Here is a 59,159-nt window from a genome sequence, read left to right on the forward strand (position 1 = left end):
CCCCTAAATTTTACACATATTGCTCTAAAATTTTCTACCAAAAATTAAGATTTTAAGACAAATCATATGACGATATGTGAAAAATTAGAACACGTAGCCTCGAATTATTAGTTTAGAATATATGATCTTTCCGTGAATGAAAGTTTAGATGGAGGAGAGGCTACCCCATCACAGGGCCAGTGTATACCACAAACCTTTTTGAGGATTTGCAGAGGAATCTGTGACCCCTTTTTTGGTTTTATAAGATCGGCCACTAACACAAAATTGTTAGCAGCGAAACTCAAACCTTCGTAGAGTGACATACAAGACAACAACCTTACCAATTAAACCAACTCAGAATATACGTTTGATAATAGTATTTGTGTGCATGTACACTAGGAGTAGAGCATCTCCAATGTGAGTCCCTATTTAGGGACTCCAATCACTACCTTTGAGTACTCATTTAAAAACTTAAAAGGAATTTATGTGTCCCTAAAGGAATATTGTCTCCAATGGGAGAGTCCTTATAATATAATTCCTAAATTTGAGGTTTTTAAAGTGACTAGGACTCACGCCTGCTTTTCCACTTAAATTGTCTTATTGAGTCCACTATTTCAGTTCATATAAAGTTTCTATATGTGGGTATATACACCAAGTATCTGCGAATCTCTATACTTTAATGGCTCATTTTTTAATACATTGAAGATTCATTGTCTCTATTAATTTTGTAAGATAGTTGCCCTTACACAGAGACTCCACTTATAAGATGCTCGAGGGGTGAGAAGCCACAAATTTGTGGAAGTGTGTCATTTTCCATCCAAAATCCTACACATTTACGCTACAATGAGAATCCGACACTGCCATCAGACTCACTGCAGAAACTAATCATTTCCAATCAAGAGGCATTCAATCAGGCAGAATATGCATAAAATATTCCCACAACTTTTGCTTAATCTGCCCATTGAAATTGTTTTTAAAAAAAAAAAAAAATTTAGATTTCAAAAGCAATTGAAGACTTTTTATAAAGCTTTCATCAAATACTTCAAGCATTTTTTCATGATTAATTGTTTTTTGTGTAAAAGAAAGTTTGGAGGGAAGGGAAAGCTATCCTCTCCCAAAGCTACGGCATATCACAAGCCTTGAAGACTTACATAGAAGTATGTGTCCTTTTTGTTGGTTTGTACATATTTCCCACCAATACAGGATTACTAGCAGCGAGACTTGAACTATGATGGGGCAAGACATAATACATAGACCGTATAACCAACTTCTGCTGACTTTTCAGGATTCACTTTCATTTTTACTACAAAATTGTTTTTAAAACATTTTCATCAAAAGAGTTTTTAGTTATTTTAAAAGTACTCCCAAACGAGTCCTTAAGCTTCGATTCTATACAACTTCCCAAGTACATATTTTTTTTTTGCTTTTTATTTATATTTACATTTTTTATTATTTATTTTTATGGTTTTGATTAAGTATTTTAACAACTTGGTTATTTAATTAAATAATAATCATCAAGTTGAGCATCTTAGTAGACCCATCCATAAAACCACTGGTTAAAGTTGTTAAAGTTTGTGAAACTCAAAGGTATCTCTGTGTGTGTTCCAAAATTACAATTAATCAATTATTGTATTGAGCCATAAGACCTACAAACGACAATGCTTTGCTTCCACAACAATTAGTGCATCTCATCCTTTTAATTTGTTTAATTCCCAAGCATCAAACTTCACAATCTCATCACAAACCCCAACGTCTAACTATAAAACTTTCATAATCTAGTTGTTGAAACTTTTCTCGGGGGAGGTGATCTCGAGTTCGACCATACAGGTTCGAGAATGATATACGTTTGTTATGAATTCGATACCTAGTTGTTAACCTCACTGCAACTTTATTGTGAGCGCATTATTATACCAGTACATCTCAAACAAGTACCTAATGATCAACGATAGGAATTAATAGTAATGATGGAGATTAAAAAGGATAATTTAGACCCGTTGTCGCTAAAAGTGCTTAAGTTAAAGATTAAAAGTGGGTTTTTACCCTCTAATGTGGTCCCTTTGATGATCGTGTTCAGAGGTGAATAGAAGACATTGATAATATGAGGACCACAACCAAAGGAATAAGAAGACATTTATGGGGCGTTTGTTTGCCCTTACTAAGCGACACTGGAATAGACTGGACTAACTGTTAGTCTAATACCTTGTTTGTGTTAGACAAGATCAGCATGCTAAGCTTATTGCCGAAACTTGTGGAGTTTGACTTCGTTCAAACTCTTATCGTTCCAGCCGTTCCTAGTTTCTAGGGCTGTTTAGTATTTGTTCTTCTGTTGTATTTTTTGAACGTGTGGTTGTAATCCTTTCCTTGGTTTTCTGGTTGTAATCCTTTCCTTGTATCTAGGGTTTTCAAACCCAGTCTGTAATCATGAAACTATTATAAATACATGCATCCCACCATTGTTGGTGTATGCAATTGAAGTGAATATTACGAGTGCTTAAGTTTTACATGGTATTGAGCCTTTTTCGTCTAACGACATCGATCATTTCCTCCCTTCTCCTTCCCACGCTCCAATGGCTGAAAACAATATCACCCCTACCACCCCCACTTCGAATCATCCCTTCCATCCATTCTCTACAGTCGTCAACATCAAGCTTGATAGGACCAACTACCCACTGTGGTTGGCCCAAATCCTTCCCATTCTTAAAAGCCGAGATCTGATGGGATATGTTGATGGTACCTTGCTCCCCCTTCCAAGTATCTGTCTGGTACAACCAATGTGGACCCTGCGTACAGTGCATGGGTTCAACAGGATCAAATGATTCTCAGTTGGATCAATAGATCTTTGACGACATCTGTACTCTCTGTCGTGGCCAGCAAGAGGACTGCTCGGGCCACCTGGGAAGCCCTCGAGCAAAGGTATGCTTCCACCTCCCAAAACAGAATTTTGTTTTTACTCAATGAATTGCTGCAGACCAAGAAAGGTGATCTGAGTGTGGCAGATTACCTAGATCGCATGAACGCGATCGTTGATAACCTTGCCCTAGCTGGGCAACCAGTGAGTGATGATGAACTTGTCCAGATTGTGTTGAACAATCTCGATCCTGCTTTCGAAATGACAGTCAGTGCAGCACAAGCCTGTGATTCACCAATCACTTATCCTACCTTGGAGGCTCTTTTGTTAACAACAGAACGTCGCATGGCTGAGCACACTGCTCCATTGGTGGAATCTGCTCAAGTTAATGCCTTTATTGCGTCTAGAGGCCGCGGTGGTGGTCGCTTTCGTGGGACTGGAAGAGGTGCGTCTTCGTCCTATCGAGGTAATTCTGTCAATCAACGAGGCACTGGCCCTCGTAACAACAACAACGTTCGCACAGTCCCATGCAGTGGTGAACGTCTGGGTCCTAATGGCGAGCGGATTGTGTGCCAAATATGTGGCAAACCGGGGCATCCAGCCCTTGATTGTTATCACCGCATGAATACAGCGTTTGAAGGCCGAATTCCAGCAACCAAACTCACTGCGATGGCGTCCTCTCCCATTCCTCTTAACAAACAAAAGCATGGTACCTGGATGTTGGATACGGGTGCCAATGCTCACATCACTCCGGACATTCAGAATCTGGTTAACCCTAAGGAGTACACTGGTAATGACACTATTGGGGGTGTAGGTAATGGTTCTGGCACCTCTATTTCGCATACTGGTTCGAATACATTACATACTCCCACTTGCTCATTTGCTTTGCCTAACATTCTTCACTGTCCCACTGCTTCCCAAAACATTATGTCTGCACATTAATTCACCCTTGACAATCATTGTTACCTACTAATTTTTCCTCATTTTTTTCTTGTCAAGGACCTCAAGACCCGGAAGACGCTTTTCCGAGGGAGATGTGAGAATGGATTATATCCATTTCCATGTGGCACTGGACAACTCAAACATCCAATATCTGCATTTGTAGGACTTCGGTGTTCAGTGAATACATGGCATGCAAGGCTAGGTCATCCTGCCAATAATATTATTAAGTTTTTAATTTCGCATAAATTAGTACCAATTAGTGGTTCTTCAGATGTAAGTTTTTGTGCGTCTTGTCCTTTAGGCAAGAGCACTAAGTTACCTTTCAAAGTCTCTGAGTCCGTTTCTCAATTTCCTTTGCAACTAGTGCACTCTGATGTGTGGTGTTCTCCCATTATTTCAAATGAAGGTTTTCGTTATTACGTTTTGTTTGTGGATGATTACTCTCGCTACTCTTGGATTTTCCCCATGAAAAACAAAAGTGAAGTGTTTCAAATCTTTGTTAATTTTAAAGCCAATGTCGAAAATATGCTTAATTTGAAAATCAAAACCCTTCAGTGTGATGAAGGGGGTGAATATAAAAACCCAACGTTTTTCGTGTCCTAAACACCCTGAACAAAATGGCATTGCCGAGCGCAAGCATCGACATATTGTTGAAACAAGTATAGTCCTGCTTTCCCAATCTCACATGCCACAAAAATTTTGGTATGATGCTTGCTCCACGGCTATTTACTTGATCAATCATATGCCAACTAAACTTCTGTCCTTTGCCTCCCCTTATGAGAAACTCTTTCAAAAACAACCACACTATGATTTTTTAAAGGTTTTTGGGTGTCGCTGCTTCCCTTGGTTAGTGCCTTATACTCACAATAAGCTTCATCAGAAATCAAAACCGTGTGTATTCTTAGGGTATTCACTGAACCACCAAGGTTACAAATGCATGGATTTGTCAACAAGACGCATTTACGTGTCTCGCCATGTCCTATTCGATGAGGACTCTTTCCCCTTTAGGGGACTCACATCTGTCTCTGAAAACGTCTCCACTTCAGGTAATCCTCAGGTCTCGGACCTAGTATTAAATTTTGATTGCCCTAGCACCTCTAGTTTACCTCAACCTCGAAACCTTCCTCTGGTCGAGCCACCACTTACCCAGGATATCCATCCTCCTTCACTTCACCGTGTCCCCGACCTCTCCCATCCTGCTACATAATTTTCTCCTATCGAAGACCCATCCTGCCCTCCCCTACTAGTGTCATCCAATATTCCCCAATAAGCCCTACCATCAAATGAGCGAGTTGGGGTCACTCCTGAAACCTTGATCCCTGTCACTGCCAGTGGTTCACACCATGTGATTACCACACGCTCCAAGTCCGGAATACATAAACCCAATCCCAAATATGTTATGCATTTAAATGTTGACAAGTTACCTGTTGAACCCACGTGTTTTAGTCAAGCTATCAAGTCTCAGGAGTGGAGGAATGCCATGGTTCAAAAGTTTAATGCATTGCAAACATGTGGAACTTGGACCTTGGTCCCTTATCATTCCAAAATGAATCTGTTGCCTAATAAATGGGTGTTCAAGGTGAAAAGACGTGCAGATGGTTCGGTTGAACGACATAAAGCTCGCCTTGTCGCCAATGGATTTCATCAACAAGCGGGTGTGGATTACGGTGAGACCTTCAGTCCAGTTGTTAAGCATAGTACGATCCGGCTTGTTTTAAGTCTTGCCGTGTCCCACAGATGGCCTGTCAGGCAGTTGGACGTGCAAAATGCGTTTCTGCAAGAAGACGTTTACATGCGACAACCACGGGGCTTTGTTGATCAACAATTTCCTTCTCATGTGTGTAAACTACAACGGAGTACTTACGGGTTAAAACAAGCACCCAGGGCCTGGTTCCAAAGGTTCTCCGATTTTCTACTCGAACTAGGGTTCCAAGAATCATCCTGTGACTACAGTTTATTTGTGTTTCGACAACAAGGTGTGTATCTAATCTTGTTAATTTATGTCGATGATATTCTGATTACTGGCAATAGTCCTCATCAAATATCTAGCTTGATTACTCGATTGGGAACTCTGTTCTCTATGAAAGATTTAGGCCCACTTCATTATTTTCTGGGTGTCGAAGTGAAATACAATGGGACTGCTATGCATTTGTGTCAATCAAAATATGCATTAGACTTGCTTTCTCGCACCAACTTCACTGACGCCAAGCCAATCTCCACCCCGGTCCCATCTGGTCACAAGCTCAGTGCGTATGTTGGGGAATCATATGACAAACCAGACGTGTATCGAAGCGTTGTTGGCGCATTACAGTACATCACCATAACACGCCCTGATCTGTCTTATGCTGTCAACCAAGTGTGCCAATTCATGCATTCTCCTAAAACTACTCATTGGATGGCTGTCAAACGGATTTTACGATATTTGAAGGCCACGCACACTCATGGGCTTCTATATAAGCCTGGTTCTACTCAAATCAGTGCCTTCTCTGATGCGGATTATGCAGGCAATCCTGATACTCGGCATTCAACTGGTGGTTTTTGTATATATCATGGTTCAAACCTTGTCTCCTGGAGTTCTAAGAAGCAGAAGACCGTATCTCGATCTAGTGCTGAGGCAGAGTACAGGCAGTTAGCATACACTGCCGCTGAACTATCGTAGTTTCGGTCTTTATTCAAGGACCTGCATTTACATCTGGATCGTCCTCAGATTTGGTGTGATAATATCTCTTCCATAGCTCTGGCGTCTAATCCAGTCTTCCATGCTCGTACCAAGCATTTGGAAGTTGATTATCACTATGTTCGGGAGAAGGTTGTTCGTGGTCAATTATTGGTTCATTACATTTGTTCGCAAGATCAACTTGCAGACTTGTTCACCAAAGGTTTGTCCTCGTCTCGATTTAAGTTCCTTGTCTCCAAGCTTCCCGTTGTTCCACAGCCTGTCAGCTTGCGGGGGGCTGTTAGACAAGATCAGCATGCTAAGCTTATTGCCGAAACTTGTGGAGTTTGACTTCGTTCAAACTCTTATCGTTCCAGCCGTTCCTAGTTTCTAGAGTTGTTTAGTATTTGTTCTTCTGTTGTATTTTTTGAATGTGTGGTTGTAATCCTTTCTGGTTGTAATCCTTTCCTTGTATCTAGGGTTTTCAAACCCAGTCTGTAATCATGAAACTATTATAAATACATGCATCCCACCATTGTTGGTGTATGCAATTGAAGTGAATATTACGAGTGCTTAAGTTTTACAGTTTGTTCTGTGCTGGGATTAACATTAATGAGACTAAAGGGAACTCGCATGGACAAAACCCTTCACTACGAGGTCTTAGCGAGAACCCCCCCCCGGATTGCTAAGACCTCTCTTTGCTACTGCTTGCGTTGCTAGCTTTCTGTCCTCACTCCAAAATCACACCACCAGACCACCACTCTTTCCCTTTGTCCTCGTCCTGCTAGACTACGGGAACCCAGTCACCAACGTCCCGCGAACCTAGTCACCAAAATTCTGCCTTCAAGCCGACGAACCCACAACCCAACTCCCTACTTACTTCTTGACGAACCCACAACCCAGATTTTCCCTATTTGCTTTAAGAAGGAACAGTTGATTCGATATGCGGAATTGGGTTCTCCATTTTCGTCAATTGAACTCGAATCAGACCCAACAAACAAAGATAACGACCTCGACCTCAAGGACTTAGAATCAGAAAACAATCTCCACAATTTCAGATCCATCCGCTATACTGTAGCTCCCGCGCCAAGCCGTTTCAGGTGAAACAAAATAAATACAAGGTTTCATAATTTGAAGAAAAAGAACAAGGCCAAAGTAATTCGAAGTCAGTCGGGAAAAAAATGGATAAGAGTAAGTGATTGGAGGTGAAACGGGACAGAAAAGAGAAAGGGGAAAGAGACAGTGGTACAGAAAAGGGTAGAGAAAGGGGAGAGGGGAGGGATGCAGTGCCTGGAGAAAAAAAAATGAGAAGGAAGATGATTGAGAGTTAACCAGAATAAAAAGATGGAAAATGATTCTAGACATGAAAAAGATAATTTAATAATAAAATATTAGTATATATAGATTAAATGAATAATAAAATATTGTAAATATAGATTAAGTAATATAATATTTGAGTCCTACTTTTTAGTCCGATATAGTACCAAATGCTTCACTAAATCAGTCCAGCTTAGTTTAGTATAAGTCAGTCCAGCTTAGTCATTGAAGCTAGTCCAGTCTGAGATAGTCTGGTGCAACAAACGCACCCTTAGTATGAGGTATATTAGTAAGGATTTGGATCCTATCCAAATTCAAATTATGAGAATCATAGGAATCCTCACATCCTAGCCGTTTATCGTACATCGTGTGGTCAGAAATCATGTTGAATTTTTTTATTTAATATTAAACATAAATAATGCCTAATAAAAACTAACCGTATAATATATGATGAACGATCATAATGTGAAAATCCCTAAGATACTCACAAGAAATCCGAAAAAGTAAATCCTAGCAAATTATATATCCACATATTATCTTAAATTTGGAAGAGCCAAAATGCACATGACGGAACAAACTCCCCCACGTGTTACACAACCTAAATATGCGGATAAGCACAAAGGAAGAAAACCAATCTGATTTGCCCAAACTGCCCCATACATATGGATAAGGAGACAGATCTATAGCATTACTTTTTTTACAAATTTTTTACATACGTTTTTGTAGGCTTTACTTCGTAATATATTTCAACAATACAAATCGTCTATTGTTTAGGTTTTCTCTCAAATGTCATGTCTACCAAAAATCAACCAAATATGAAACCATGTTTCTATGTATAACCGTATTATTTCATTTTCTTCACTACAAATAAATGTTTTAATTGTTTTTTGTTTGTCTAATTTTGTGCAAGAATGATTTATGATTAGTGTTCTTTAAGATAGACAGTTCGGATCATTTCTAAATTGTAATAAAATAAAACTAACAAGTCTTTAGTTTAATGATGTTCGTTCCTACATAGTTAAAGGATGCCTCACGTTGGCAAAAATGATGTATAGTTGTGATGAGTTTGATACATAATTATGAATAGTCACCTTGCAACTGTGTTGCCTTATTCCGGCAGTCTCTGTAAATATGAAAAAAGGTCATAAAATAATAGGAACTCAATTTTTGTTACAAGCGATATTAGGGGAGGAGTCTTCTCGTTTTGGTACAGATTCGTAAATATGTATACAGTCATATATCACCACCACTATATCAAACCCAACTCCGCAAGACAAGACTGCAACCAACGCCAATCAGAGTTTGAGTAAGTAAGAATTGTTCTCTTCGATAAATTAAGATGTAAATTTGAATCCCGTTGTCGGTAATCCTTCTTGATGAAGGATTTATAAAAACCAAAATATGAACTGACGAGGGCTTGTTATATGTCTGATGGCCTCTCATTTCATAAACTTTACGGGAAACAAAGACTGCAACCAACCAATGCCAGCTACCACTCCTTACGCAACACCCCAAAACCCACATGGGGTACAACAAAGTGGAAAGTTAGAAAACAAACATGACATTTTCAATCAATTTTTCACATAATTATTGAAAAGTTCGAAAAATAAACGGTGAAGATTAAGCATTGATTCTAGAAAATCAAATGACAACATGACATTTTCAATCATTTTTTCTTCAATAGACAGAATTACTAAGAAGCCGAAAAATGACCGGTTAAGATTGAGCATCGATTTTAAATAATCAAACGGTAAAGATTGTTTAAAATCCTTGGTAGGCCGGAAGGCCGGAGACAAATATTTTCATCACATGAATATACTTACTCCGGCGTTTCTTCTTACATATAAATCACAGTTCCGTGACGTACTAACTGCGAATTAATCTTAGGAATACAAGTTTGAACAAATAGTTCAACAGACAGAAAGCTGCAGAGTGGTAGTGAGCAAATCTACATTACATCCATTAAACTCCTAATTTTACTCAGCCCACCCCAGAATTAAGAGAAATTAAAAATCCACCCAAACCCTGGAAAATAATTAAAATTTTCTCTCACTTATCACTCCCTCTAGTGATCATGTCCTTGTACCTTACGATCGAATCCAGCCGCTGCATCTTCAGCTGCTTCTTGAACTTGTTGATGAAATCATCCGCCTTGGCGTCCACCTCCTCGTCATCCTCCGCCATCTTCGCCACCTTTCTCTCCCTCACGGTCGCCGGCCGGCGAATCTCGACGATATCATCCTCCTGGAAATGAGCAAAAGCAGACTTGGAGCTCGCAGATTTCTTCATCTTCTGCGGGAGCTTGACGGGCACCTCGCCGGACGCCGGCTTGGTGTCCGACTTGGTCCGGTTCACGTGGCGGTCCCGTAACGGCTTCAGCTGGCTGAAAATCTCCTCCAGGCCGCTCTGTTTATCCCCTGCTTCTGAAAAATCTGGAGTTTCTGGTTCTGGGTGCTCGTGTTCTTCCAAACTGTCGTCATCTGGGAACTCCTCCTGCTCGGGAGCTTGCTCGAAATGGGATTCCGGCTCATGGGTTTTGTGCGGAGGGGCTGCGTCGGCGATGCGCTGAGATGGGTTGTTGGATAAATCTTGTGGAATGTGGAAATTGATGGACTTGAGCCGCTGCAGCAGAGAAGGGGATCTGGTGAACTGGGGCTGTTCAAGCTCGTGGGCGTGGTTAAAGGCGTAATGGGTATCCTCAGTAGTTTCCGGGTGTTTCTCGAAAGTGGCGGCGTGTGCCTCCGGGGATCTGTACTGGTAGAGGTTGATGGATTTGAGCCTCTGCAGCATAGACGGAGATCTGGCGAGGCCTCCGCCTTGATGGTGGTTCTGGTGGTGCTGCTGCTCTGGGTCCTCGTGTTTCTGGGTGGAACCCAAGTTTGAAGCAATGGCGATGGTGCCAATCATGACATTGAGGAGGAGGAAGAGAACAGTGGGAGTGAACCAGCTGTTCATGGAAGCCCAAATTGATGGCAGTGATGTCACGGATTCTTCAAACATGGCTGACTGTGTTAGAGAGAGAGAGAGAGAGAGAGAGAGAGAGAGAGAGGTGAAAAAATTGGGAGATGAAGAAGAAGGGCGGATTAGAAAGCTTCTGTGTGGTGCGTGCTTGTCTGCCTCCTTTATTTGGGTGGAGATTTTCATCATGTTGTGTGTGGAAATTTTACTCGTTGATTTATTTATTATTATTATTTTTATTGTTATGATCTCGAGGGAACGTGAGGGTGAGTGATGGGTGTGTGTGTGAGAAACGGACAGAAAAGAAGTGGCTGTGACAAAATGTGAGGTTGTGGTTGGATTAGAAAGAGGCTAATCGACTTAGGACTTATAGCGTCTGTTATTTTACGTTAACATTCAAGATTCTGAATTCGATTTATCTCTTTTCAAAGTCGTTTGGATATTTTCAACAAAAAAAATTATGTTTGTGTAGAAAATAAGGAATAAGCGAGATCAACAGGTTGGTAAGAGTGTTCAATCTTTTTCACCTGATGTTCCGAGTTTGATCTGGCTCCGACAGACATCCATGGCATTTGCTTGTGCACTTGAAACGACTGCGTTGATGGACGGTCTTATTACCTCTATCAGTCAAGGGTTCTCTCCAATCTTTACAGATAGTGGCGGACAATTGAAGTGGAGTTTCCTTATACCAAATCTATGTAGGAAGAAAGAACAGTTGGGCTATAGGATATTCTTCTTCTATGTACTATTTTGCATGTCTAAAATGTACTAAATTAGTAAACTTGATGTAACATGAAGTGAATCAAATGAACGTTGGATTTTTTATTGGGAGTTTTAACGAAAAGTCTGCGGTACTGTTCATTTTAACGAAAAACTATATTTTTACACTAAAAAGTCAAATCTGGTACTATTCACTTTACCCTTTATTTTGTTCTTATCGTTAAAACTCAAAGTTTTCAAACATTTTTCATTAGTTTTCATTTCTTTTGCAATTACTGATACACATAAAGGTCGAGATAAATCAACATGTGGGTTCCACTTTACAATCCGTAATTTAATGCTTGAAAATTTGAGAATTAACTAGATTGGTTGAGTGTAGTGTCTTGTGTATAATTTCATTTCTTTTCACGTTCTGACTTTCACGACTCATTACCACCTCTCACTTTCAAGTAAGTAAACATGTTGATCGTTCACAACTCTTATCAGTGATTAGGGTAGTTTCAATGGGTCACATTAAAGATAGTGGAAGTGTTTGAAGTGTATAGTTACATTTTAATCATTTTTGCCGGAAATAGGGGCAACATGGGCAATGGGCCGGCGTTGTCTATTAAATTTTGAATGTCAACACACATCATGGTAACATGCCAACATGGCCCTCCCCCTCCACCTTTTGTTTTGTTTACTCCAAACAGTCCGTAGCAGTCTAGCAGGCAAACACGATACAAATGGGCTCGTTTCTCATTGGACTGGCCCAACTTGCTAGAAATCTGCTGGACTCGGTTCGTGTCAAGCCTATCTAATTATCAGAGAGACGGACCAAATGTTTACTTCCAAACACTAATATTATTTCCAACTTGTTAATTATCACATGCACACGTTTCTCATTGGACTAGCCCAACTTGCTAGAAATCCACTGGACTCGGTTCATGTCGAGCCTGTCTACTTATCAGAGAGACGGGCCACCAAAAATTTACTTCCAAACACCAATGTTACCCAATTTGTTAATTATCACCTGCACAATTTGACATGTGTGGGGTTATCACAAAAGGTCTCGGTATTAGTTGGAGTTGGATTATGATATTTAAACTCATCTTTCTCAAAAATACAGTCGATATGAAATATTTTAACACAGATCAATACTGCCAAGGGGACTCACCCTATACGAGGGACCAAGGGACCCACTCCATGACTCTGATACCATGTCGAATTATCAGAGAGACAGGCCAAAGGCCAACTTCCAACAACACTAATATTGGTCCCCAATTTGTTAATTACCACATATACATTTTGATAGGTGTGAGGTTTTATCATAAAAGACCTCAGTATTAGTTGGAGTTGGGTTAATATATTTAAACTATTCTTTTGACATAGATACAGTCGATGCGGAGTTTTTCAACACAACTTAACTACAAAACTTTGTGCACATCATTCTTCACGGATGAATGGTTGAGATTTAACTAAGTTTAACTAAAATCTTAACCATTCTCCTTCCTTGTTTTCTTTTTTTGAGTCATAACTTCTCCCACTTCTTATATAAGTAAACATGAGCGCAGTTGATTGATTAGGATTTGGATCCTTTCCTGAGCTCAAGGAGAGGATACTCCTGACCAAGAAGTGTGGATCATTGGATTTTCATCCAACGACTATAATTATTATAACTTTAAAGAGGTTCCCTGTTTGTAACTGTTGGATGCCCACACTCTTTGGTCAAGAGGATCCTCTTCTTGGGCTTAGGAGAGGATCCAAATCCAATTGATTAAGCAAGTAAACAGTCGCTGAACAGAAGTGTCGTCACCGTGTCAAATAATGTCGACACATTCTCGTTCACGATTACTTCATCTCTCTCACTGCTTGGTTCAACTACTCTCTATATATCGTCCTCACCAAGGTTTTGTATAATATACATACAAACATATGCGTCTATATGGAAGATTACTCGTCCTGATAGAAACATAATGGATCGACTTTCTGTCTCATTCCTTCCTGCAACTTATTATGCCAGTTGCTTTGCCACGACGATCTCGGATTCGTGGATTCTCGGGTTTGTTAAGGTAATCGTATTACAAACTTCCACACTTCGTTTCCGAATAGACGAAATGTTTACTCAAACTGTTTTGGTTTTGGGTGCAGTGAAAATCTGTTCATTTCTTCCATATCCGAAAATGAATCAATGATGGCAACATTCGGTGGATTCCATCTAACTGAGAGTGGAGATTCGAACTTGGGACATGATTATTTAATTGGCATATAAAGTTTTGATTAATGTGTAAATTTCTTGAAAGTAGATTTCTTGTAAGAGAGGGCGAGTTTTGGCGCAAACGGAAATGTTGCTTCTTTGCAAAGTAAAGGAAGAGGTTCCGCCCGATCCTCGCTCAGTAAGGAGCCTTGTTAGCTTGAGGTCGCCATTTTAGATTTCCTATAAGGGTTAAGGTTTGTTTGCTGTGTCCTTTTTCCATACGATTATCTTTTTTGAGCAAATGGGGATATTTGTCGACTTGTTAATAACCAAGTACATATATTCTTTTGTTACTCAGAATATCATTTGTATTGAGTTCGTCTTTGACAACCAACCTATGAACGAAAGAGTAGCCAAAAAGAATACTTGTTGTCGAACGAGTTCACGAAAGTCCTCATTTGCTTAAAAAAAGATTGTTGTGTCGAAAATCAGACTGACGAACAAAACCTTAATTCTCACAAGAAATCTATCTGTTTTTACTATTTTCAACTATATAAGGAATTTTGTTCTTCATGATTGATCGAACATGTTGGGAAAATCGAAATCAAGATTTCTCCTTGATTCCCAGCGATTTAGCCATTGTTTCGACAGTATTCGGGTTCTAACCAAATCTTTCATAGTTAATTTCGACACAATGTAGGCTAGAACACAATCAGGTAGTTTACTGATCCGGTCCCCATTAGCCTGGTAGTGCATAGGTTCTTCAAACTATGAGAGAGAAGATGGAGACTTGTATTATCCTATTGAGTGATCAAATTGGAAATTTTGGATTTTTAGAGGTCCAAAAAGATCTTGTCCATTTTGTTGCTCGAGACCTGTTTGGGCCCAAAATAAGATTGTTGGGCCGAGCAGCAGGATGTGCCCGGCCCAAGGTGATGACAAATACTATGGGCCGAATAATAAATCCTGGGCCAGATAGCAGGGTCGGCCAAATCCTATACTAAGTAGTCCGGATGAATAGAAAAGGTCGAGGAAGTCCTGGTACGACCAGGATTCTCGACCGGCAAGGAATGGAGTCTCAAAAAGAAGGAAAATTCAGAATCCCAATGGGAGTAGGTTTGTTCGAGTTAGAGTCAAAATGGGATAAGGACTCCCAATCCAAATCAGAATTGGTTTCAAGGAATGGGGTACTATAAATACAAGAAATCATGCAACAGAAAAGGACCTTCGAATCAGCATACAATTGCCCTGCGCAAAACCTCTCAAACGTCTTGAGATTTTTCCTTTTCTTTTCCTGCCGACACACCTTCAGTTTGGATAAACAGCACTGTGGAAGCACCCGGCGAGCATCTTCAGTTTGGATAAACAGCACTGCCGCCGCAGAATCAGCCGACCGAGAAGTACTTTCAGTTTGGATAAATAGCACTGCGTCGAGGTCGACCGGTTATCTATCTAAGTCTCGGCCGAGAAGGGTTTTTTCGAACCTTTGTTGGCAGAGGTCACCTTACTAGCCTTCTCGGCATAGTCAGGTGTTACGAATTGCATTACTCGGCGTACTGGGCGCCGAGTGGTTTTATGATTGGATACTCGCAAGTAAGTTTCAGGGTTCGGCATTCCGACGGCTGAACTACGTTTACCATCAAGACATACATCACGTTTGAGTACATGTGTCCATACGGTTTGGTCTCGATTCGACGTGCTTATACTCTTACGAATATAATTACAGTGACCGAATCGGGCTCCGACGATTTGTGAACTTAGCAGAATTAGTAGCCTTGTCTTCAGGCTGTAGAACCCAGAAACCGAGAGTGTTCCTTCCTTGGTCGCAATCGCAAGATAAAGAAGTCAACGACGCGCTCAAAGCTACATCAACAAATTTTACTCCTCGGCCAAGCTCGGCCGACGAGTTGGCACGCCCCGCATTCGACCGAAGGACGTAGTTAGCTCATTAGTTACTTGGCCTGCGCGCCATGTAGGTTTTGTAATTTTTAGAATCAACAAGACCACAAGAACAAGTCCAGCCCATGTGGAGTGGTTTCTTTCCTCCTGTACTTACTGTTGTCACCTAGGAGAAGCGAAGATCTCACATTAATTTCATAAGTAAAAGATTTATTTAGATATAAAAGCTGGACGAGGATGACAATGGTGGTGATAAATCCAACTCTTCGGTCACTAGGTGGTCAGCAACTATGGAAACCTACTTCTGAAATGGAAATGTAAGGGTGAGTGACCATTTTTATCACACGACGACTAAATGAAAATTTATGTGTATGTATAGTGTTTTCTTAAGTCGCACTCTAACAATCAAGCAGTTTTCTACAGTCAAATAAACAACTTGTGCTTCAATAAGCATACTATTGTGGTAGATGTGGGAGCAAAAAAATTCCGACCAATGAAAACATTTTCTGTGTACGACTAATAAAAAATTTAATTACCTTAACCGTTAAATTTAAATTTGGACAATTAAATTTTTGTTTTTACCGTTGAATTTCGTCAAATTATATTTTAACCGTTGCATTCAATGAATTTATAAATATAAAACTAAATAAAAAATACATATATGGTGAGTCAACCTCCCTAATCATGGGCTAAATCTGCCTTTGTTTGAGGTAATAGGTTTTAGGTCCAATTTTAAGCTTGGGTTGGGTTGGATTTGGAAGGAATAGAAGGATTAAAATAGGTTATATGTTAGGGTTGGAGATGGTCTAACGTTAAATAAGATTTTTTTTTTTAAAATCATTAAATGACGTTTCTTTTGGCTAATTGTACTTTTTTATGATTAATTAAACAGAGCAATTAGGAGGTCTAATTGCTTCTACAAGAATGGTGACAAAGCACCTTGCCATGTAAACAGCAATCCATACACGATCGCTTTCGGCGTAGCAGAAATCATATTCTCTCAAATTCCAGACTTTGATCAGTTGTGGTGGCTCTCCATTGTTGCTGCAGTCATGTCCTTCACTTATTCCTCAATCGGACTTGGGCTCGGAATCGCCAAAATCGTAGGTACAAATTGAGAGATTTTTCAATGTGATCGGTACACGAGATGGTACATCACGTGTTATTATACAAATTGTGAGATATGTATATTAAAAAGTTAATAACTTAAGACATAAAAAATTTCCACCACTTATATAAAAACACGTAGTATACCCTCTGTGTTCCGATCACAACTAAAAATTTCTTGTACAAATTAATAGTTATTAGTTCAGCTGATAAACTGGAGAAAAACTTGTGTGGGGCTTGGCTTGCCACTAAACTTCGCTGAGTGGCATTACAATCCACTCAAAACTCACCATGTGGCAAATCTTAAATATAATCTTTCATCATTCTTTTATATTTAAAATTTTTAAAATTATTTTTTAACTGATTAATATATTATATGTATTAATGTTTCCTTTTTCATTTCTTTCCCCCTTTTTTTTCTTCACAACCCCCCCCCCCAAAAAAAACAAAACCCCAAAAAAAAATACACTTTGTTTTGCCGTAGATCTTGGGTTTCAGTACCCCCTCTCCATTCTTTCTTTCCTAGTTTCGTTTATTTCTTTCTTTAAAAAAAAAAAAGTTATGCACCCACTCCAAGTTTATCATGAAAAGCAACCAAGAATCTGTAAGTTTATTTTCTTTCTTTATACAATAGTTGCTTTGATCATGTGACAAATACAACAAATACAACGCAAATCAAATTGTACTTGTTAGTTCGAAATGTAGTATCAAAGCATAAAGCATCTCCAAAGCAATCATGGTCTAACTTTGACCTGTCATCTCTCCAAAAAAAAAATTTGTCATCCGGTTTAGGTGGTCCACTTGTATCAAATAGAAAAATTTGGAATCCCTTGCTTGCCTTTCCTTGAAATGATTAAACAAACTTTGTGCATCTCCTCCTTCTATCGTGGGTCATGTGGGTTATTCATGTCACATGATCAAAGCAACTATTGTATAAAGAAGGAAAATAAACTTACAGATTATTGGTTGCTTTCCATGATAAAATTGGAGTGGATGCATAACTATTTTTTTTTGTTAAAGAAAGAAAGAAACGAAAAATAAGGGGAAATAAATAAAAAAGGAAACATAACATTAATATATATAATATATTAATTAGTTAAAAAATAATTATAAAAATTTTAAATATAAAATAATGATAACAGATTATATTTAAAATTTGTCACGTGGCGAATTTTGAGTGGATTGTAGTGCCACTCAACGAAGTTCAATGGCAAGCCAAGCCCCACACAAGTTTATCTTGCTAAACTGATATCTTTTCTTTATTAAAAAACTGACTGTTGATATATATATATATATATATATATATATATATATATATATATATATTTACCGTTACATTGCTAGTTTTTAGATTAAAACATGTTAGCTGACTTATGATATTTTTTGCTTGCTATTACCAGAAACTGGAACTATCAGAGGAAGTATGACTGGAATAGACACTGAAACAGTGACTGAAACAGAAAAAATATGGAGGAGATTCCAAGCAGTTGGTGACATAGCCTTTGCCTACTCATACTCTCTTGTCCTCATTGAAATTCAGGACACATTAAAATAACCTCCATCCGAAGCCAAGACAATGAAGAAGGCAACTCTAGTCAGTGTGTCTACCACAACTCTTTTCTACATGTTGTTTGGTTGCATGGGCTACGCTGCTTTCGGAGACTCATCCCCTAGAAACCTCCTCACTGGTTTTGGCTTCTTCAACCCCTACTGGCTCATCGACATAGCCAGCGCCGCCATTGTCATCCACCTTTTTGGCGCTTACCGAGTCTTTCTGCAGGCCCTCTATGCATTTGTTGAGAAAACAGCAAAACAAAAGTACCCACATAGCCAGTTCATCACCAAAGACACCAAATTCCGAATCCCCGTTTTGGGTTCTTACAATCTCAACCTCTTCAGATTGGTTTGGAGGACATCTTTTGTGATTGTCACCACTGTGATCTCCATGATTCTGCCATTTTTCAATGATGTCGTTGGACTTCTAGGGGCTTTGGGATTTTGGCCGCTCACAGTTTACTTCACTGTGGAGATGTACATTGCTCAAAAGAGGATACCAAAGTGGAGCACAAGGTGGCTTTGCCTCCAAATCTTGAGTGCTGCTTGCCTTATAATCACCATAGCAGTTGTTGCTGGATCAATTGCTGCTGTAAATTGTTTCAATTTAGGTACAAGGAATTGAAATTTTGAACAATCATACCCAATGTTGTGAATAAAGGTTTTGTATGGAATAACACTGATTTTATATCTGCATTGCGGTTCCTGCTAGAATAAGAACAAATTTACAAAATGATTTGCTTATTTTGGCAAGAAATTAACAAATCAGGTATAATTTATGAGAGTAAATGTAAGTACGGATAAAACACTTTAAATAACTATAAGTTTTATAGAAAAGCTTTTCAATCCAACGTCATCCAAAACTATGAAATAACAGAATATATACCCAGATTTAAAAAAAAAAAAAATTCACAGATTCAACTTTCACAACATATAAAACACAATTTTCACAATATTCAAATAATAAATAAAATTGTTGGTGAAAAGACTGAAAGGAAAAATCCAAAATTATTTACCTTGAGCATAGAAGGCTTCAAAAGAGGAGAGACAGAGGGTGGGGGGGGGGGGGGGGGGGGGGGTGGGGATGGGGGGCCTAGAAAATAAGAAAATGGGATTTGTTTTCTTTTTCTCTGTGCATTTGTGTACGGAAAATAAAACTTCGTGGAGGAGGAACGACTGCGGATCCGAAATTTTGGTGGGAAATTGCAAGGCTTGAGAGCTAATAGCGGTTCTTCATCGTGTTTCTAATATTTGCTGCCCCATCTTTCATAATATTTGCACGGTCAACACTCAACACCAAAAACTGCTAAGTTTTGGACGTTAAATAAAGTTTAGTTTGAAGCAATTGATTCTATAAAAAATCAGACCAGATTAAATACTTCTAAACAATTTTAATTTAGCTCTTAGTCTAGTGGAACAATAATGTTTGAAAATCAAAGAAAATATAAACGATCAGATATCAATTAGACCACTTATCTTGCATACAGATTTATCTAGTAACGGTGCTCGTGGGTTTCTGCGGGATTGAAAATTATATTTAAGATTATGCAAATTCATTCCATCCCTGACGTCACTTTCAGGCCATTTGCCTTCTCCCTCCATGGCTCTTTCCATCCATGGCGTCATGCAGGCCGGTCCCAAGGTCTATTAATTTTGGGTTGGCTTGGAGACCAGCTTAGGCTGGGTGCCAGGCAATTCCGTGGGCTGGAGTGACTTCCCTTGGTGCCAGACCATTTTTTTGGCTGTGTGCCAGCCTATCCCACCTCTGGTGGAAGTGCTCTTAGCAAGATCAATGCTCGTGGTAAAGCTGTCAAGAGAGAATAAAGTTTCGAATTTGTAAATCTTAAACGTGAATTGTGGAGAGAATTTTCAGTGTAACTAGAATACGAGATGGTACACTACGTATCATTATGCAAAAAGTGGGATATGTGTGTTAAAAAGTTAATAACTTGAACAATAAAATTTCCCATCATTTATATAAAAATACGTGATATACCATCCGTATTCTGATCACAATGAAAATTTCTTTGAATTGTGGAGCAACGTATTAGGGGTTAGACCCGTATTAAGTTGGAGACCAATTAAGGCTGATGAAGACCAATTAAGGGCTGATGGAGGAGAAATTTTTCCAAGTGCCGGGAACACCATGACACATGGTGTTCCCTCACCCATTAGGATTTAGTTTTATTTATTTATTGAAATATAAAATTGAAGGATATCCAAGATGTCAAATCCTAATGTGTGAGGGAACACCATGTGTCATGGTGTTCCCGGCACTTGGAAAAATTTCTCCTGATGGAGGCCAAGGCTGATGGAGACCGATTAAGGGCTGATGGAGACCGAGACCGATTAAGGGCTGATGGAGACCGATTAAGGGCTGATGGAGGCCAAGGCTGATGGAGACCAATTAAGGGCTGATGGAGACCAATTAAGGTTGATGGAGGCAATCAAGAAACGGAAGATTGTACGGGCATAGATTGAAATTTAATTCAGTAGTATAAGTAGGATCCTCTATGTCATTTGTTAGGTCGTACACCAACCACACTTTTGCATTATATCACTCTAATTTTCCATTCTGCACTAGGTGGAATTTACCTTTTAACTACTTTGTTACATAGCACTTCAATTCAATAATTTATTCATTTTAGTATTTTAATCTCGACCCTATCAAATTCTCACCCATCACAAGAATATTCGATTCACCCCTCGCGTCATAAGACCTATCGTTGAAGATCAATAACGCCTTTCGAAAATGAGGGCAGTGAGAAAGTGGCCGTAAGTCACACAGTAACTAAAATGTCGAAAGGTTGAGAGAGAATTTGAAAATCCTTTTTGAGTCAAGTTGGATTTTTGGATTGGGGTTTGTGACATGGACAAAACTTGCCTTGGTCGTTGATGTATGCGCATGAGTACTTACGGACTACGACGCCGTTCCTTCCTTGGTCACAGTCGTTTTGAAAGAGGTTAGACAAGGGCTCACAGGCCGAGAGGTGGCACGCCCGCAACACAGACATTAGAAAGACCAAGAGATCCTGAAATCCACGCCTTGTTGGCTGAGACTGATTTTGAGATCTTTAAGTTCTTGGTCATTGAAATTTAAAATCGATAGAAGTGGTCCAAGAGATTGTCCATCGATTGAAAAAACCATTAGTTCAAGGAGAGAAGTTTATTTGACAAAAATACCCTCAATTTAATAGAGATTTCTCAGAGAATGACCAAAATGATTGGCAATGGATAATATCAAAGTCCACTATTATCGATTTTAAATCTTAAAGACGAAAATAAAGAGCTATGTCATCTTACATATATTTTGAATAAAAAGACAAAGAAATTTATGATTTGTTGTTGAAAATGAGGGCAGTGAGAAAGCGGCCGTGGTTCACACAGTACTTGGACAAAACTTGCTTTGGTCGTTGACGTGCGCGTGTCCATGACTTTCCTGCTGCAAAACTGTTATATAAACCACACTCCCGCATTCCTTCTTCACTACACCAAAAAATTCCACCTTCTTCTGGGTTTTCAGCTCTCTTATAATTTCTCAGTCTTTTAAATACAACCCATCTTTTTATTTGCAGAAAGATCATCTTTCCCTTCTCTGTTTTATCATAGATATATATATATATATATATTTGTATATTTATACTGCAAAAGTCTTGGGTTTTTATGAACTTTATGAGTAAAATGGGTGATAACCAGATTAATCCCCGCCAAGGCTTTGAACTCTCAGTCCCTATGCCTCCAGAAGCAGGCTCCAAGTGCTATGACGACGACGGCCGTCTCAAAAGAACTGGTAAACTTCACTTCTCTAACACATTATTCATGTTCTGTTCGGTTTACGAAACTGAAGTGGGTTAGGCCGGTTGAAGAGAGCAATTTATATCTATCTGCTTGCAATCGAGTTTCGTTGTTACTAATCTTTTGTTTATTTACCAGGAACTGTTTGGACTGCAAGTGCTCGTATTATTACTGCTGTAATTGGGTCCGGAGTTTTGTCCTTGGCTTGGGCAACAGCTCAGCTTGGATGGGTGGCTGGTCCTGCTGTGATGCTCATGTTCTCCTTTGTCACTTACTACACTTCAACTCTTCTCTCTGCCTGCTATCGTTCCGGCGATCCTGTCACCGGAAAGAGAAACTATACTTACACCGATGCCGTCCGATCCAACCTTGGTAAGATTTTATAGCCTTTTTAAAGTACTTTTTGCCCATGTGAAAGAGTTGGTCTCTTGATAAAAATTCTAAAGCTCAAATTTTTATTCTTTTAATCTCAAATTTTCAGGTGGGTTCAAGGTGAAAGTTTGTGGGCTTGTTCAGTACTTGAATCTCTTATTTGGAGTTGCCATTAGCTACACTATAGCGTCATCCAAAAGCATGGTGTAAGTTATCTAAATCTATGATTAATTATAAACTTGGCGATTTGTTAAAAAAAAAAAAAAAAAAAAAAACTTGGTGATTTTAGTTTTATAAGACCATCTCCAACCCTTGGCCTAAAACCTAAAATTTTTAGCCCAGAAAATTTAGGGCCTGTTTGGTATCTTATTTGAAATTTTTTATTATTTCTCAAAACATTTCTTAAGAACATTTGTTGAAAACAATTTTCTTTAAGACTCAAAAACTTGATTAGTTTGTGATTTAAAATTTTTAAATCTTATGACTTAAACTTGACAAAGAAATCTAAAAAGGGGGGTCGTAGGAGAGGGAGAAAGAGGAGAGAGGAGGAAAGAAAGTAAGAGATGATTGAAGGAAAGAAAAAAAAGAGAGAGGATCAGAGAAGATAGAGAGGAAGATGAGTGAGAGAAATAACTGAGAGAATGAAGAGAGCGGATTAGAGGAGAGACGAAAAAGGTTAAAAAAAGAGAGAGAGAGAGAGAGAGAGAGAGAAAGAAGAAAGAGAGAGAGAGATTTGGAGTGAGAGGGGAGGAGGGAGAGAAAAGAAATGAGTGAGTTTAAGTTTAAAAACTCTAAAAACTCATTTGTTTAGTTTTTAGATAATAGACTATATTTTTGAGTTAATCTTGAGTTCAATTTTTAAGAATAGTCCTACCAAAATAGTTTTTAAGGCCTAAAATTTGAAAATTGTTTTTGAGTTTAAAAAGTTGGATTCAATCAGAGTACCAAACATGCCCTTAGGTTTTAACTCAAAAACAGTTTTTCTACTCCAACCCTTCTAGCCTAAAATTTTAGTCCCATATTATTAAATAATGAATTTAGGCTAATTTTTTTTCTTGAAGCAACTTTTTTAAAAGAAAAAATTATGTAGACTATCTTAATTTAATTTTATGAACATTTTAACCTAAAAATATTTAGATTATAACAAATACTAAAAAATGCTCTTAACCTGAGCAAAAGATAGAAAGGCTTCTTACTAAAAATGGAGTTTAGCTAATATGCTAGAAATGTCGTGAGGTGAAATAAAAGATGGATCGGTTTTTTACTCGAAAATGAATTAACGAGTCTGCTAGAAATGCTCTTGATCGATCATCCATAAGAGAGGAAAAGGGAAGATGCAGAGGGTCTTTTGAAAGATTAAAAAGGTCCCCAAACAAAGAAACAACTAGTTAGAGAGACGGCTACCCCTAGCAAAATGCTTTTTCTCCACTTTATGCAACCAGTAGACCCATTAACCGGCACTAAGAAAAAATATGAAACACATAAAAAAAAAATTTAATTACTTTAGCCGTTAAATTTAAATTTGACAATTAAATTTTTGTTTTTACCGTTGAATTTCGTCAAATTAGATCTTAACCGTTGCATTCAATAAATTTATAAATATAAAACTAAATAAAAAAATACATATATGGTGAGTCAACCTCGCTAATCATGAGCTAAGTCTGGCTTTGTTTGAGGTAATAGGTTTTAGGTCCAATTTTAAGCTTGGGTTGGGTTGGATTTGGAGGGAATAGAAGAGTAAAAGTAGGTTATATGTTAGGGTTGGAGATGGTTTAACGTTAAATAAGGTTTTTTTTTTTTTAATCATTAAATGACGTTTCTTTTGGCTAATTGTACTTTTTTATGATTAATTAAACAGAGCAATTAAGAGGTCTAATTGCTTCTACAAGTATGGTGACAAAGCACCTTGCCATGTAAACAGCAATCCATACACGATCGCTTTTGGCGTAGCAGAAATCATATTCTCTCAAATTCCAGACTTTGATCAGTTGTGGTGGCTCTCCATTGTCGCTGCAGTCATGTCCTTCACTTATTCCTCAATCGGACTTGGGCTCGGAATTGCCAAAATCGTAGGTACAAATTGAGAGATTTTTCAATATGATCGGTACATGAGGTGGTACATCACGTGTTATTATACAAATTATAAGATATGTATGTTAAAAAGTTAATAACTTAAAACATAAAAAAATTCCACCACTAATATAAAAATATGTAGTATACCTTCCGTGTTCCGATCACAACTAGAAATTTCTCGTACAAATTAGCAGTTAATAGTTCAGCTGCTAAACTGATATCTCTTCTTTATGAAAAAACTGACTGTTGATATATATTTACCGTTACATTGCTAGTTTTTAGATTAAAACATGTTAGCTGACTTATGATATTTTTTGCTTGCTATTACCAGAAACTGGAACTATCAGAGGAAGTATGACTGGAATAGACACTGAAACAGAAAAAATATGGAGGAGATTCCAAGCAGTTGGTGACATAGCCTCTGCCTACTCATACTCTCTTGTCCTCATTGAAATTCAGGACACATTAAAATCCCCTCCATCCGAAGCCAAGACAATGAAGAAGGCAACTCTAGTCAGTGTGTCTACCACAACCCTTTTCTACATGTTGTGTGGTTGCATGGGCTACGCTGCTTTCGGAGACTCATCCCCTAGAAACCTCCTCACTGGTTTTGGCTTCTTCAACCCCTACTGGCTCATCGACATAGCCAACGCCGCCATTGTCATCCACCTTTTTGGCGCTTACCAAGTCTCCGTGCAGCCCCTCTATGCATTTGTTGAGAAAACAGCAAAACAAAAGTACCCACATAGCCAGTTCATCACCAAAGACATCAAATTCCGAATCCCCATTTTCGGTTCTTACAATCTCAACCTCTTCAGATTGGTTTGGAGGACATCTTTTGTGATTGTCACCACTGTGATCTCCATGATCCTGCCATTTTTCAATGATTTCGTTGGACTTCTAGGGGCTTTGCGATTTTGGCCGCTCACAGTTTACTTCCCTGTGGAGATGTACATTGCTCAAGAGAGGATACCAAAGTGGAGCACAAGATGGCTTTGCCTCCAAATCTTGAGTGCTGCTTGCCTTATAATCACCATAGCAGTTGTTGCTGGATCAATTGCTGCTGTGATTAGTGATCTTAAGATCTACAAGCCATTCAAGACCAGCTACTGATGAGTTTAGCACATATGTTGTAGCACTATCTACACACACACACACACACACACACACTAGAAAGTAGGGATTAGAAAATGCATGAAAGATTATGTTTAAAATTAAAAAAAAAAGGTTGTGTTGTAGTAAATTGTTTCAATTTAGGTACAATCATACCCAATGTTGTGAATAAAGGTTTTGTCTGGAATAACACTGATTTTATATCTGCATTGCGGTTCCTGCTAGAATAAGAACAAATTTACAAAATGATATGCTTATTTTGGTAAGAAATTAATAAATCAGGTATAATTTATGAGAGTAAATGTAAAAACGGATAAAACACTTTAAATAACTATAAGTTTTACAGAAAAGCTTTTCAATCCAACATCATCCAAAACTATGAAATAACAGAATATATACCAAGATTAAAAAAAATAAAAATAAAATCACAGATTCAACTTTCATAACATATAAAACACAACTTTCACAATTGTTGGTGAAAAGACTGAAAGGAAAAATCCAAAATTTTTTACCGTGAGCATAAAGGGCTTCGAAAGAGGAGAGACAGTGATGAGAAGAAGGAAGAGAAGGGCCGCGGGGGGAGGGGGGGGGGGGGGGGGGGGTGGGGGCGGCGCTAGAAAATAAGAAAGTGGGATTTGTATTCTTCTTCTCTGTGCATATGTGTAAGAAAAAACTCTGTAGGAGGATCGACTGCGGATCCGAAATTGTGGTGGGAAGTTGCATGGCTTGAGAGCTAATAGCGGTTCTTCATCGTCTTTCTAATATTTGCTGCCCCATCTTTCATAATATTTGCACGGTCAACAGTCAACACAAAAAACTGCTAAGTTTTGGACGTTAAATAAAGTTTAGTTTGAAGCAATTGATTCTCTAAAAAATCAGACCAGATTAAATACTTCTAAACAATTTTAATTTAGCTCTTAGTCTAGTGGAACAATAATGTTTGAAAATCAAAGAAAATATAAACGATCAGATATCAGTTAGACCACTTTATCTTGCATACAGATTTATCTATAGTAATAGTGCCCGCAGGTTTTTGCGGAATTGAATATTATATTTAAGATTATGCAAATTCATTCACTTCATAAGCAATGTTTGAGTCATGAAATGAGCATTACAAATGCGGAAGAAAAAAAAAAGAAAAATGAAAATTCAACTTGACAAAGAGACCTCAATAATCTGGCTTAATTCATCATTCAAGACTTGGTCCAACTGTGATTTGCTCACTCTATTCCTAAGCAAAAGAAAACCAAACCAAGTTCAACAAGAATTATGCACAATCTTTGTGAAACTATATAATGAATGATACAACATTGTTAAACAAACATGGGCTGGTGCATCTCCAGTTCTTGGCAGATCAAATTTCAATAAATAGCCACACATATGAAATTAAAAAAAAGAAACAGATCTCAGAGATTAATAGTTTACCATCAGCGAAGATCTCCGTGAGCAAGGTCGGCCTAGACGCAGTAAATCACGTAACGCCTTCAAAATATCCATAGAAAGCACAACACCAGCAACAACCCCAATGCAATTCAAATCCATAGTGCTATGATAAAGAACGAAGAAAAAGTTATTTATTACAACCCCGCAAATTATATACCTTCAGCAAAACCCCAAAATTCGAACTCCAGCCTTTCCTGAAAGCAGAAAAGAATGAAATCAGATAGCCACACGCAGCATCCTAGCACACAAACAAAACCCCCAAAATTATAAAAAGAAAATTTAAACACCAAATCCATCTGTAAATAAAAAAATAAATAAATCAGGCACATTGAGAAATAAAATTCAGCAACAAATTCCCTAAAAGCAGGAAAAAATGTGAGTAGTGTACCAGGTTGATGTTCGACTTTTAGGGCTGGTTTGGTATTTCTGTGCTTTGAAAAAAAAAAAAAAGCTGTTTTTGCCGTGCTGTGAGAATAAGGAGCTGTGAAATAAAGTAGCAGAGTGTTTGGTAAACTTTTTTGTAAAAGTGTTTAGGAAAAAAAAACAATATTATAGTGTTTGGTAAAATTTTATGTAAAACAGATGTGAAAAAAAACTGGTTTTTCAAAGTTGGGTTTTGCAGCTTTTTGTTTTTGGTTTTTTTTTTTTTACCCAAAACTGTGAAAAAAAACTAAAGCTGAATGTTTACCAAACACAAAAACAGTTCCTAGCTTTTTTTTATACCAGTTTTTTTCAAAATCATCTTAGTACCAAACCAGGCCTTAATCACATTCAGTGAATGACCAAAAAAAAGGTAACCTAATTTCTTCATTTCAAAAAGTGGAAAGAAAAAAAAAAAGAAAGGGTTTTAAGTTTTTAGTTCTTACTCACCATATATACTGTAAAATATTCATTAAAAATCTTAAAAAAAAAAAAAAAAAAAAAAAAAAAAAACGTACAATCAGATCATGTCATCCCGGGGGAACGAAACAATAATTATAAAAAATCGTTGACGCATGCTAAGCTGGATTTTCTAAAAACATAATCATTAAGTGAGTTGAGAATGAATCAAAGGTTGGCAAAATTACGTACTGGATCTGTAGCAACATTCCCTTCTGTTATAAACACATATGCAGACGAAAGTAATTTTCTCCTCAACAAATAGTCATGAATATAAACATCAAGCCTGAAGCAGACAACAAAATCGACAATAGGGCAAACAATAAATATCAAACGGATTTGATCATCTAATTAAACCATCGTGATAACATATTGACACACACATGAAAATTTGACTATCTAATTAAGTAATTTACAAAAATGCAAACGGATTTGAAAAAGTAGAAATCCCATCTCGTATGTATTAAAACGATTAACAATTCTTAGTGAATCATCACAAAATAGGTATAAAAAACTAACCATGTTTCTTAATTTAAAAAATGGGAAACTTAGAGAAAGAGTACTGAGTTCTCAGTTCTTACGACAACGAAAATAACCATATCTTTTCATTTTGAACTGGGGTTGATTTCTGTCATCAGCATTAACAAAACCTGTCATTTCAGCATGTACTAATTAAATTCAAGCTGACCAACTTCCAATTCAACCAAACGAAAAAAGCAATTACAATCAAACTAACCTGTCTTTGCCATACGAAGTAAACCACGTCCACGTCTCATGTTTCGTATTCGTCAACAACACATTGTCCATTCTGTACGCACACAAAAAACACTCAATATTCTTACCAACATTATACAAACTATATAGGCGGTATCATATATGTATTTGCACATAAAGTATAAATACTTTTTGATAGAACCAAACTTAAATTTAATAAAAGGATTAATCACAAATTGAAATTAATTGTCGTGTTTGACAAAGACCAGGCTAGCCATGGAGTCAATATTCAATGAAAGCAAAATCAATATCAGATGATCGGGTTTAATTACCATATGTCTGATCTAAAATTAGCTAAATATTAAGTAATGCTTATTGCTACAACAAAAGCTATATTCCAAAAAAGGCAAAAGAAAATCGACACCAAGCATGTCTATAAATTTAGTTCCAATCAACTCACCTTGTTCCCCACCATTCCCTTGAGTTTGCTCCGGCGGAGCGGTTTCTGTACTACTTCCGGAAACCAAATTCTCCAAGCCACTCCCTCCTTCCCCAGCTCTCTGCTGCAGTAATTTCTGTATATCCAACAGTCTTCTGTTCACTTCATCCAATTTATCTCAGTTTTGCCACATCATTTCATCTGTATTATATTAAATAAGAAATAGAATTGTAAATGTATTAGGAGATAAATAATTTAAATATTTATATCAAAATTGATTGGGAATAGAACTCTGAGGGAGTGTTTTAAGCCACTCACATTATGGGATGACAGTTTTCCTTAATAGGAGGAAACTGTCAACAGTTGGATATATATGGATTTGGTCTCTCCTCTCACAATCATGTTCAAGTTCGTGGGCGTGGTTAAAGGCGTAATGGGTATCCTCAGTAGTTTCCGGGTGTTTCTCGAAAGTGGCGGCGTGTGGCTCCGGGGATCTGTACTGGTAGAGGTTGATGGATTTGAGCCTCTGCAGCATAGACGGAGATCTGGCGAGGCATCCGCCTTGGTTGTGGTTCTGGTGGTGGTGCTGCTCTGGGTCCTGGTGTTTCTGGGTGGAACCCAAGTTTGAAGCAATGGCGATGGTGCCAATCATGACATTGAGGAGGAGGAAGAGAACAGTGGGAGTGAACCAGCTGTTCATGGAAGCCCAAATTCAAGGCAAGGATGTCACGGATTCTTCAAACATGGCTGACAGTGTTAAAGAGAGAGAGTGGAAGGTGTAAAAATTGGGAGATTAAGAAGAAGGGCAGATTAGAAAGCTTCTGTGTGGTGTGCGCTTCTCTGCCTCCTTTATTTGGGTGGAGATTTTCATCATCTTGTGTAGGGTCCTTGGTGTTTTGTGTGGAAATTTACTTGTTGATTTATTTATTTATTTATTTTTTATTGTTATGATCTCGAGGGAACGTGAGGGTGAGTGATGGGTGTGCGTGTGACAAACGGACAGAAAAGAAGTGGTTGTGACAAAATGTAAGGTTGTGGGTGGATTAAATAGAGGCTAATCGACTTAGGACTTGTAGCATTTGTTATTTTACGTTAGCGTTCAAGATTCTGAGTTCGATTTATCTGTTTTCAATGTCGTTTACATATTTTCAACAAAAAAATTATGTTTGTGTAGAAAATAAAGAATATGCAGGATCAATGGGCTTTGCAATGGAGTTGGCAAGAGTGATCACTTTTTGCACCTGATGTTCCGAGTTTGATACGTCAACAGCAACCATCTATGGCATTTGCTTGTGCACTTGAAACGACTGCGTTTACGAAGGTCTTATTACCTTTAGGGCGCGTTTGTTTGGCTGGATTAAGTTTCAGTGGACTGGACTACTTAGCTAGGATTAGTAGTTCAGTGTTTGGTGTGAATTAGGATTGTGTTTAATGGGATTAAGCCGGACTCGTGCCGACTAAATCCTGCGCTAGGTGGGCTTAGCGAGAGCCACCAAAAACGAGGGGATTCGTAGTCCCGTTTCTGTTCTTCGCTTCACCTCCCTTTCTGTTCTTCGCCTCAGGCTTCACCTCGTGTTGCTTGCTTCGCTTCTCTCCTCCTCCCTCTTCTCCTTTTCTCAATCTCAGAGGATCTCCAAGTTTGCAATATTGGGTTTGACAGAAACGGATCCAAGAAATCCAAGCCATCACCGTCTCTCACTTCCCTGACTCCACAAACCCCGACTCGTCGCCGGTCAACTCGCCAGGCATCACTGTAGGCCGGTTCCGCCACTCTACAGACTTGCGGCTCTAATTGAATCCACAGACTTGGAAAGCTCTCTCCAGTTCGAATCTTGCATCGAACAAAAACCTGAAAAATAGAGGAGGGAAGGAGAGCGTGGGACGGAGAGAAAACCTTGGGACGGAGAGAATGAGAGCGTGGGATAGAGAGAACAAAGGAGATAGAGAGGAAGAAAAAGATGCAGGCTTCCAGAGAGAGAGAGTATTATTAGAATAAAAAAAGCTAGAATTAATTAATATAATATTATTAGATATGAATTAAAAAATATAATATTATAATTTGTTATTATCCTTCTTTTTAGTCCGACACTGCACCAAACGCTTCACTAAGCTAGTCCAGTTTAGTCTAGTCTAAGCCAGTCCAGCTTAGTCCATGCAGCTAATCCAGTCCGAGACAGTCCGGTACAACAAACGCGCCCTTATTAGTCAAGGGTTCTCTCCAATCTCTACAGATAGTGGCGTACAGTTAAAGTGGAGTTTTCCTTATACCAAATCTATGTAGAAAGAAAGAACAGTTGGGTATAGGATATTCTTCTTCTATGTACTAGTTTGCATGTCTAAAATGTAGTAAATTAGTAAACTTGATGTAACATAAACTGAATCAAATGAACGTTGGATTCTTTATTTCTTTTGCGATTACTGATACACACGAAGGTTGAGATAAATCAACATTTGGGTTTCATTTTACAATCCGTAATTGAATGCTCGAAAATTTGAGAATTAGCTAGATTGGTTAAGTGTAGTGTCTTTTGTACAACTTCATTTCCTTTCAACTTTCATGACTCGTTATCACCTCTTACTTTCAAGTAAACATGTTCATCTTTCACAACTCTTATCAATGATTAGGGTAGTTTCAATGGGTCACATTAAAGATAGTGGAAGCGTTTGAAGTGCAAAGTTACATTTTTAATCATTTTTGCCGGAAATAGGGGCAACATGGGCAATGGGCATGGCCCGCGTTGTCTAGCAAATTTTGAATGTCAGCACACAGCATGGTAACCTGCTAACATGGCCCTCCCCCTCCGCCTTTTCTTTTGTTTACTCCAAATAGTCGGTAGCAGTCTTGCAGGCAAACACAATACAAATGGGCTCATTTCTCATTGGACTGGCCCAACTTGCTAGAAATCCGCTGGACCCGGTTCTTGTCGAGCTTGTCTAATTATCAAAGAGATGGGTCAAAGGTTTACTTCCAAACACCAATATTATTCTCAACTTGTTAATTATCACCTAAATAATTCAACATGTGTGGGGTTTTATCACAGAATGTTTCGGTATTAGTTGTAGTTGAGTTATGATATTTAAACTTTTCTTTCTCAAATATACAGTCGATATGAAATATTTCAACACAAATCCATACTACCAAGGGGACTCACCCTATAAGTGGGGCCAAGAGACCCACTATATGAGTCTGATACCATGTTGAATTATTAGAAATACGAGCCAAATGCCCACTTCCAATAGCATCAATATTGTCCCCAACTTGTTAATTATCACATGCACATGTCGACAGATGTGAGGTTTTATCACAAAAGGTCTTGGTATTAGTTGAAGTTGGGTTAAGATATTTAAACTATTCTTTTGTCAAAGATACGGTAGAGCAGAATATTTCAACACAACTCAACTACAAAATTTCGTGCACATCATTTTTTACGGATGAACAGTTGAGATTTAACTAAGTTTAACTAAAATCTTCATTAAATCTCAACCTCTCTCGTTCCTTGTTTTCTTTTTTTTTTTTGAGTCATAACTTCTCCCACTTCTTATATAAGTAAACACGAGCGCAGTTGATTGATTAAGCAAGTAAACAGTCAATGAACAAGTGTCGTCACCGTGTCAAAATAATGTCGACACATCTCGTTCACGATTACTTCATCTCTCTCACTGCTTTGTTCAACTGCTCTCTATCGTCCTCACCAAGGTTTTGTATAATATATATATATATATATATCTATAACTGCGTCTATATGGAAGATTACTCGTCCTGATAGAAACAGAATGGATCAACTCATGCATTCTGTCTCATTCCTTCCTGCAACTTATGCCAGTTGCTTTGCCACGACGATCTCGGATTCGTGGATTCTAGGGTTTGTTAAGGTAATCGTATTACAAACTTCCACACTCCGTTTCCTAATAGACGAAATGTTTACTCAAACTGTTTTGGTTTTGGGTGCAGTGAAAATCTGTTCATTTCTTCCATATCCGAAAATGAATCAATGATGGCAACATTCGGTGGATTCCATCTAACTGAGAGCGGAGATTTGAACTTGGGACATGATTATTTAATTGGCATATCAAGTTTTGTTTATAAGCATTTGTAGCCCTATGATGGCTTGCACTTCAGTATAATACCACCTCACCCTCATTTATAAGAGATTTTTCAGTGTGACCAGAATACGAAATGATACATCACGTGTCACTATACAAATGGTGGGATATGTGTGTTAAGAAAGTTAATAACTTAAAAAATACAATTTTCCACCACTTGTATAAAAACAAGTGGTGTACCACTCGTGTTCTGGTCACAAGAAAAAATTCCTTCTTACCTATATAGACAAGGATAATGCGAAGGAGACCAAATTTTTTAAACCAAATGATGTGTCACCAATAAGAAGCAAACACATTAATCGACATTTAATTAATAATCCAATCATCTACAACCACATCATTTGAACATAGACAAAATCTAACCCAAACAGATCCAAACAAACTTGGCCCATCCCAACTAAGCCTGAGTAGGGTCGCTTGGATGAGCCATACCGGTCACCCTTTGGTCGTGCTCAGTAGATTGCACAAAGCTCACGTACTATCACAGAAAGAAAGCATCTCCAAGTGAGAGTACCGAACGACGTATCATATGGGTGCTCTTCATTAGGTGACAAATTTTTTATCTCTTGCAAGTTTCTTTGGTATATTAGTTTTTTTTTTTTAACCACACCAAATAATGTGGAAGACCCCAAGTACGACCATTTGAACCATTTGGGGGCATCAATTCCATTGATTTTCTAAAAGATAGTAGAACATATTTGATTCAAGGAAAAAGAAAACAGGAAAAAGAGGAGGTAGAGAAAGCACCTGCAGCAGCTGCAACAACGACATCCCCTGCAGAGTCCCAAACCAGGTATCCAAATCAAGAACTACTTCCACATTTATTGGAATTAATGTTGTGTTTTGTGCTATGGCCAAGGACACCCTAGAGATTAGGAAGAAGTGAAGAAAGACAGGGTTGATCATACGGTTCTTGTTCATGTTTGAATACTCTATTGGAATGTTTCAAATTCGAGGTGTTGAGAGAGACAAAGAAACTTACTGATAAGATGATGGACGGTAGGATTTTGAATAGGCTTTTTAGCTAAAATGGTCCATGAGATATGTATAACACATCACTTTGGTATCTGAGATTGAAAATCAATGGAAATGGTCCCTGAGATTGTCCACCATCCATTATTTTGGTCATTCCATTAAAAACTTCGTTAAATGTCTCGGAGCTCTTGGCTAGAAGTTTGGGCAATTTTCAAAGTTTCATAACTCAATCGTTTCTTAATCAAATTCGACCCATAATATATCAAAATGAAGATAGGAAAGTGTAGAACAAGATTATACCTATTTGGAAGCCCAATGATTGCCGGATATGGCCGGAAAATAGCCTGAAAGGTGACTGGTCTGCGAAAAAACTAGAAAACTCGCCGGAAACTGGATAAACTTTAAACGTTCATAACTTCTTCAATTCTCAACGAAATTGAGTGATTCAAAAATGAAAATGATACTTCTCGATGAAATAAAGTGAATGGTACCTTTATAGATGGCTAAATTACCGTAGTTTGGCCGCAAAATGGCTTGAAAGTGGCTACCTTGATCTCGAGTTAGCCATTTTCGAGCCATTTTTCGGCCAATATGTGTTGAATTAGCCATTAAGAAATGTATCATTCTCTTTTTCTCATTGAGAAGTATGATTTTTATTTTTTAATCACTCAATTTTGTTGAGTATTGAAGAAGTGATGAACGTTTAAAATTTACTCAGTTTCCAGCGAGTTTTCCAGTTTTCTCGCGGACCAGTCACCTTTCATTTTATTTTCTGGCCATCTTTGGCAGCCATTGGGCTTCCAAATATGTATAATCTTGTTCTACATTTTTGTATCTTTATTTTGATATATTATGAGTCAAATTTGGTTAAAAAACGATTGAGTTACGAAGCTTTGAAAATTGTCCAAACTTCCGGCCAAGAGCTTCAGGACACTTAACGGAGTTTTTAACGGAATGACCAAAATAATGAATGATGGACAATCTCATGACCATTTCTATTGATTTTCAATTTAAGGAACCAAAATGATGTATTATGCAAACGTTTTAGCTCAAAAGCCTTTTGAGTATAACAACAATCAGTTTGAATATATCAAAAAAAAAAAAAAATTAATTAAACCATAAGGAAGTTTTCCTGTTACCGCTGATGAGGAGGGAATTTGAAGAAGTTTCATCGTCATTCCTAAGAAACAAGCTTGTAAGAGAATTGGCTAAATGGAATATTATAGAAATGATATAAGCACAAGAAAAAGGTGGATACGGACAGTGAGTAAATGACAGAGTTTCGCCATAGCTACATCGACCGCTTCCTCTTGGCCTGCAAAAGTGTCAAAGATCAGTAGCACCTCAGCATCCCAATTAAATATCCATTGCTGTCATGCATCAGTGCATTTGAAATAAACCCCAAATTAGCAGGATACTTGGTCTTGTGAGTAAATGACAGAGTTTCGCCATAGCTACATCGACCGCTTCCTCTTGGCCTGCAAAAGTGTCAAAGATCAGTAGCACCTCAGCATCCCAATTAAATATCCATTGCTGTCATGCATCAGTGCATTTGAAATAAACCCCAAATTAGCAGGATACTTGGTCTTGTGAGTTAAATTAATCAGTAGTGGATTCTATTCCGTAGTGATATTCTTATACAAAGTAGTTTTTTTTTTTTTTTTTTTTTTACTTGTTTCTCAGAGGGGAAAAAAGAAGGAAGAAAACCCTTGAGTTACAGTATCAGAAAGGTAAATGCAACTTCTGGGTTTTGCTCGAAGTGTTGTGTAATTGCATAAATGGCAATGGATAAAAAAAAAATTGATTTACTGTTATCAACACAATGTCGGCTAAAAGTTACCTTTCTGAAATCCTTCAGGTTGATGGGGATGAAAGCTGCTAAATGTACAACCAAAAACCCTCGAGCTTTTAATTTGTTGGTAGTAAAAATTTAAAACACACAGTGTCGTACAAATGGATGCTATGTAAGTAACATCTGCATACCTCCAATGCAGCTTCTTCGTCATGATCCATGTAGATTGTAGCTTCCAGGTGCCTGTGTTAGCAGTTCCACATCGGTGGGGTAAAGAAAAGCAATGACTTTAAATAAGATTACCTCATTCTAACTAATATTGAGGTTTTTTGTAGTAAAATTGAGCAGGTGGTAAAGTTAGAGACAATATTAGTGTCGTTAGAGTAGGCTTCCTGATCCATTTATCTAAAAAATCGTGTGAACCACCACTAAATAGGGGTTACACGTGAGGGATTAGTAGTGGTGCACATGTGGGCTCTGATACAATTCCCACATCAGCCATTCCTACATCGGTGGGAGTAAAATTGGAGATTGTATCGGTGTCGTTAGAGTGGGGCTCTCAGGTTGTCGATCTAAAAAATTTTGACAGCCTGAAAGGGTAATTTTTGAGGACGGTCTATAATTTCAATTCACACTTTGTACACAAATTTTTCCTTTTTTTTTTTTTCTCTGTAGTGCTAAGTTAAGGTTCTATTTCTACCATTATCTTGTCTCAACTGATAAACAATTAGTTTTTTATGGTGTACTAGATCTTGTTATAAGTCCATGGCCGGCCCTGACAGGCGCCTCAAAGAATTTATATGTTGGAGTATGATAAATGATAAAAAAATAAAAAATAAAAAATAAAAAAAGCGCCTGCCTATTGTCAATAGCTTGTGGTTGGTATGTTGGCAAAGGCTCTGTGACTTGTATCTTCTATCTGTTATAGCTCGCCTTGAGCCCTCAAATTCTCATGGCCAGCTCGTATAAGTCCCCCACAAAAATTAAAAGGTATTGGAAAGCTTGCGTCAACATTGCAGTCCCTCAATCAAAATCCAACCCAGACAGCAGGAAAAGGACAGTCAGACAGAGATCGAAAACCTGATTGATACTTTGATTCTTAATAAAATTAAGTTGATGAGCATCATCTTACCAGGAAAATTAGTAAACTAATTAACTTTAATTAATCATTCTTCTTTTGCCTTTTCACATGTTGTTTATATTGCTTTGTCTGTTTGGTTAGGTATAACAAGGAAAAGGTTTTAAATTGAAGCCAACGCGCAAATGCCATGAGATTAAAACCCACCACATCAACATTCAAACCACCTGCATATTTCCTTCTTCTGCTTCAAATTTTACCACAAAATGAAAATTTTGCTCATTTCCTTTATGTTCTTGATCGGGACTGTTACTCCAGCGGAAAGCAAGTGCAATGGAGATGACCAGTCATCGTTGCTCCGCTTGAAGCAAAGTCTTAACTTCAGTTCTTCTGCTTCCACCAAGCTTGTTACTTGGAATGCAAGTATCGACTGCTGTTTTTGGGTCGGAGTAAATTGCAGTGCTAATGGCTATGCAGTTGGTCTGGACCTCAGCGAGGAACGGATCCTAAGTGGGATTGACAACTCCAGCAGTCTCTTCGATCTTCAACATCTTCAAAGCCTCAAATTTGCTGATAACGGTTATCACCACTCTCAAATTCCATCTTCTATCGGAAAGCTTGCAAATTTAAGGTATCTAAATCTATCCCAAAATGTTTTTTTGGGGCAAATCCCAATTGAGATTTCGCACTTGACAAGGTTGATTGTTCTTGATCTTTCTGAAACTTACTTAAAACTTGAGAACCCCAATTTAAACATGCTGATTCGGAATCTCACCGAGCTTGAAGTATTATATCTTGATTCGGTAAACATATCAGGAAAATCAAGTGAGTGGTGCCAAGTAATATCTTCTTCACTTCCAAAGCTGAGGGTGCTGAGCTTGTCCAACACTGATCTTCTGGGACCTATTGATGACTCTCTTGCCAAGCTTTCATCTCTATCCATGATTCGATTGGATTCTAACACCATATCTTCTCCGGTTCCATCCTTCTTCGCCAATTTTTCAAACTTGACTTCCTTGAGTCTCAGTGAATGTCAGTTGTATGGAACATTTCCCCAAGAAATCTTCCAGATATCTAGACTACAGCATATTGACTTGTCCTTCAATCCGCTGCTTCAAGGTTCCTTACCAGAATTTCCGAACAACAGATCTCTTCAAACTCTGGACTTGAGCGGCACAAATTTTTCGGGGTTATTGCCGGACTCTATTGGCAAACTCAAAATGTTGTCCATGATAGATCTCTCATTCTGCAATTTCTATGGATCAATCCCAAAGTCAATGGAAAATCTCAGACACTTGCATTATTTAGACATGTCAGAGAACAAGTTCAGCGGTTCCATTAATTCCACTCATTGGGAAAACCTTGTCGAGTTGATGTTTGTCAGCTTGGAGTACAACCTGCTTGATGGAGGAATTCCATTGTCTATGTTTTCTCTTCCACTGCTGCAAACATTGATGCTTTCCAACAATAAGTTCTTGCACCAGTTCCATGAGTTCTCCAGCGTCTCTTCTTCTAACCAATTAAGCTCCTTGTTTTTGGATTTCAACAATCTCGAAGGGCCAGTACCAATGTTTATTTTTAGTTTGAGAGGTCTTCAGTTTCTTTCACTTTCTTCAAACAACTTGGAAGGCTCGTTTCCTCTAAGTGGTCTTCAGAAGCTGAGAAATCTGGTTTTTCTTGATCTTTCATGCACCAGCTTGTTCATTGATCGTACCGGTACCAATTCCTCGTATTCATCCTTGCCTCGATTGGTTACAGTGATTTTAAGTTCTACCAAGCTGAGAACATTTCCTGATTTCTTGAAATATCTACCCAATTTAGGCGCCTTGGATCTTGCAGAAAATCAAATTCATGGAGAGATACCAAACTGGATATGGGGGCTCAAATTTCTTCATTATCTAAATATTTCATGCAACTCCCTGGCAAGTTTTAGTCCTTTACCCAATCTCACTTCTGCTCTAAGCGTGCTCGACCTTCACTCTAACCAGCTTCAAGGACAAATCCCAGTTTTCTCAGCACCTACAATGCTGATTTTGGATTACTCTAGAAATAATTTGAGCTCTACCATACCGACTAACATTGGTGAGTTCTTGACGACCACCAAACTCGTCTCACTTTCAAGCAATAACCTCCATGGCATCATTCCGAGATCGTTGTGCAATCTGTCAACTCTTGAGATTCTTGATCTGTCCAATAATTCACTCAGTGGTATGATTCCTCAGTGCTTGACTACAATGAAGACGCTTGCAGTGCTTAATTTACGGAGAAACAACCTTACAGAGAACATTTCTTACAAATTTGATGAGCATTGCAGTTTAGAAACTCTAGACCTCAGTGGAAATCAAATCAAAGGCCGGCTTCCAAAATCTCTAGTCAGCTGCACAAAATTAGTGGTATTAAACCTTGGATACAACCAGATAATGGATACTTTTCCCTGCTATTTGAAGAGCATTTCCACCTTGCGAGTCCTTGTTCTCCGATCCAATAAATTCTACGGAGGCATTGGATGTCCGAGTACCAATGGCACCTGGCCAGTGCTTCAAATCATAGATGTAGCTCACAACAATTTCAATGGCGAACTACCTGGAGGATTGTTGACAACATGGAAAGCTATGAAGGATAACAAAGCTGATGCAAATCGCCTTCAGTATGAGAACAGAGCCGGTTCTCGTGTGTACTATCAGGACTCGGTAACAATTGTGAGCAAAGATTTGACGATGGACCTGGTAAAGATTCTAACTATCTTCACCGCAATCGACTTCTCTGGCAATAAATTCCATGGACAAATACCTGAAGAAATTGGAGAACTCAAATCATTGTATATTCTCAACTTCTCCAACAATGCTTTCACAGGTGAAATCCCATCATCATTGAGTAACTTGGGAAACCTCGAGTCTTTAGATCTCTCAGTGAACAACCTGAATGGGCAGATTCCACCAGAATTTTCCGAACTCCATTTCCTCGCATTCTTGAACCTCTCAACCAATCACTTGGTTGGCAAGATCCCAAGCAGCACTCAGTTTTCAACATTTCCAAAGTCTTCCTTCGAAGGTAACACGGATTTATGGGGGCCTCCTTTGACAGCACATGACAGACCACCGATGTCGTCGCCACCAATGTCAAATGGAAGCGATCCGAATTCTGGCAGTGAGATTAATTGGGATATTCTAAGTGTTGAAATTGGATATTTTGTCGGCCTTGGAGTTGTCATCGGGTCACTCATGTTTTGGGAGCGATGGAGGAACTGGTATTACGAGGCTGCAGAGAAAATGTTCTTTAAGATGCTGCCTCATCTGGACAAAAGAAATGGTAATCAGATTCGCGGAAGACGTGTCTACAGAAATCGATCCAAGGGGAAGACAGTAAAATGACGACGGTAATCGGTCAAAAGAAATGTTCTTTTAGATGTTATCTTTTAATTGTTTTTTGTTCTTCACTTTGATTTCATGTTTATCCAGTACTTCAATTCAGTAATTTCAAAAGTTCATTTCAGTATTTTCGTTTCGTAATTTAGATTTAGTTTCAGCTTTGCACTTCAATTTTTATTTAGATTATTTTAGTTCATAATTGAGTTCTTTATCAGATCAATCCCCACGACCAGTACGTTCAAATTGATACGATTCATCATACACATCCATATCACCTACCACTCCATCGATAACCTAATCTACTCACCATATCCATCACGTGCGAGTCTCTCGACGCTATCGATTTCTCGCCCATCACAAGAACATTTGAATTCGCCTATCACCTCACAAGACCTGTAACGCGTTTCACAGTCAGGCACGAAGAACCTACGACCGTAGCGAGTTTCTTCCTCAGTCACAATTGTTTTGAGAGAAGTCAGACAACCGCAAATCACGTTTTACTCGCTCGGCCCCCAGGCCGCGAGTTGGCACGCCGACAACACGCACATTAGAAAGACCAAGAGATCCCGAAATCCTCAGCTTGTTGGCCGACACCGATTTTGAGATCTTTATGTTCTTGATCATGACTGTTACTTCAGTCGAAAGCAATTGCAATGAAGGCTACCAGTTATCCTTGTTTCACTTGAAGCAAACCCTTACCTTCAATTCTTCTGCTTCCACCAAGTTTATTTATTACTTGGAATGCAAGTATCGACTGCTTTTCTTGATCCGGAGTAACTTGTAGCACTAGTGGCTATGCAGTTGGTCTTGACCTCAGCCGTGAATCCATCATTCGTGGGATTCGCAACTCCAGCAGTTGCTTCGATCTTTAACATCTTCAAGGCCTCATATTTGCTGACAACGAAGATTTTAAATCTCAAATTCCTTCTGCAATCGGAAAGCTTACAAATCCCAGTTGAGATTTCATTGATCGAGTTACTCATTGACTGCTCACTCGTTCAATATTCTATATGATCAATCCCTCTGCAACTTATGCCAAAGGAAAATCCATAACAAATTTCTCCAACACCAAAGATTCATCTTTCTGCAACCGATAGACAGCAGGTACCATAAAATATTTTCAGTACCAAAGTCCTGCGTCAGCTTTCAGGCCACCTTGTAGTGGTCCATCTCGAGATTCCTCGACACCAAATGAGGATGTTGCGCAAACGATCGGATTATGTCATCATGCTTTGTAGAAGTAGTGGTCACGAGAACAAAAGAAGGTGGGTAAGCAACCAAAAAGACTTTCATGTAATGGGAGCTACTGTAGAGACATGTAATGTCAGTCTCGCATAAACAATGATTTCAATGCACGACTAATGCATACACCCCGGATTCGCCGAAGTGGCATCTCAGTTGTTGGTAAGAGAATGTAATACGTATGCTTCAACTCAAAAGGATAGTATTATCCTTTGTAGTATTAAAAAGTCTTAAATTCGACTTGCATGAATAATAAACTCGATGCATAACTATTATAATTCAGTTATTGTTTGGCCTATGGAAAATTACTACACCTTAAACAGAATATCATTGTGTCAAACAAAATGTTAGACGAACTTTATAAAGGGCAAGCTATGAGCAAATAATTGGGCCTTACATATGTAGTTACCCTTGTTTGGGTTTTATTGCTTTGCATGTCCTGGTATGAACTATGAAGGTTCGTGATCATGAGTCCTGCTCTCTTAAGGTATTCATTTCAAAAGCATGTGAGGACCAAATGTACACTAGCTATAATATTATATTAGTTTATATCTAAATGTTTAAATTATTTGACAACTTAATAAAGCAAAATAAGAAAATAAGTTTTCTAAAGGTTTATAGATTTTAAGTTGGTGTTGTTTTATTAAGTTGTCAAATATAATAAGTCTTTGGTTCTAAACTAATATAATCTTGTGGTTAATATGCATTTCGTCCTCATATTCCTCATTTAAAGACCTTAGAAGATAAAGACTGTCGTGATCATGACCCTACTCCAACATAGTTGGCCCAAAATATCATGAATGTAGAAGTGGAACCAGAACTAACATGCTAAATAAAAATGAGGATCATCTCCGGATCCTGTTTGTGAGAATTCCGGTGATCCTCCAATCACATTCGTTCATCGTACATTGTGCAGTCAGAAATTATTATAATTTTTTTATTTAAAATTGAATATAAACAGTACCTGACGAAAACTAACCACACGATGTACAATGAACGAACGTGATTGGAAAGGAAGATTAAGCTTTATTAAATTTAGATTTTAAAAGATTTAATGGAGTTATAAATTTGAGTCAATTTTCACCAAATCTCAAGGGAAGAAGGTGAAGAAGATACCTTTCAAATAATGGAAATATTTTTGTTCACCACCCTTAAGTGATGATGTTGCTCACCACTCTATTTATCATCGTTAAATAAATTTAATTTTGAAATATGTGTAGTAGATAAACACAAATCTCAAAATATAAACTAATCTAACGGCATCATGTAAATGTGGTGAACAAAAATGTCCGCTTCAAAAATTTACCAAAATTCATAACACATAATTATCTTTTCAAATAAAATTTGCGTAGAGTATTTCTAAACTTTTAAAACCCTTTAAATTTGAATTGAATTCACCTGAATTTCTGTAAATTTCAATAAAGTCCAAAAATAAAAATTCAAGCAAAACACAGCCAATTTTTTACATACCACAATAAAATCCAAAATAAGAAATTGAGCTAGATAACGAGCGAGCGGTTGTAATCCCTGCAAAGTGACTCGATCATAAAAACCTCCGGAAGAAAAAATGTAAAAAAAAACATGTGACGCCGATGACGACATTCAACATCGGCAAGGAAAAGAGCCCAAATGACAAATCATTTGCTACTATTCTATATACAGCAACTCACTACGTTTTCAATCACGTTATGACTTCTTTTAAATCATTTTCTAATATTCTATGTACAGCAACTCACTACGTTTTCAATCAAGTTACGGCTTCTTTTTCCGTTTAAAGTAGAAATCTCAATTTATTAAGGGAATTGTTATTAGTACTTTAAAAATCTTATTCTACACTCTCATAAGTATATTTTTCTTTCTTATTATAAAAAGTTTAGGATGTAGAATAAGATTTTTGGAGTCCAGAATGAGATTTTTGGAATGCTAATAACAATTCCCTTTATTAAAAGCGTAAATTGTAGATATGGTCCTTTAACTTTAACTCAATTGGAGCAATAATTCCTCAACTAAAAATTCATCACCATTGGTCTCTCAACTCATCAAAACGTGCACCTATGATCCCTTAACTAAAAATCCAATACCATTGGTCCCTCAACTTTAATTCAACTGGAGAAATGGTCCCTTAACTTTAACCCAATTGTAGCAATGGTTCTTCCAACATAATTCATTTTGACAAAAATTTTGACGTAGTTGACGAAAATGACCATAATTACATACTTTGATGAGTTGAGGGACCCTAATTATATAAATGGTTATTCCAACGTAACTTATTTTAACAAAATTTTAACAAAATTGATGAAAATGACTATAACTACATATTTTGATAAATTAAGGAACCATTACTTCAATTTGATTAAAGTTGAGGGCCATTACAACAATTTACCCTTATTAAAATTAAAATGTGGGGAAAATGTCGACACTCTCGCGCTCTTAGTTTGGCAAAAAGTCGGAACCCCAGCCCCTTCACCTTCACACGCTCCCTCTCTTTCGTAGAAAAATGTCGACACCCTTTCTCCATCAACTCTCTCTTCTTCTTCTCTCTCTCTACACTTTCTCTCCCAACACACGCCATGACTGAACTCGTGTCCTCCGCCTGATCAAAAGAAATCAACTCAATCGGGATTCGTTTTCGTTGATCAGATCATCAATTTTCACAAGATTCCATCTTTTATAAACCCACGTACTATTATTCCCATGTCGTTCGTTGAGGTTCGCTCTCTCTCTCTCTCTCTCTCGATTTCCCGATTTCTCTGCAATTCTCTGACTGAAACGCTGCGTTTTCTGTGCAGGATCTTTGGCCCTTGCTCTGCCCTCCAGGCTTCCTAGAAAAATCTCGGCTTTTCAAAGGTAATTACTCATTAATTTCATCTCCCACTCTGAAAATCCGAATTGGGATTTCTGCAGTCGAATTAAAAGTTAAGATTAAAACCAAATTAGCTAATTGAAGAACAAGAACAAGTCTCGATTTTCTGAAATCTGCTTTGATTTTTGCGGTTCTGTTTTTCATTTGGGCGCTCAAAACAGAGTCCCTTTTGCAGTCCATGGCCAACAGGAGCTGCGGGAGCGCGGAGCTCGAGGCCTGCCGCGACGAGTCGGCGGCGCTCGTCCTCAAGCTAATCGCCGTCGCTTCGATTCTCGTGACCGGAGTCGTCGGAGTCGCAATTCCCCTCGTCTGTAAGAACCGCAGCTTTCTCCGCACCGACGGTAGCCTCTTCGTCGCCGCCAAGGCCTTCGCCGCTGGTGTAATTCTTGCCACCGGGTTTGTCCACATGCTCCCGGACGGGTCGGCCGCCCTGAACGACTCGTGCCTGCCCGAATACCCCTGGACCAAGTTCCCCTTCTCGGGATTTTTCGCCATGATGGCCTCGCTTGCCACGTTGCTCGTTGACTTTGTTGGGACCCAGTATTACGAGAGGAAACAGGGGAAGACTCGCCCCGCCGAGGACCAGGTGCGGGTTGGGTCGGATGACCCGGAGATTGAGGCTGGTGCGGGTCCCGAACAGCCGGCGAAGGAGTGGAATGGGAAGGTGTTTGGAGAAGAGGAAGGCGGTGGGATGCACATTGTTGGCATGCATGCGCACGCGGCGCACCACAGACACAGCCACGCGCACGGCCAGGCCGGATGTGACGGGCACGTGGCGAGGGAATCCGAACAGGAACACGGGCACGATTCGCACGGGCACGGGCATTCTCACGGGTTCGGGGATGATGACGAGGACGGTGGTGTCCGGCACGTGGTCGTTTCTCAGGTACTTTTTATTTCGGTTTTATTTTTATTTATTTTACCGCCTTACTCTTTGTTGTTTGCGTGTTAATTATTGCTCTTTAATTTAAGGTCCTGATAAGAATGTGGCCTTTTAACTTGTGGCATTTGGAGTTATAGAGTGATTTTTTAGTATGATCGGTATACGGAGTGATACATCACGTGTTATTATACAAATTGTGAAATATGTGTGTTAAAATGTTAATAAATTAAAACATAAAATTTATCATCATTTCTATTAAAACACGTGATATATCAATTGTGTTCCCGTCACAATTAAAAATTTCTCAAAGTTCTGCTGGTCTACTTCGTAGGTAAAAATTATGCGTCATTCTGCCACGTGTCGTGACAAAATCAATCGCTCATGCGCCTACACGGGGCTGATTTCACTATTTGGATTGATTTGGACAAGTTATCTCTCTAAGCTAAGTGACACGATCAATCGCTCGTGCACCTACACGGGGCTGATCTTGGTTATGAATGTCGAAGCGCATATGGCACTGATCTTGACATCTTCTTTTTTCAAAAGTAGGAACACTGAGAAAAAGTAAGCGAAATAAAAATGAACGGAATTTCGAATTTAAAAGTTAATCCCATTAAGTTGATTGAGCATGTTGAACTTTTTCGTGCTGATGCCATCCATTTGGAAGGGTGTGTGGGCAGTCGAGAACTTGAGATTGGAATGTTCATGAGCTGAGCTAGACTGGGAAATAGTATAACTTATATTTATCTGAAATGTTGGGTCGTCATAGTATTTTGGAGTACAAGTTATTGAAATTTCACCTTGTTTAGTAAACGTTAGGATCAATAACGCTCGTTGGCTGATTTGGACATTCGTGCTTGCGGGTGGGTTGTTGTTGTTGCGGCGTTTAATATTGTTTCTTGTGCAGATTTTGGAACTTGGGATTGTATCACATTCAGTGATCATAGGCCTATCACTGGGAGTTTCACAGAGCCCATGCACCATAAGACCCTTGGTTGCAGCATTGTCATTCCATCAGTTCTTTGAAGGTTTTGCACTTGGAGGCTGCATATCTCAAGCACAATTCAAGACCCTATCAACAACCCTAATGGCCTGTTTTTTCGCCATCACAACCCCGCTTGGGATAGGCGTTGGGACCGCCATTTCCTCGTTCTACAACCCGTACAGTGCAAGAGCTTTGGTCACCGAGGGCATCTTGGATTCCATGTCGGCCGGAATTCTAGTGTACATGGCGTTGGTTGACCTAATTGCTGCTGATTTTTTGAGTAAGAGGATGAGCTGCAATTTCAGGCTCCAAGTTGTATCTTATTGCTGTCTCTTTGTTGGAGCTGGATTGATGTCATTACTTGCAATTTGGGCTTAATTAGTTTCTTATGTTTTTTTGGGAGGTTAATGTTTTAGTATTCCAAGTGAAATTGAAATTCTTTCCGCATGTTTTCTGTGATAGGGAAGAGTTAGTTGTAGTCATTCAGAATGCGATGGCTCAAATATAATATAAATCTCCATTACTTTTGTCAACAAAGACTAAACCTTATCCCACTAGGAGGATTCGGCTGCATGAATTTTAGAACGTTACTACGTTGGATTTTGTGTCAAGTCATCTTAATCGATCTTCAATTGTGGTCACCCTTACCTTACTTTATATCTTTGTTTTTAATCATAATTTTTCGTGTACACATCTAACGAAGCACCTCCTTTGTGTTACACTTATTTTACATGTTGGTTAAACAAAGTTTTAGTATTCTCATCTCTGCCACACTCATAACAATGAAACAAAAGAAGTGTCTTTAATACAATTAAAATTTGATTCTGTTTAATTAACTTTCAGTCCAAACTATGTGTCACGATCACTAATACAGTGATTCTTAAAACAATTTAACTTATAAGCTTGTTCCTGGTTAACCGTCTTGACGACACTCAGCGAGTCGAACTCTACCAATATCGTTGGAATCCCAAGGCGTAATCCCACATCAAGACCTTTACATATTGCACATAGCTCTACTATAAAGATATTGTTATTGGGAGCATTTGATATGAAGCCGTAGATAGGAAGGCCTATGTGATCCCTGAATAGGCCACCGTAACCGGAGATTTCTCGCACCGATCTATCGGTGTTAAGTTTGGTCCATCTGAACGCTGGTTTATCCAGCAACACAGTCTTAAGTGATTTTGTTGTGGTGGGACTTTGTTTCTTGGCACTTACATTTTCCTCTTTTGTATCATGACTTGGAGTGTTAACTAGGGCAGGAAACCAATCCCTCCGAATATTAATCTTTGAGTTATTTGTAGGGAAGAAAGAGTTGTGGTGGGAATATGAAACTAGGGCTGCTGCCATTACAAATGAGTATTTAGGGTGTTTAACAAATAGTAACAATTACAACTAATGAGCAACTAATACTATGACTATATATATAAGGGAGCTGTTGAAACCAAGTATTCACAACATATTGATCAAAATACTAAAATGAAATCATTTTGCAGCAATTAAAATTTGTGTATTTATCATTCTAGGCGGTTTTCAGTTAACATTTCATGTGATATGTCAAACAATTAACATGTCGATATTGATTGTCATTGTTCTATCATCAATAATATTATTATAAACTCTGCTTATGTTAAAAGACGACCTGCATAGAGAATTTATATCAATAATATATGATATTGATACATTATCAACAAAAAAACGGATGTCTTGGACAAAAAACTCCTGAAAAGATGGAAATCCAATTAGAGTTGGTAATGGAGAACCAAAACTGATAGAAAGAAAAGTAAATGAAAAACCCAAAAAAGAAAGAAATCAAAGTGAAACTGAAGGGAACTAGAACACAAGTTGAATGGTAACTTCCAACCTCTCACATCTTCACCCGCCCTGAGATCTAGGACACTTTACACGCACACACTGTGGGAAGTGACAAAAATGCCACTCTTTTTCCACCGCCAATCTTCTCTCCCCACCGCCACCGCCACCTCGCCCTCCTACTCCTCCAAGCTCCTCAAGCCCCTAAAGCCCCATCCTGCCACTGTCCCCACCCGCACTCCCCTGCCCATTATCGTCTTTTCACTCGTCTCCCTCTTCATCGGCCTCGCCGGAACCATCTTCGCCGTGGCCGCCTTCCGCCGCCCGACCCTCCTTCCCATTTTCCGATGCGGCAAATCGGACGACACATTCCGGGGGTTCTACTCTCTGTCGAAGTCTCGGCAGGTCGGTGATAAAATTGGTGGCTTGGTTGATCGGCCCAAGCTTCTTGGGTTCGTCGGAATTCAGACCTGGTTCGGCTCGGCCGATCGCCGTGCAGCGTTGCGGAACACTTGGTTTCCTTCCGACCCAGCTGGCCTTTTGAGGTAAATTTCAGCTTTTTGCAGTAAAGTTACTAGATTTTGCAGTTAATCTGATGTTGGTTTTTATCAAATTTTGTTAAGTTACTAAATTTATAGTTTATGTGCACCTGCTTGATATCACTTCTGGGTTTTGTATGATCAATTACTTAGCATTGATTTTGATTAGCTTAACTAAGATTAAGATCGACAATCTGGCTCTGATTGAATGTCCTTTAGCTCCTTATATTGGGAGAGTAAATTTGTAACATTATCTTGTAGGTTGGAACAAGCTACTGGTTTAGCATTTAGGTTCGTTATCGGGCGGTCGAAAGATGCAAAGAAGATGGCGGAGCTTCAGAAAGAGATCGATAAGAACAGAGACTTTTTGGTTATTGATATCAATGAAGAATATTTAAACCTTCCGTGGAAAACGTAAGAGTCATCAGTTTTTATTGAAGTTTTTGTCATGTCGATGATGGATTTGTGTTCTTGGCAGTTCATGTCATATTGCTTAATCACGCTGTTTCGCAGGTTGGCATTTTTCAAAGCAGCATTTCAACTTTTCGAAGCAGATTACTATGTCAAAGCCAATGATGACATTTATTTGCGTCCAGGTATATATTATAGTGCCAGGCTATATGCTGTCATGAAGCCGTGAGAATGACTACATTGGAGTTTACTGATGCTTCCATAATTTTTCAGATCGACTAGCAACGCTTCTAGCCAAGGAACGAACACATCCACAAACCTACATTGGATGCATGAAGAAAGGACGAGTAGTCACTGACCCTAAAATGAAATGGTTTGTTGGTTTTCAACTTGTTGTCCCAGATTGTTTACCTTTGTGCTCGGTTAACATTTTTTGTAATAATCTGTCCGTTTGTAATTCATCAACGGTCTGTTTATTGTTCAGGTATGAGAAATCAGGACATCTAATTGGGAATGAATACTTTCAGCATGCTTTTGGTCCTATTTATGTTCTGTCTGCAGAGGTGGTAGCTTCATTAGCAGTCGCTAGAAATAACAGGTCAATCACCTGTTTTTTATTCGTTTTTCTTTATGTTAGCCATTGTTTCTTTCAATTGTCAGCTTTTGCCTCGTTTCAATAAGTTATATGTTGAATTTGCTTAGGCTTTAGTTTTAGCTTCTCATTTCCTATGGACGTCCCTTTGTTTGATAGATGTATTTCCTGGATTTCAGTTTGAGAATGTTTAGCAATGAGGACGTCACGATTGGATCATGGATGCTTGCTATGAATGTCAATCATGAGGATAATCGGGCATTATGTGACCCTCGTTGCACGCTCGCATCCATTGCAGTGTGGGACATCCCAAAATGTTCAGGTACTTTATCCAACAGATCATATTGTTAGTCACAAATATTTAAAGAAAATTCCTAGTTATACTGGAAATTCGAGAGACCAATGGTTGATTTCTGGTATGATCATGTACATAGACGGAGGCTTTTGTTACCCTTAATAAGAAAACTGGTGCAATAATTCTTCTTATGCTAAATTCGATAAGACCATATTCTTACGTTCAAAGAATAAAACGTTTTCAAGTTGACTGAGGATGACCTTTCCGTCGAGTACTCTTTAAACAGGATTGTTGGCCAGTATTTCCCTTTGAATCAAAATTTACCTAGATCTCCTGTTCTGGCTGGCGTTTGTGATAAGCAATACCAGAACTCGAGTCTTGGACTTAGCAAATGAAAAGCACTAAATGTCTTGTCTACCAAAGAATTTGATTGTTAAAGAAATAACGTTTCTGATAGTTTTGAACAGACAACATGGCTTCTTCTACGTGTACTGTGTTGGCCTTAGTCCGAAATAGAAATGTTTTGAAACGGGTGTTTATCTGTAAGATGCAGTGATGTGAGAAAAATTTTGAAAACTTGTAGGTTTGTGCAACCCAGCTATTAGGCTGAGAGAGCTTCATGAAATGAGAATGTGCTCCAAAAGTCCGACGCTGCCTCCTGATGACAGATAATGAACTACGGCATACAATGCCCTCCAACGACGGTAATAGAGGAAGGTCAGTTGGCTTCATTGACAGTATCTTGTTTCTTAAAAGATAAAATGAAGTCTCCTGCAGCCAGCTACGGAGAACTTGCTCTCAAAGTATTTTATCCATTTATCGGTCCTTGTTATACAAGTGATGTATTATAAACAGAGCATTTTTCTACGATCCACTGCGTCTGAGGGAAATCGAAGTGCAGTCTTCGATTTCACTGCATATGTACAATACCAGTCATACAAGAAATACATGAATATACCAGTGTGTTTGTGCAGAAGACATGGATTTGAAGACTATATGTTGGTGTTGTAATTGTCCTGTGACTGTCCAGTTTCTGTTTTATGACATACAGAAATTGTCACTATTGATTTTGTCACGGAAACTCGAAATGATATCATTTTCTCCCAAAGACCAAATACTCTAGCTATAACTTTATGACATGAGAAGTGCTAGGAACAGTCGCTCGCATGATTAATTTTGGTTGTTTTTGCTTTGTGAGTTTCACAACTGTGAATGGCTGGATCACTCCACCCTTACCGACGCATTTTTGTTTCACAAGCAATTTGGACAATAGCTGGTACAATAATACAACATATACGAGTCCATTTGCCTTTAAATTAGAAATCTACTGCCAGGCTTAAATAAGAAAGACATTGAATTTTTCAACCATGCCCTTCAAAAAAGAGAAAAATTTAATTTCAGTACAACAGCTTGACTAACTAGATGGTCACTTCAAGGGTAACGTATCTCTACATTTGGTTACCATCCGATTCTACGTAAATACAATCTCAAATGCACATTATCCCACTCTTTGTGAGAATGACTTGATCAATTGATTGTCCTACTTAAGTTTTTTTTAGGTAAAATTCTAGAGTACTTATGATGTTTTAACCGTTAGATTTTTGTTTTAAAATGCGAAAATCAAGATCTAACGGTTAATACAACCACAGTACTCGGAGCACCAAATAATTTTTGTTATCCGAGTTTCACCACCAGAGTTTAAAGTCGTACAACTACCCCAAACACGGACCTTCGGATCCGCTTACATAAAAAGGTCAAAGGAAATGTCAACGGTCGTACACAAGACCAGCGATACAGATCAGCCGCACAGAATCACGAGCCCTTCCCAAATCTGGCTACCGAGGACTGTACTTTTGTCTGTACGTACGTCAGCTCCGATTCCTCAGTTTCAGTTTCAACTTCACCACGGCATAAAATACATCCACGTCATCACCGCAGGTCCACGTCTCCTACGTGGCACAGTCCCTGCCAGCGTGTCACGTGCTTTTCTCCCCCATTTATAATCCATTTGTCCTCGCTTTTTCACACACAATACACACTCACTCCGCTCTCTCCTCTGTTTTGCTCTTATCAGAGTCCGACCGCATGGAAGCAGCTGCCCCAGAGTTTCCTCCGCCGGAGTCCGCCGTCTCCGTCTACATCGCCGGAAAGTTTCCTGAGCTCAGTGACGAGCTCTTGCCAGAGATTCCTATCAAAGAAGAGTTGATTGAGGAGGTCATGCAAGAGCTCTACAAGGAGATAACGACCGCCAACGCCCCCGCCGCTACCACCACCACTACAGCTACTTCTGATTGCACCAAGCCGTCTTCACCGGCGGCGACATTTCCGACGCCGTCGCTGGTGCTCGGGAATGGGAAGAGCGAGAGCTGCGGGGCGTCGGTTTCTGACTCCGCATCAACGGTGATGGTTGGAGTGGAGTTCGTGGGGCCAGCCGGAAAAAAAGGTGGATCGCCGGAGAATGGGGCGTGGAGGAGTGAATGCGGGAGGAGTACTCATGGGTTGGTGGTTGGGAAGGGAGGAATGGACGGCTGTGATCATGCAGGGGAGGTTGATGATGAATGGCTGGAGAGAGTGCTGATGAGCACGTGGGGCCCGGTAGACCTTGATCCATGGTTCTGATGCTCAGCTGGATGTTTTGTTGTTGAGAAAATGTCCGTACACATCAAATCAATAGTTTAAATAGTGAGGTTTTATTAAGAGTAGAAAGGAAGCTTCCAGACTCAAAAATGGTCATATGCTTCTAATATTTACGTGTGTAAGTTAGGTCAGTTAATCAAAGTATTTACGTTTTTATTTGTGTTCGAAATTTCGAATTATTAATCGTAAATTAGAGTTGATAAACAAAAAAGGTAAATCCTATTAGATATTAATTTCTCTTCTCTTCTTTCCTTTTCTTTCTTTTCTTTTCTTTGCTTCCTTTCTTTTTTCTTTTCTTTTTCTTTTGGTAATAGTCTCTTCTAGTACTCTGGAAATGGAGAGTTCATCATTTTTTTTTTTGAATTATTATTATTTTTTAATTTATGCTTTATTATGGCACCAATTAAGCAAACACTTAAACATTATTATGGTTTGTTTGTCATTTTGCTTTTATGGCCTTAGGAAATTGAAATTTTTATTGTCATTTGAAAGAAGAATCCATCTTTATCCCTTGACATAGCATTCAGTGCAATTTTCTTAGGAAAAAGACTTACATGGAACGAATTCATCGTCACTTAGCATTTTGATTTAATAATACATAGTCACGTGTAACTTTTTCTTCACATATCATTGTATTATTAGATCGAGATGCCTCTTCGATGAATCTGTTCCATATAAATTGTTCTTCTTCCTTAAGAAATTTCAACAATGATACCTATTTCCATCCTTTTTCTTTTAACTTATTTACTTTTAAAACAAAATATGAGTGGATGTGGAAAGGAACCTGCGAGAATCATTTCTTATTCTAAGGGAGATAGCAATTGAGTACCAAAATTAGATTGTTATGCCGCGAAGGAAAAATGTCATTTTAATTAAGGAAAATTAACGAAAAGTTCAAAAAAACTTTCCTTTTAATGAAAAACCATTTTTAAAAGTATAGTGAATAGTACTAGGGAAATGTATAAATGTGGTTTTTCCGTTAAAAGTGAACAGTACCGGGAGTGTCTTGTTAACCTCTATTTTAACTAAGGTAACAACCCACTTAGCAAACTAAAAAAGTAGCAACTGACTTTCTAATATACAAGATTAGTAGCTACTTTTTTAAGTTAGCAAATTGAGCTCTGCAATATATTTTATTGGAAAGTGTTGTTTAATAAAGGGTTTGAAAATAAAATTTAGGCCCCACAAGGTAAGATAAACCTAAGATATTAATATTCTACAGTGAAAAGTAAAATCTGAAGAATTGGTTGAAAAGTGAGTTGGAGGAATAATGACATGTAGAACAACTTTTTAGATCATATTTACAAATTATGTGAAGTCTCACCAATAAGAGATAAACACTTTAATCAGCATTTGATTAATAATTCAATCATCAATCACCACGTTATATGGTTTACAAAATACTGTTTAATAGAGGGTCTCCCTAACATTATCTAAATTGAAATGGTAAAGTTTTAAAATAGCATAAAATTGCCAAATAAATTAACAAATGACACTTTTAAGAAAAAAATTTTGCTGACTCCTTTCGAGATGCTAAGCAAAGATGTGCGAGTCTACCATCTCTATTATTTGACTGACAAAATAAATAGATGAGTTACATTTGCCTGTTTTGCAGCAATGGGAAAATTAAATCGGATGAGCTAGCTTAGCTCGGCCAATTGCCAAACATGCATGTATGTAAAAGCAAACTTGAAAACAACTTCCTCTGATAAGGCCAGTTTCCGAACAAACCCATCTACTTGTCTCTTGTGCAAAATGTTGTACATGCCTACATGTGTGCTTTTTTGTTGATTGGAAGAAGCTAAGAAAATCTCAAACGTAATCGGTTGTGAATGCGACAGAAGCACTTTTATCATCTGATCAAGGTGCTTTCCATGGGAAGCATTTTTCTCAAAAAATCTGAAAAAGCGATTAAGCTCTAAGGCACTTCACTTTTCTAATAAGAATGTTGGTTGTTATGCTTTTATTAAGGGCTTGTGACTGCCGTTGAAGTGGCCAAAAGTGATTTCAGACTATGAAAAACACATTTGAGTGCATTTGTTATAAAAGTTCAAAGTATTTCTGGTTGTATAAGTATTCTTTCGTAAAGTATTTTCAAGTGCTTAAATATTGATAAAAATTTCAACATGTTTATAGAATAACTTCTAGCAAAAGGGTTTATGACCAAAAATACTTCATACAGAAGTGACTCAAATGAGCCCGTCTATAAGTGTTTTCTATAAAAACATTTTCAAGCAGTCCCTAATAAAGTAGAACTATTAATTTAAGCTCTTATTACTCTCTAGTGAATTTGGATCTTCTCTGGACTTTAGTGTCCAGAGCTTAAGGGTCAAGAAATTTGGATCCTTCGTGTGTGTGAAAGATAAATCGGAGTTCTTACTTTGTGTGAGGTAGACAAGCAAAATGAGTTAATGAGAACTATTAGATTCAATCTGAGTGGTTTGAATTGCCTGTTGCTTAATCTCCTGACAGTGAAATCCGAAGTGGATATCTGTCCCTCTGCAGTAGCTAGCATATGGTGGCATAATTGGCATCTTGAATTCATGTTTCACAGACTCACAGTACTAAGTACATGTGACATTGCTTTGGTACATATATGTAGAGGTTGACCCACTGTCCTATATAGCATGCCAAACAGGCCTGGACGCATTCACCAAAATTGCTGCAAGAGATGTGGCCACAACATAAATGGAAAGTTGCATGCTTTACAAATACAACACCTGTTTTCTGCACCATCAAAATTGAATCCCATTGCAATGAAAGGTAGTAGTAATTGTGGCTTTGCTTTTCTTCGGCTTTTGGCCTTGCAGTCTTTAAACGATAGAATCTTTGCTATATGTGTCACTTATCCTTACCAGTCTCTCTCTACCTAGCTAACCTAGCTTTGAGTGCTCTTCAAGTGTTGGACCGCCCTCGAGAATGACTTTTGCTGTGACGCTATCTCAAGTCAATTCAAGCATAATGTGATAAAGTTAAAACGTATGGTAATGTCTCAAGTGTGTCTTGTCTTCACATATGGATGAGATATTAGTAATCCATCTTCAAATTAAGGAGAAAAAAAAAAGAAGGTGTAATCGCTTATAGTAAAACGCAACTGAGCAGGTCAACAAGTTTCAAATTGTAGTTAAAACCTGTTAGTCTAAAAGACTTGTCGAGAACAACAAAATGTCTACAAACCGCCTAATTGACACCAAGGAGAAAAACCTCAATTGCTTCGGGACCCCATTGTAACAACAAAGATTGTGCTAAACTCCGATCACGAAGTTTTTCTACTTTCCTCCGAGTTTAAATTTCTCTCTCTATATTTAAAAGCACAAAATGTTTTACTGGCAAAACCATCAATTACCTAGTTTTATTTTCTTCAATTTTATAACATGTCCTCCATTTTCTAGCCAAGTATTGGAGAAGAACTTGCATGAAATATGTTGCACTATCATGTGGAGTCAGCGTTCAATAATACAATGTCATGTATACGTTTTTTTCTAACATGTCATTGCATTATTGGACCGGAACACTGCAGTAGCGATAAACGCGTGTCATACATATTATCTCTCCATGTAGTGAGATCATATAATTTGAAAGGGACGTGACAGAGCAAACCCCATTGCAAATTATATATGCTGTGAGTCTTTTGATGGAAAATCTGGAAATAATTATGCAGAAAGCTTTAGGAGTTTCCAACACAGCAAGTACGCAGAGCAGTTTCTACTACAATGACTATTACAACTTCCATCTGCATTCTGTACTGCTGTTATTAATTAAAATTAATATTAGAGATTTGGTTTGTGATGGTCCACACTACGACAGACCAATCCAGTAGTGGTCGCTGTCGTCGTTTCGGTGCAGGACCATCGGACCATATGGTGGTCCTTCTCCTTCCTTCCTTTCATATATATCATCATTTTCTTTCAGGTTAAGGGTCTTGGGGTAGTTGAGGACACTAAGGACTGAGGAGGGTCCTAAAATGACTGAAAGCGTTTTTGGTGAAAATGGTTTTAGAACCAATTCTTAGTAAAAATGCAAGTAAATTATGGAAAAACACTTAAAGTGCTTCCTGATAACTTGTGCTTCTTCCAGAAAAAACTTTAAGTGTTTTTGGAACCAAAAAACATTTTATCTAAAAACATTTTTAACCATTTTAAAAGTACATACAAATGAACTCTTAGATAATTAAACATTTGTGTCTGTGTTTAGAGTGGTCTCCAAGCAATTCCATGTTTACATCTCCACGGTAAAACCATAGTTATGGTTTCTGAAGTCGGTAATGACATCAGTTTTCAGAAGCCGTAGTATAAACTCATGGCACTGGGCCCAATCTTGGTTAGGCTCGTTTGGTATTTGTGTGAATGAAGGCCAAGTATGGGCCATGAAATGAAATTGCAGATTGTACACTTAAAATTTGAACCCATTCTTTGAGATCCAAAAACACCAAAACAGTTAACACCCCGCTAAGGCCTTCAGCCTTTCACAGTGATTTAGAGTAACTTCACCGTTGCTTATTACTTTAGGGATAGGCAACCCAATCCAGTCTCTCTCTCCCAAAAACACTCTAGCTCACTCTGGTAATTAGACCCAAGGTGAGTCCGATGGCAAAGTTAGACAATAATCGTCTAGCCTAGTGCCCTACCTATGTGACATAAGGCTGTCATCTTATGACGTCAATTATTAAAAAATTATAAAAAAACCAATTATAAATATAAAAATTATAATTTTTTTTTTCTATAAATACGTAACCATGTTCTTCTACCTTACACTACATTTCAATATTTTCGAATACTTTCAACTAATCTTTTATTATTATCCGAAACTAAAAACAAAGTTAACATTTATTATTTTATAAAATAAAAATACTAATATTTTAATACGAATTGCCTGGGTTATTCAATTTAGAGGTGGAGATACACTTGGACATTTACTGTTCATTGCAGGCACTTATTATTCATTTAAGGAGATTGAGTTGCCTATTATCCAAGGGGCCTTCCAACACTAGAAGTGCTCTTAAGTGAGTGTGATACGAATAAGGCAGTATTAGTTTGATAAAGTGAGTGTGGAAGGCGGCAGCCAGTTGCTGCCCTGGGCTCTAGCACACCTCAAGTTTTATCGATGAAAAATTTTGTCGTTAAAATAAGCATGTTATGGTCTAATATTGCTTGAAATAAAATTTTAGCGTACCCTCAACGCTTAAATTTCACTACATGTACAAGGAAAATAAATTATCCCACCCCTATTTAAATTCCTAACTCTACCATTTGTGTGACTTTGATACTGATGAGTTTTACTAAATCCCTAAAAATTAACAAAAACTAATAATCAGGGGGAATAAATCCAAAAATAATATAATTTAATCGAATTTTCCACTAATTTGTAAAGATAACGAATTGTGAGGTTGGAGATGAATATTTAGTTTGTGGTTTGGTGAGCTACCACACGGTTTAAGCCAAAACACAGCGATGCATGCATGCCCACCAAGCAACGACACAAGTAGTCGTCGTGTCACGTACCTCAAATTGTCACCCCAATTACAAAACCAAGATTTTGATGATAACTACATTCCTATATAAAATCATCCGCCATATTTTTGTTGCATGCTAAATGATATATATTATGATCGACTGAGATCTATATACACAAATATATAATATATAGATCTGTAGCCATATCATGACAATATTAATCAACCAATCAACTTCAAACATTCGTGCACACTACTTACTCACACAACTCATATTACGTAGCAAGTTTCTTGATCTCATATATTCATGAATTATAACGAAGATGTTGATTTTTTAAGCTTTTGTGATCATGATTAGGTATTGTTGTTGATTAGGTATTTCATGGTCGTGATTTAGGAATCTAGACAGCACTATTTGTATTCTTCTTCGTCTTCTCTTAGTGATCGAGATAGTGTTAAATATATAAGATGGGATCCGATCGATAGGATGGTTATGGTTGAGGAAAAGAAGTAAGCCATACTAGATATAGGAATCGATAACTAATTGTACGAACAAGATAAATTCATGGGGTGTGATCAAGATTCAAGTGATTCCAAGGATGAAAGTCTAGCATAAGTTCTCGACCTTATGTTTGGATGACGAACTTTTACCTACCAAAAGATTTTAGACTCAATTGTTAAAAATGCACAACAGTAATAGCACTAATTAATTACTTAATCACTAGAATTCTTCTACTAAAGACTACATATGCACTACAAACAAGGTAAACAAAGAACTTTTTGAACGACATCTTTATGAGAATCATTTGAAAGTTTTCTCAAATGTATTGCATCTTGGCATTTTCAAATCCCTCTATCAAATTTTTGTACTTCATTCCTAACAAATTTACATATATTAAGTTTCATGGAACTTTAAAGTCCCTCATCCAAACGCACGATTTTAAGAATATTACCACTCTTTGCCAATTAATTTTTTTTACATGCATGCAACTTGGGGTAATTTTTTTTCTATATGTGTGTACTGTAGATGTGGAGTTTATACTGCTTTTTTGAACAAAATTTATTGAGTCGGGCGTAGCCAAAACAATATATTGTTAAACTGTAGAACAAACCTCACCAAGTGGTATTGTGCTCGCAGCCAGCTTTA

At 38.2% G+C, this 59,159-nt stretch overlaps 6 protein-coding genes, 2 long non-coding RNA genes and 1 pseudogene across 27 annotated transcripts; 7 read left to right on the forward strand and 2 right to left on the reverse strand.

The window, feature by feature from the left end:
- Positions 1 to 9,475: 9,475 nt before the first annotated feature.
- LOC137718138 (pathogen-associated molecular patterns-induced protein A70) lies at positions 9,476 to 10,947 on the reverse strand. Its single transcript, XM_068457642.2, has one exon. The coding sequence runs from the start codon at positions 10,887 to 10,889 to the stop codon at positions 9,792 to 9,794; it is 1,098 nt and encodes a 365-aa protein (XP_068313743.2). The 5' UTR covers positions 10,890 to 10,947; the 3' UTR covers positions 9,476 to 9,791.
- Positions 10,948 to 18,163: 7,216 nt separating this feature from the next.
- On the forward strand, positions 18,164 to 18,781 carry LOC148695285 (amino acid permease 3 pseudogene; annotated as a pseudogene).
- Positions 18,782 to 21,828: 3,047 nt separating this feature from the next.
- On the forward strand, positions 21,829 to 25,509 carry LOC137718757 (amino acid permease 3-like). Its single transcript, XM_068458295.2, has 5 exons — positions 21,829 to 21,946; positions 22,090 to 22,323; positions 22,433 to 22,529; positions 24,182 to 24,396; positions 24,728 to 25,509. The coding sequence occupies exons 1-5, from the start codon at positions 21,829 to 21,831 to the stop codon at positions 25,507 to 25,509; spliced, it is 1,446 nt and encodes a 481-aa protein (XP_068314396.2).
- On the reverse strand, positions 24,521 to 29,869 carry LOC148695286 (uncharacterized). Of its 18 annotated transcripts, XR_015965672.1 has the most exons (10): positions 29,303 to 29,869; positions 29,006 to 29,185; positions 28,568 to 28,639; positions 28,413 to 28,481; positions 28,024 to 28,117; positions 27,110 to 27,146; positions 26,935 to 26,991; positions 26,677 to 26,740; positions 25,666 to 25,727; positions 24,521 to 25,481 (listed from the first exon to the last, which is right to left on the reverse strand). It is a non-coding gene; the product is annotated as an uncharacterized LOC148695286 (long non-coding RNA). The 18 variants fall into 18 exon arrangements; XR_015965670.1 differs by lacking the exon at positions 28,024 to 28,117; XR_015965669.1 differs by having other exon boundaries at positions 26,935 to 27,146.
- A 2,833-nt stretch (positions 29,870 to 32,702) lies between these two features.
- Positions 32,703 to 33,143, forward strand: LOC148695287 (uncharacterized). The gene is made up of 2 exons (XR_015965074.1): positions 32,703 to 32,857; positions 32,937 to 33,143. It is a non-coding gene; the product is annotated as an uncharacterized LOC148695287 (long non-coding RNA).
- Positions 33,144 to 37,199: 4,056 nt separating this feature from the next.
- Positions 37,200 to 40,310, forward strand: LOC137718124 (receptor-like protein 6). The gene is made up of 2 exons (XM_088698350.1): positions 37,200 to 37,564; positions 37,631 to 40,310. The coding sequence occupies exons 1-2, from the start codon at positions 37,200 to 37,202 to the stop codon at positions 40,302 to 40,304; spliced, it is 3,039 nt and encodes a 1,012-aa protein (XP_088554476.1). The 3' UTR covers positions 40,305 to 40,310.
- Positions 40,311 to 43,969: 3,659 nt separating this feature from the next.
- LOC137718256 (zinc transporter 4, chloroplastic) lies at positions 43,970 to 46,811 on the forward strand. 3 transcript variants are annotated; one of them, XM_088699077.1, is made up of 5 exons: positions 44,036 to 44,252; positions 44,333 to 44,390; positions 44,568 to 45,292; positions 45,621 to 45,853; positions 46,197 to 46,811. In XM_088699077.1, exons 1-5 carry the CDS (start codon positions 44,238 to 44,240, stop codon positions 46,228 to 46,230), a joined length of 1,065 nt encoding a protein of 354 aa, XP_088555203.1. In that variant the 5' UTR covers positions 44,036 to 44,237; the 3' UTR covers positions 46,231 to 46,811. The 3 variants fall into 3 exon arrangements, with proteins under 3 accessions (XP_068313875.2, XP_068313874.2, XP_088555203.1); XM_068457774.2 differs by lacking the exon at positions 45,621 to 45,853 and having other exon boundaries at positions 43,970 to 44,252; positions 44,582 to 45,292; XM_068457773.2 differs by lacking the exon at positions 45,621 to 45,853 and having other exon boundaries at positions 44,001 to 44,252.
- Positions 46,812 to 48,030: 1,219 nt separating this feature from the next.
- LOC137718645 (putative beta-1,3-galactosyltransferase 12) lies at positions 48,031 to 50,986 on the forward strand. The gene is made up of 7 exons (XM_068458195.2): positions 48,031 to 48,631; positions 48,887 to 49,039; positions 49,139 to 49,221; positions 49,310 to 49,409; positions 49,521 to 49,634; positions 49,808 to 49,950; positions 50,507 to 50,986. The coding sequence occupies exons 1-7, from the start codon at positions 48,207 to 48,209 to the stop codon at positions 50,593 to 50,595; spliced, it is 1,107 nt and encodes a 368-aa protein (XP_068314296.2). The 5' UTR covers positions 48,031 to 48,206; the 3' UTR covers positions 50,596 to 50,986.
- Positions 50,987 to 51,954: 968 nt separating this feature from the next.
- On the forward strand, positions 51,955 to 52,716 carry LOC148695288 (uncharacterized). Its single transcript, XM_088699187.1, has one exon. It carries the CDS (start codon positions 52,009 to 52,011, stop codon positions 52,540 to 52,542), a length of 534 nt encoding a protein of 177 aa, XP_088555313.1. The 5' UTR covers positions 51,955 to 52,008; the 3' UTR covers positions 52,543 to 52,716.
- The last annotated feature ends 6,443 nt before the right edge of the window (positions 52,717 to 59,159 follow it).

Source organism: Pyrus communis, chromosome 8 (genome assembly GCF_041283825.1).
Source record: "Pyrus communis isolate YQ-2024b chromosome 8, ASM4128382v1, whole genome shotgun sequence".
Classification (NCBI taxonomy): Eukaryota; Viridiplantae; Streptophyta; class Magnoliopsida; order Rosales; family Rosaceae; genus Pyrus; species Pyrus communis.

Coding starts and splice junctions, on each gene's coding strand:
- LOC137718645 (XM_068458195.2), top strand. CDS start 48,207: ATGCCACTCTTTTTCCACCGCCAATCTTCTCTCCCCACCGCCACCGCC. Junction 49,222..49,309: donor TGACATTTATTTGCGTCCAG/GTATATATTATA, acceptor ATAATTTTTCAG/ATCGACTAGCAACGCTTCTA. Junction 49,410..49,520: donor ACTGACCCTAAAATGAAATG/GTTTGTTGGTTT, acceptor TTTATTGTTCAG/GTATGAGAAATCAGGACATC.
- LOC137718124 (XM_088698350.1), top strand. CDS start 37,200: ATGAAAATTTTGCTCATTTCCTTTATGTTCTTGATCGGGACTGTTACT. Junction 37,565..37,630: donor GGAAAGCTTGCAAATTTAAG/GTATCTAAATCT, acceptor GCACTTGACAAG/GTTGATTGTTCTTGATCTTT.
- LOC137718138 (XM_068457642.2), bottom strand. CDS start 10,889: ATGATGAAAATCTCCACCCAAATAAAGGAGGCAGACAAGCACGCACCA.
- LOC137718256 (XM_068457773.2), top strand. Junction 44,391..44,567: donor AAAATCTCGGCTTTTCAAAG/GTAATTACTCAT, acceptor CGCTCAAAACAG/AGTCCCTTTTGCAGTCCATG. Junction 45,293..46,196: donor GGCACGTGGTCGTTTCTCAG/GTACTTTTTATT, acceptor TTTCTTGTGCAG/ATTTTGGAACTTGGGATTGT.
- LOC148695288 (XM_088699187.1), top strand. CDS start 52,009: ATGGAAGCAGCTGCCCCAGAGTTTCCTCCGCCGGAGTCCGCCGTCTCC.
- LOC137718757 (XM_068458295.2), top strand. CDS start 21,829: ATGAGTAAAATGGGTGATAACCAGATTAATCCCCGCCAAGGCTTTGAA. Junction 21,947..22,089: donor CGGCCGTCTCAAAAGAACTG/GTAAACTTCACT, acceptor TTTATTTACCAG/GAACTGTTTGGACTGCAAGT. Junction 22,324..22,432: donor TGCCGTCCGATCCAACCTTG/GTAAGATTTTAT, acceptor TCAAATTTTCAG/GTGGGTTCAAGGTGAAAGTT.